Genomic DNA, 72,089 nt, shown 5'->3' on the forward strand with positions numbered 1-72,089 from the left:
ATGTGTGTGAGGTGGATACCTTTGTCTCAAAGTAGATGTGTTTAAGACTTCCAACAAACACTGTGACCCTGATTCAGTCCACTACATTACTACCAACAAACACTGTGACCCTGATTCAGTCCACTGCATTACTACCAACAAACACTGTGACCCTGATTCAGTCCACTGCATTACTACCAACAAACACTGTGACCCTGATTCAGTCCAATTCATTACTACCAACAAACACTGTGACCCTGATTCAGTCCACTGCATTACTACCAACAAACACTGTGACCCTGATTCAGTCCACTGCATTTCTACCAACAAACACTGTGACCCTGATTCAGTCCACTGCATTTCTACCAACAAACACTGTGACCCTGATTCAGTCCACTGCATTTCTACCAACAAACACTGTGACCCTGATTCAGGCCACTGCATTACTACCAACAAACACTGTGACCCTGATTCAGTCCACTACATTTCTACCAACAAACACTGTGACCCTGATTCAGGCCACTGCATTACTACCAACAAACACTGTGACCCTGATTCAGTCCACTGCATTTCTACCAACAAACACTGTGACCCTGATTCAGGCCACTGCATTACTACCAACAAACACTGTGACCCTGATTCAGGCCAATGCATTACTACCAACAAACACTGTGACCCTGATTCAGGCCACTGCATTACTACCAACAAACACTGTGACCCTGATTCAGGCCACTGCATTACTACCAACAAACACTGTGACCCTGATTCAGTCCACTGCATTTCTACCAACAAACACTGTGACCCTGATTCAGGCCACTGCATTACTACCAACAAACACTGTGTGTCCCTGATTCAGGCCACTGCATTACTACCAACAAACACTGTGTGTCCCTGATTCAGTCCACTGCATTTCTACCAACAAACACTGTGACCCTGATTCAGGCCACTGCATTACTACCAACAAACACTGTGTGTCCCTGATTCAGTCCACTGCATTTCTACCAACAAACACTGTGACCCTGATTCAGGCCACTGCATTACTACCAACAAACACTGTGACCCTGATTCAGGCCACTGCATTACTACCAACAAACACTGTGTGTCCCTGATTCAGTCCACTGCATTTCTACCAACAAACACTGTGACCCTGATTCAGTCCACTGCATTACTACCAACAAACACTGTGACCCTGATTCAGGCCACTGCATTACTACCAACAAACACTGTGACCCTGATTCAGTCCACTGCATTACTACCAACAAACACTGTGACCCTGATTCAGTCCACTGCATTACTAACAACAAACACTGTGACCCTGATTCAGGCCACTGCATTTCAAGGTTAATCATTAAAAACAAACACTGTGTTACCCTGATTCAGTCCACTACATTTCAAGGTTAATCATTAAAAACAACACCGTATGAACAACTAGCCGTCTCCAGGACCAGTGATTCAAGTCTGAGGCTCTGTCCCAAGTGGCACCCTATTCCCTATATAGTGCACTACTTTGAACAGAGCTCTATAACACCCTATTCCCTACATAGTGCACTAATTTGAAAGGAGCTCTATGGCACCCTATTCCCTACATAGAGCACTACTTTTGACCAGAGCTCTATAACACCCTATTCCCTACATACTGTAGTACACTACTTTTGACCAGAGCTCTATAACACCCTATTCCCTACATACTGTAGTACACTACTTTTGACCAGAGCTCTATAACACCCTATTCCCTACATACTGTAGTACACTACTTTTGACCAGAGCTCTATAACACCCTATTCCCTACATACTGTAGTACACTACTTTTGACCAGAGCTCTATAACACCCTATTCCCTACATACTGTAGTACACTACTTTTGACCAGAGCTCTATAACACCCTATTCCCTACATACTGTAGTACACTACTTTTGACCAGAGCTCTATAACACCCTATTCCCTACATACTGTAGTACACTACTTTTGACCAGAGCTCTATAACACCCTATTCCCTACATACTGTAGTACACTACTTTTGACCAGAGCTCTATAACACCCTATTCCTTACATACTGTAGTACACTACTTTAGACCAGAGCTCTATAACACCCTATTCCCTACATACTGTAGTACACTACTTTAGACCAGAGCTCTATAACACCCTATTCCTTACATACTGTAGTACACTACTTTTGACCAGAGCTCTATAACACCCTATTCCCTACATACTGTAGTACACTACTTTTGACCAGAGCTCTATAACACCCTATTCCCTACATAGTACACTACTTTAGACCAGAGCTCTATAACACCCTATTCCCTACATAGTACACTACTTTTGACCAGAGCTCTATAACACCCTATTCCTTACATACTTGTCACGACCGATGCTGGAAGAAGTCTAAGGTGCAGCGTGGTGAGCGTACATTTGTCGTACAAATGTCGCCAACAAAACAACAAATGAAAAACAACCGTGAAGCTTACAGGGCAAAGAGCCACTAACAAAGTTAACTTCCCACACTGAAAGGAGGGAAAGGGCTAGCTAAGTATGGTTCCCAATCAGAGACAAAGATAGACAGCTGTCCCTGATTGAGAACCATACCCGGCCAAAACATAGAAATAAGGAAACACAGAAAACAAAACATAGAATGCCTACATCACACCCTGACCTAACCTAATAGAGACATAAAAAGGATGACTGAGTGTTATCCAGTCTTCTCTCTCTCTCTCTCTCTGCCACAATGATGGGATTGTTTTGGGACCATGAATGTAAGAATGACAAACTAACAAAACTGTTTATTTGTCTTCCTCTAGTGGTAGGTTGTGATAATGTCTGTAGTATCTCCCTCTCTCTCTTCGCTCCTCTCTCCGTCTCCACACTCCCCTATCTCTCACAAACATAGACTCTGACCTGTCCAATGAGCCAAACTGGTTAAAGAATCCATCTCTCTCTCTCTCTCTCTTTCTCTCTCTCTCTGTGTAGGCCTGTCAGGCTGTTAGGTTAATGAACCATGGAAACCTACTGAGAATCTGCCATACAGAGAGAGATACAAATTAACACGATTAAAACTAAAAATATATTAAAACGTGTTAAACTCATTTCCATGTATGTTGTTCTGTTTCTGTTTACAGGACTAGAAATGGGGTTCAAGTGGGTCAATACAGTCAGAGAATTAACTATATATCCTCAAACCTTATTCTCAAGTCCATCCACATGCTAGCTTCAACCCAACCCAACCCAACACTAACCTAACCCTAACCCAACTCTATCCTTAACCCTAACCCAACCCAACCCTAACCCAACTCTATCCTTAACCCTATCCCAACCCAACACTAACCTAACCCTAACCCAACTCTATCCTTAACCCTAACCCAACCCAACCCTAACCCAACTCTATCCTTAACCCTATCCCAACCCAACACTAACCTAACCCTAAACCAACTCTAACCCAATCCTAACCCAATCCTAACCCAACCCATCACTAACCTAACCCTAACCCAACTCTATCCTTAACCCTAACCCAACCCTAAACCTAACCCAACCATAACCCAACCCCAACTCTAACCCTAACCCAACCCTAACCTTAACACCAAACCAACCCTAACCCAACCATAACTCAACCCCAACTCTAACCCAACCCTAACCCTAACCCTAACACCAACCCAACTCTAATCCAACACTAACCCTAACCCTAACCCAACTCTATCCTTAACCCTAACCCTAACCCTAACACCAACCCTAACCCTAACCCAACCCTAACCCTAACCCTAACCCAACCCTAACCCAACTCTAACCCTAACCAAAACCTAACCTGAACACCAACCCAACCAACCATAACCCAACCCTAACCCAACCAACCCTAACCCAACCCTAACCCTAACCCAACCCTAACCCAACCCCAACTCTAACCCAACCCTAACCCAACCCCAACCCAACCCCAACTCTAACCCAACCCTAACCCTAACCCAACCCTAACCCAACCCCAACTCTAACCCAACCCTAACCCAACCCCAACCCTAACCCAACCCCAACTCTAATCCAACACTAACCCTAACCCTAACACCAACCCAACTCTAATCCAACACTAACCCTAACCCTAACCCAACTCTATCCTTAACCCTAACCCTAACCCTAACCCTAACACCAACCCTAACCCTAACCCAACCCTAACCCAACCCCAACTCTAACCCAACCCTAACCCAACTCCAACCCCAACCCTAACCCAACCCCAACTCTAACCCAACCCCAACTCTAACCCTAACCCAACCCCAACTCTAACCCAACCCCAACTCTAACCCAACCCCAACTCTAACCCTAACCCAACCCCAACTCTAACCCAACTCTAACCCAACCCTAACTCTAACCCAACCCCAACTCTAACCCAACCCCAACTCTAACCCTAACCCAACCCCAACTCTAACCCAACACTAACCCTAACCCTAACACCAACCCAACCCTAATCCAACACTAACCCTAACCCTACCCTAACTCTATCCTTAACCCTAACCCTAACCCTAACCCTAACTCTAACCCAACCCCAACCCTAACCCTAACAGGAGCTTTCAGTGGTTCTATGGTTGGTTCAGATAGATATGTATTCTATATCTCATTATAGACCCATGTGTGGTTGGTTCAGATAGATATGTATTCTGTACCTCATTATAGACACATGTGTGGTTGGTTCAGATAGATATGTGTTCTGTATCTCATTATAGACCCATGTGTGGTTGGTTCAGATATATATGTATTCTGTACCTCATTATAGACCCATGTGTGGTTGGTTCAGATAGATATGTGTTCTGTATCTCATTATAGACCCATGTGTGGTTGGTTCAGATATATATGTATTCTGTTCCTCATTATAGACCCATGTGTGGTTGGTTCAGATAGATATGTGTTCTGTATCTCATTATAGACCCATGTGTGGTTGGTTCAGATATATATGTATTCTGTACCTCATTATAGACCCATGTGTGGTTGGTTCAGATAGATATGTATTCTGTACCTCATTATAGACCCATGTGTGGTTGGTTCAGATAGATATGCATTCTGCATCTCATTATAGACCCATGTGTGGTTGGTTCAGATAGATATGTATTCTGTATCTCATTATAGACCCATGTGTGGTTGGTTCAGATAGATATGTATTCTGCATCTCATTATAGACCCATGTGTGGTTGGTTCAGATAGATATGTGTTCTGTACCTCATTATAGACCCATGTGTGGTTGGTTCAGATAGATATGTGTTCTGTATCTCATTATAGACCCATGTGTGGTTGGTTCAGATAGATATGTGTTCTGTATCTCATTATAGACCCATGTGTGGTTGGTTCAGATATATATGTGTTCTGTACCTCTTTATAGACACATATGTCAGCATTGTAAACAATGTCAGGTCTAGAGTGTAACACATACACACAAATGTGTAGGAATGTCACACAGGAACACAGTTTGGGATACAACAACTGTCTCCCAACAGTTCCTCTGTATTACAGCCCCACTCTGTGGTTAAGATCAGTATTACAGCCCCACTCTGTGGTTAAGATCAGTATTACAGCCCCACTCTGTGGTTAAGATCAGTATTACAGCCCCACTCTGTGGTTAAGATCAGTATTACAGCCCCACTCTGTGGTTAAGATCAGTATTACAGCTGTGACAATCAGGCCAGTTTGGAGTGGATTAATGAAATATTCTTTCAAAGTTTTTATTGATAAGAATTTAGACAAAAAAGATGCAAATTGCCTTTGAACAGAAAGAGCACACGTACAAGACCCAAGTCACTAGCGTTGTTAAATTAATTTAATAACACTGACAACCAGATTATACAGTAGTAGAATGACTGATACAAAGCACCATTTAATTACAACAACCAGGCTATACAGTAGTACAATGACTGATACAAAGCACCATTTAATATCAACAACCAGGCTATACAGTAGTAGAATGACTGATACAAAGCACCATTTAATATCAACAACCAGGCTAAAAAGTAGAAGAATGACTGATACAAAGCACCATTTAATATCAACGACCAGGCTATACAGTAGAAGAATGACTGATACAAAGCACCATTTAATAACAGCAACCAGGCTATACAGTAGTAGAATGACTGATACAAAGCACCATTTAATATCAACAACCAGGCTATACAGTAGTAGAATGACTGATACAAAGCACCATTTAATAACAGCAACCAGGCTATACAGTAGTAGAATGACTGATACAAAGCACCATTTAATATCAACAACCAGGCTATACAGTAGTAGAATGACTGATACAAAGCACCATTTAATAACTACAACCAGGCTATACAGTAGTAGAATGACTGATACAAAGCATCATTTAATATCAACAACCAGGCTATACAGTAGTAGAATGACTGATACAAAGCACCATTTAATAACTACAACCAGGCTATACAGTAGTAGAATGACTGATACAAAGCACCATTTAATATCAACAACCAGGCTATACAGTAGTAGAATGACTGATACAAAGCACCATTTAATATCAACAACCAGGCTATACAGTAGTAGAATGACTGATACAAAGCACCATTTAATATCAACAACCAGGCTATACAGTAGTAGAATGACTGATACAAAGCACCATTTAATATCAACAACCAGGCTATACAGTAGTAGAATGACTGATACAAAGCACCATTTAATATCAACAACCAGGCTATACAGTAGTAGAATGACTGATACAAAGCACCATTTAATATCAACAACCAGGCTATACAGTAGTAGAATGACTGATACAAAGCACCATTTAATATCAACAACCAGGCTATACAGTAGAAGAATGACTGATACAAAGCACCATTTAATATCAACAACCAGGCTATACAGTAGTAGAATGACTGATACAAAGCACCATTTAATATCAACAACCAGGCTATACAGTAGTAGAATGACTGATACAAAGCACCATTTAATATCAACAACCAGGCTATACAGTAGTAGAATGACTGATACAAAGCACCATTTAATATCAACAACCAGGCTATACAGTAGTAGAATGACTGATACAAAGCACCATTTAATAACAACACTAACAACCAGGCTATACAGTAGTAGAATGACTGATACAAAGCACCATTTATACAGTAGTAGAATGACTGATACAAAGCACCATTTAATATCAACAACCAGGCTATACAGTAGTAGAATGACTGATACAAAACACCATTTAATATCAACAACCAGGCTATACAGTAGTAGAATGACTGATACAAGGCACCATTTAATATCAACAACCAGGCTATACAGTAGTAGAATGACTGATACAAAACACCATTTAATATCAACAACCAGGCTATACAGTAGTAGAATGACTGATACAAAGCACCATTTAATATCAACAACCAGGCTATACAGTAGTGGAATGACTGATACAAAGCACCATTTAATATCAACAACCAGGCTATACAGTAGTAGAATGACTGATACAAAGCACCATTTAATATCAACAACCAGGCTATACAGTAGTAGAATGACTGATACAAAGCACCATTTAATAACAACTACCAGGCTATACAGTAGTAGAATGACTGATACAAAGCACCATTTAATAACAACTACCAGGCTATACAGTAGAAGAATGACTGATACAAAGCACCATTTAATAACTGTAACGGTATTCGTCATCTGAAGAAGAGGACTCATCGGACCAAAGCACAGCGTGGTAAGTCTTCATGCTTGATTTATTGAAACTGAACACTATAGCAAAAATAAACAAGAGAATAACCGAAACAGTCCTGTAAGGTGAAAACACTAAACAGAAATGAACTACCCACAAAAACCATGTGGGGAAAAGCTACCTAAGTATGGTTCCCAATCAGAGACAACGATAGACAGCTGCCTCTGATTGAGAAGCACACCAGGCCAAACACAAAGACATACAAAACATAGAAAATGAACGTAGAATGCCCACCCAAATCACACCCATGACCAAACCAAAATAGAGACATAAAAAGCTCTCTACGGTCAGGGCGTGACAATGACAACACTAACAACTGTTGTGGAAATTCAGTACTGAGAGAGACTTGGTCATTTCTTCAATCAATCATCTTTATTTAATATTGATTAATTATTGCAATAATGAGACCGTCAGCCCACCAGTCTTGTTCTGACTGTTAGTCTGAGAGTCAGAATCATACAGACAACGCACAGTTCATATAGCTAATACCCAGAATGCTTGGTTCCACCCCTCCCATATAGATTGGGGGGCACCATGAGCCACTTTGGGCTCATCCTGTCTTTATCTGCCTATGGCGTTATCTTAACCCCCGACCCTGGCCTAATTTCCCAGGCCAGGATGTCTAAGAACCATTGAGGCCTTTGTTCTACTCCTCTCTAGCACAGTTACAACCACCCCACATCCTGTTACTCCTCTCTAGCACAGTTACAACCACCCCACATCCTGTCACTCCTCTCTATCCCAGTTACAACCACCCCACATCCTGTTACTCCTCTCTAGCACAGTTACAACCACCCCACATCCTGTTACTCCTCTCTGACACAGTTACAGACACCCCACATCCTGTTACTCCTCTCTAGCACAGTTACAACCACCCCACATCCTGTTACTCCTCTCTAGCACAGTTACAACCACCCCACATCCTGTTACTCCTCTCTAGCACAGTTACAACCACCCCACATCCTGTTACTCCTCTCTAGCACAGTTACAACCACCCCACATCCTGTTACTCCTCTCTAGCACAGTTACAACCACCCCACATCCTGTTACTCCTCTCTAGCACAGTTACAACCACCCCACATCCTGTTACTCCTCTCTGACACAGTTACAGCCACCCCACATCCTGTTACTCCTCTCTAGCACAGTTACAACCACCCCACATTCTGTTACTCCTCTCTATCCCAGTTACAACCACCCCACATCCTGTTACTCCTCTCTGACACAGTTACAACCACCCCACATCCTGTTACTCCTCTCTAGCACAGTTACAACCACCCCACATCCTGTTACTCCTCTCTAGCACATTTACAACCACCCCACATCCTGTTACTCCTCTCTAGCACAGTTACAACCACCCCACATCCTGTTACTCCTCTCTAGCACAGTTACAACCACCCCACATCCTGTTACTCCTCTCTAGCACAGTTACAACCACCCCACATCCTGTTACTCCTCTCTAGCACATTTACAACCACCCCACATCCTGTTACTCCTCTCTAGCACAGTTACAACCACCCCACATCCTGTTACTCCTCTCTAGCACAGTTACAACCACCCCACATCCTGTTACTCCTCTCTAGCACAGTTACAACCACCCCACATCCTGTTACTCCTCTCTAGCACAGTTACAACCACCCCACATCCTGTTACTCCTCTCTAGCACAGTTACAACCACCCCACATCCTGTTACTCCTCTCTAGCACAGTTACAACCACCCCACATCCTGTTACTCCTCTCTAGCACAGTTACAACCACCCCACATCCTGTTACTCCTCTCTAGCACAGTTACAACCACCCCACATCCTGTTACTCCTCTCTAGCACAGTTACAACCACCCCACATCCTGTTACTCCTCTCTAGCACAGTTACAACCACCCCACATCCTGTTACTCCACTCTAGCACAGTTACAACCACCCCACATCCTGTTACTCCTCTCTGACACAGTTACAGCCACCCCACATCCTGTTACTCCTCTCTAGCACAGTTACAACCACCCCACATTCTGTTACTCCTCTCTATCCCAGTTACAACCACCCCACATCCTGTTACTCCTCTCTGACACAGTTACAACCACCCCACATCCTGTTACTCCTCTCTAGCACAGTTACAACCACCCCACATCCTGTTACTCCTCTCTAGCACATTTACAACCACCCCACATCCTGTTACTCCTCTCTAGCACAGTTACAACCACCCCACATCCTGTTACTCCTCTCTAGCACAGTTACAACCACCCCACATCCTGTTACTCCTCTCTAGCACAGTTACAACCACCCCACATCCTGTTACTCCTCTCTAGCACAGTTACAACCACCCCACATCCTGTTACTCCTCTCTAGCACAGTTACAACCACCCCACATCCTGTTACTCCTCTCTAGCACAGTTACAACCACCCCACATCCTGTTACTCCTCTCTAGCACAGTTACAACCACCCCACATCCTGTCACTGGAATGCCAGCTGTAGGGTTTATCACCAGGAAGCTAGAGTGGACACCATAAAACTCAGCATTAGCAGGACAGAAATATCTCACTGTTTAGGTAAATAATTGTGACATATCCAACAAATAATGTGAATACATACATCTTCTATTACACTGGGAGGGTTTTGGCCCAGAGGAGAGGTGCTGGGTCTCCGCTAGGGACATCCTGGACCCATGCCTCATCTCTAAGTTCCAACGCCGGCACCCAGCTCAACCAGGTATGCGCCCAAGTAGGACGCCAGGACTGTCACGTCCTGATCTGTTTAACCTGTCCTAGTGCTTGTCTCCACCCCCCTCCAGGTGTTGCCCATCTTCCCATTATCCCCTGGGTACTTATCCCTGTGTTCTCTGTTTGTCTGTTGCCAGTTCGTCTTGTATGTCAAGTCAACCAGCGTTTTTGTCTCAACTCCTGCTTTTCCCCAGTCTCTCTCTTTCTCACCCTCCTGGTTTTGACCCTTGCCTGTCCTGACTCTGAGCCCGCCTGCCTGACCACTCTGCCTGACCCGAAGTCTGCCTGCCATCCTGTACTTTTGCCTTCTACTCTGGATTACTGACCTCTGCCTGACCTGACCCTGAGTCTGCCTGCCATCCTGTACATTTGCCCCACTACTTTATATTAATAATTTAGATTATCGACCCCTCCCTGCCTTGGCCTGTCATTTGCCTGCCCCTGTTGCTGTAATACACATTGTTACTTCAACACAGTCTGGGTCTTACCTGAAACGTGATAGAATGGTAATATGTTGTTAGTGGGTTTTTGAATAGCGCTCTGATAATGCCATATTTTAGTGAATTGAAGAAGCTGTGGTTTCAATACAAGGTTAAATAATGAATAGAAGGTTTAAACTTTCAGACTGACTAAATAGATAAGCTGCTAGTGACAGGAAGTAGTACTCACTGAACTCAAACAGGCTGTAAGGGACAAAATGGGACATTTGGAGCAGAGGTATAAACAGCTGAATGGGAGGTAATGTCATCTATAACGATAATCTGTCTCCATTACATGGAACCGTGTTTAAAATAAAGTCGGTCCAAGTAATGTTTTATTATTGAATATTAAGCTGATAAGACAGAACCAACTTGTTGAAGGATCTAATAGATGTGTTAAACAGGGTTTATATTTAGACTAAATCAATGATAAGACAGAACCAACTTATTGAAGGATCTAATAGATGTGTTAAACAACAGGGTTTATAATTAGACTAAATCAATGATAAGACAGAACCAACTTGTTGAAGGTTCTAATAGATGTGTTAAACAACAGGGTTTATATTTAGACTAAATCAATGATAAGACAGAACCAACTTGTTGAAGGATCTAATAGATGTGTTAAACAACAGGGTTTATATTTAGACTAAATCAATGATAAGACAGAACCAACTTGTTGAAGGTGTCAGGACCCGGTGAGAGAAACAGTCACTAATAGTCGGCAGAACCCAGAAGATGAGGCAGACTCAGCAGTATTAGAGATGGTGGTTTAATAAAAGGACAAGATCTTCAGGCAAAGAATATAAATCCACCACGTCCAAAAATAAAGCCAAGAGGCACAAAATGGAAATCCTCCAAAATACAAAGAAACTCCACAAAGTGATAAAAACAGCAGGGAAAAACAAACCTCAAAAGACTACTCAAAAATACACAAGCACTAAACCAGAGAACCTCTGGAAAATCCAATAAGAGAAATATGTGTTCAACAATGCTGGGGCTGGGTGCTAACATACAAACACTGAGCAAAGAACTGAGGAACACACAGGGTTTAAATACTAACAAGGGAACGACACACAGGTGCAAACAATAATTAGAGCAAGGAAAAAAACAAAAGGTACAAAAAAGGTGCAATGCGGACATCTAGTGACCAAAACCTGAACAGTCCTGGCCAAAACCTGACAGAAGGTTCTAATAGATGTGTTAAACAACAGGGTTTATATTTAGACTAAATCAATGATAAGACAGAACCAACTTGTTGAAGGATCTAATAGATGTGTTAAACAACAGGGTTTATATTTAGACTAAATCAATGATAAGACAGAACCAACTTGTTGAAGGATCTAATAGATGTGTTAAACAACAGGGTTTATATTTAGACTAAATCAATGATAAGACAGGGGCGTTCCTAGGCCGTCATTGAAAATAAGATTTTTTTCTCAACTGACTTGCCTAGTTAAATAAATAAAACATTTGAAATGACAGATTGCCTCTTATCTGCTTGTCGTCTCCTTATGCCATAGTTTGTACATCTCAATTGTCATTAGAAACAAATTTGTTAAATCCAGTCAGCCATATCAGCTATGTTTTTTTTAAAGTCAGTAAATGAGGCTGAATGACCTGTTTGGCTGCCAGACAAGGCTCTGCTGATAGCCAGGTGTAGCAGTGGTAAGGTGTTGGGACAGTTTAATGTAGGCTGTTTGTGGGCACCGTTTGTCACCGTTATAGTGCAATGAATGTATTGTTGAGTGTTGTGTTGTGTAGTGGCTTTGCTGCCATGCATCCCACTTGTTGTTTTGGGGCCCACCAAGATTGTTGGGCAGATTTATGTAATCTAGTCTTCAGGAGATTTTATTAGATATTTACTTTATTTAGTCTCATTCTAAACACAATGGGTTAAAATATACGATAAGTCTGATCAGTGGAACAATTCTCCTTCTTAACAATGGTCTATAATATACAGTAAGTCTGATCTCCTTAACAATGGTCTATAATATACAGTAAGTCTGATCTCCTTAACAATGGTCTATAATATACAGTAAGTCTAATCTCCTTCTTAACCATGGTCTATAATATACAGTAAGTCTGATCTCCTTAACCATGGTCTATAATATACAGTAAGTCTGATCTCCTTCTTAACAATGGTCTATAATATACAGTAAGTCTGATCTCCTTAACAATGGTCTATAATATACAGTAAGTCTGATCAGGGTAATTACTTGTCAGCAAGAACACTACTGTTATTCCCCACACTTATTGTAATATTCCACTTCTTGCCAGTGTTGCCAGTCTACAGTAATCACATATTTGAAGTCTTATATCCCTACTTCTGTCTTTGGAAATGAATAATATGAGGCTGTGTATTTTTTGCAGCTCGTCACAGACAGTTTTGAATCAGTCATACAAATAAGCATTGGATATTACATGTTCCAGGAATCAAATATAATTTTTGACATTTTAGTATTGGCCACATGCAGAGATGGTAGGGGACTTACAACTCATAAAGACATCATATTATATCTATGTAGAGATGGTAGGAGGACTTACCACTCATAAAGACATCATATTATATCTATGTAGAGATGGTAGGAGACCCACAACTCATAAAGACATCATATTATATCTATGTAGAGATGGTAGGAGACTTACAACTCATAAAGACATCATATTATATCTATGTAGAGATGGTAGGAGGACTCACAACTCATAAAGACATCATATTATATCTATGTAGAGATGGTAGGAGACTCACAACTCATAAAGACATCATATTATACCTATGTAGAGATGGTAGGAGGACTTACAACTCATAAAGACATCATATTATATCTATGTAGAGATGGTAGGAGACTCACAACTCATAAAGACATCATATTATATCTATGTAGAGATGGTAGGGGGACTCACAACTCATAAAGACATCATATTATATCTATGTAGAGATGGTAGGAGGACTTACAACTCATAAAGACATCATATTATATCTATGTAGAGATGGTAGGAGGACTCACAACTCATAAAGACATCATATTATATCTATGTAGAGATGGTAGGAGACTCACAACTCATAAAGACATCATATTATATCTATGTAGAGATGGTAGGAGGACTTACAACTCATAAAGACATCATATTATATCTATGTAGAGATGGTAGGAGACTCACAACTCATAAAGACATCATATTATATCTATGTAGAGATGGCAGGGGGACTCACAACTCATAAAGACATCATATTATATCTATGTAGAGATGGTAGGAGACTCACAACTCATAAAGACATCATATTATATCTATGTAGAGATGGTAGGAGGACTCACAACTCATAAAGACATCATATTATATCTATGTAGAGATGGTAGGAGACTCACAACTCATAAAGACATCATATTATATCTATGTAGAGATGGTAGGGGGACTCACAACTCATTAAGACATCATATTATATCTATGTAGAGATGGTAGGGAGACTTACAACTCATAAAGACATCATATTATATCTATGTAGAGATGGTAGGGGGACTCAACTCATAAAGACATCATATTATATCTATGTAGAGATGGTAGGAGACTCACAACTCATAAAGACATCATATTATATCTATGTAGAGATGGTAGGAGGACTTACAACTCATAAAGACATCATATTATATCTATGTAGAGATGGTAGGGGACTTACAACTCATAAAGACATCATATTATATCTATGTAGAGATGGTAGGGGGACTCACAACTCATAAAGACATCATATTATATCTATGTAGAGATGGTAGGAGGACGTACAACTCATAAATACATCATATTATATCTATGTAGAGATGGTAGGAGACTTACAACTCATAAAGACATCATATTATATCTATGTAGAGATGGTAGGAGACTCACAACACATAAATACATCATATTATATCTATGTAGAGATGGTAGGAGGACTTACAACTCATAAAGACATCATATTATATCTATGTAGAGATGGTAGGAGGACTCACAACTCATAAAGACATCATATTATATCTATGTAGAGATGGTAGGAGACTTACAACTCATAAAGACATCATATTATATCTATGTAGAGATGGTAGGAGGACTCACAACTCATAAAGACATCATATTATATCTATGTAGAGATGGTGGGAGGACTTACAACTCATAAAGACATCATATTATATCTATGTAGAGATGGTAGGAGACTCACAACTCAGAAAGACATCATATTATATCTATGTAGAGATGGTAGGAGGACTCACAACTCATAAAGACATCATATTATATCTATGTAGAGATGGTAGGAGGACTCACAACTCATAAAGACATCATATTATATCTATGTAGAGATGGTAGGAGACTCACAACTCATAAAGACATATTATATCTATGTAGAGATGGTGGGAGACTTACAACTCATAAAGACATATTATATCTATGTAGAGATGGTAGGAGACTCACAACTCATAAAGACATATTATATCTATGTAGAGATGGTAGGGGGACTCACAACTCATAAAGACATCATATTATATCTATGTAGAGATGGTAGGAGACTCACAACTCATAAAGACATCATATTATATCTATGTAGAGATGGTAGGAGACTCACAACTCATAAAGACATCATATTATATCTATGTAGAGATGGTAGGAGGACGCACAACTCATAAAGACATCATATTATATCTATGTAGAGATGGTAGGAGACTCACAACTCATAAAGACATCATATTATATCTATGTAGAGATGGTAGGGGGACTTACAACTCATAAAGACATCATATTATATCTATGTAGAGATGGTAGGAGACTCACAACTCATAAAGACATCATATTATATCTATGTAGAGATGATAGGAGGACTTACAACTCATAAAGACATCATATTATATCTATGTAGAGATGGTAGGAGACTTACAACTCATAAAGACATCATATTATATCTATGTAGAGATGGTAGGGGGACTCACAACTCATAAAGACATCATATTATATCTATGTAGAGATGGTAGGAGGACTCACAACTCATAAAGACATCATATTATATCTATGTAGAGATGGTAGGAGACTCACAACTCATAAAGACATCATATTATATCTATGTAGAGATGGTAGGAGACTCACAACTCATAAAGACATCATATTATATCTATGTAGAGATGGTAGGAGGACTCACAACTCATAAAGACATCATATTATATCTATGTAGAGATGGTAGGAGGACTCACAACTCATAAAGACATCATATTATATCTATGTAGAGATGGTAAGGGGACTCACAACTCATAAAGACATCATATTATATCTATGTAGAGATGGTAGGAGACTCACAACTCATAAAGACATCATATTATATCTATGTAGAGATGGTAGGAGGACTTACAACTCATAAAGACATCATATTATATCTATGTAGAGATGGTAGGAGACTCACAACTCATAAAGGCATCATATTATATCTATGTAGAGATGGTAGGAGACTCACAACTCATAAAGACATCATATTATATCTATGTAGAGATGGTAGGAGACTCACAACTCATAAAGACATCATATTATATCTATGTAGAGATGGTAGGAGGACTCACAACTCATAAAGACATCATATTATATCTATGTAGAGATGGTAGGAGACTCACAACTCATAAAGACATCATATTATATCTATGTAGAGATGGTAGGGGGACTAACAACTCATAAAGACATATTATATCTATGTAGAGATGGTAGGAGACTTACAACTCATAAAGACATCATATTATATCTATGTAGAGATGGTAGGGGGACTAACAACTCATAAAGACATCATATTATATCTATGTAGAGATGGTAGGAGACTCACAACTCATAAAGACATCATATTATATCTATGTAGAGATGGTAGGAGACTTACAACTCATAAAGACATCATATTATATCTATGTAGAGATGGTAGGAGACTTACAACTCATAAAGACATCATATTATATATATGTAGAGATGGTAGGAGACTCACAACTCATAAAGACATCATATTATATCTATGTAGAGATGGTAGGGGACTCACAACTCATAAAGACATCATATTATATCTATGTAGAGATGGTAGGGGGACTCACAACTCATAAAGACATCATATTATATCTATGTAGAGATGGTAGGGGGACTTACAACTCATAAAGACATCATATTATATCTATGTAGAGATGGTAGGAGGACTCACAACTCATAAAGACATCATATTATATCTATGTAGAGATGGTAGGAGAGTTACAACTCATAAAGACATCATATTATATCTATGTAGAGATGGTAAGGGGACTTACAACTCATAAAGACATCATATTATATCTATATAGAGATGGTAGGAGGACTTACAACTCATAAAGACATATTATATCTATGTAGAGATGGTAGGAGGACTTACAACTCATAAAGACATATTATATCTATGTAGAGATGGTAGGGGGACTTACAACTCATAAAGACATCATATTATATCTATGTAGAGTTAGATGATGACAAGGACCTTCAACTAGTAGGCAGAAACCACCTGAATATTGATATTAAATAGATTTTTCTTCAAGGTTGGGTGATTTTTAGAAATGAATATTTATAACAAGAAAATATTCAAACACCTGGGAAACATAGGAGAGAGAGCAGGATTTTCTTCCAGCCCTATTTTAAACATATACTTCGCCCAAATTACAAAATATTAAATGTTTGTGTCCGTACCTGAAAGCAGTCTTTGGTTTATGGTTTTATGACTCAACTGTGTTCTTCTTCTTCTTCTTCTTCTACTACAACTTCTTCTTCTTCAGTTTAACAGCGGTGTTCATCCAACGTTATTGTGCATTACCACCACCTACTGTACTGGAGTGTGGGCCAGAAACAGGGAGAAACTAAATCCTACCTGCCAGCCCAGTTGCTCTTAAACCCAGGCACCACAGGCTAATAGGGATTTCTTTCCTTTACTCTCATCAGACTGAAACTTTACCAGTTGAAAGTATACATAAATACAATATATTTTTGTATTACAAGTTTAATTTATTATAACATGTAAATATGCAAATGAGGCAAAACCTCCTTAAATATGGGCTAATTTGCATATTACGAGAATTAGTTTTTCAACACATTGCTTCAAGGCAGAATGTTTTTTGTTTTTGTTTTATTGTGATAAGACACTCAATGGTCAGACTTTTACACAACAGTTTATCAAAAGATTTTCATTGCATGGAATTATTTAAAAAACACTATTGACATGTATGATGGATGGATATTTTGCATATATTTACAGATAAAATGACACTTAACATCAAAACGACACAATATATCAAGAAAAGCCTCTGTAAAAGTCTGACTATAAGACCTAAGAACCTGTGTGTGGAATAATGTGAATGTACATCCTCTGAAGACTGAGAGAAATGAATTGGAGCACGGGGAACATGTCATTTTGAGAAAATGGCCAATAAAGATAAGCTAATGCAATTAAAATGTTCTTTCCATAAATATGACCATTTATGTCACATTAATTAAAACTTATTTTATCCTCATACAGTTTATCTCCTGGATTCATCTTTGTGTTTTCTGGTTGTGTTGAGTGGGACAATGGAACATAGTGTTTAACATGATCCTATTGTCTATTGGCTTCAAGAAGATATTCACTTTATCCATTACAACAATCTGAGACCCTTATCTGCTGGTTTCATCACTATATTCTGATTGATGTTCAATGTTTCTAGAGCTTGGTTTTAAAAAAAAAAATGATTCTGAATTGTGAAAAGGAAGCCACATCCCTACGTATAAGAGTCTGTATAGTTTCTGACACTGACTCCAACTGAGGTTCCCAATGTGAGGGGTTTGGAAATAGTATATGAGGAAAATCTGTTTCATATTCAAAATGATCTGATAACTTTAATCTTCTATGATAGACGTGTAGATCCCTCCGGAGCTCCCCCCAGTCCACCTGTTTAGGAGTTGGTATGAAAGTCAGTCCACCTGTTTAGGAGTTGGTATGAAAGTCAGTCCTCTTTCTAGAACCTCACTCTCGGCTTGGTTGAGCCCAATGGGACATTGCTGGTCAAGACCTCTAATTGGTTGTGAAATAGTATGGACATATTGATGGAACGAGTTCACTAAACTGGTGGTTAGACAGGGTAGATCCAAGAGCCTCTGCTGTCATCTAGAGGGTGTTTCTCTGTACTGCTTGACACATGGGGACTCAATGGAGGCCCAGTGCAAGTGCTCAAAGTAAGAACCAAACAATTGTTTGTCAGGCTGGGATCTATAAAGCAGTATGTTCTTTATTTAATAGCAACTGGTTCATAAGAAGAGAGTGCCTGGAATACTCGGTTACTGAAGACATTGCCAAAAGTTATTAATTGATTCTTAAAGAATAAAGCTTGTTTTACAAATCATGATCCTCATCTTGAAGAGTCACCTGTGACAGTATTTATAAAGAGTATGAGAGCTGATCTAGGATCAGTTTAGCCTTTTAGATCATAATGAATCAGATTACATGGAGAGGAGGACCTGATCCTAGATCATAATGAATCAGATTACATGGAGAGGGGGACCTGATCCTAGATCATATTGAATCAGATTACATGGAGAGGAGGACCTGATCCTAGATCATAATGAATCAGATTACATGGATAGGGGGGACCTGCTCCTAGATCATAATGAATCAGACTACATGAAGAGGGGAGACCTGATCCTAGATCATAATGAGTCAGATTACATGGAGAGAGGGGACCTGATCCTAGATCATAATGAATCAGATTACATGGAGAGGGGGACCTGGTCCTAGATCATAATGAATCAGATTACAAGGAGAGGGGGACCTGATCCTAGATCATAATGAATCAGATTACATGGAGAGGGGGACCTGATCCTAGATCATAATGAACCAGATTACATGGGGAGGGGGACCTGATCCTAGATCAGCACTCCTCCTCTGGACACTGCCTGTATAAAACCGAACACAGTTGTAAAATCTAGTTACAGCAGGTGTTTACTGCCATCTAGTGGAAGATACCAATAAAACACTTTATTATCAGGGTGGGGAGACGGCTGAGCTGAAACAGAAAGTAAAGTTGTTCTTTTGTTCAGGATCCATTTTGAAACGACAGAGCAGAAAACACTACATGGAGAGAACTGAAAAATAAAGTAAGTATTTCTGAAAAATAATCTATTCTAAAGGACAGAGTAAGATAATTAATATCTGTAATGAGATATTACTAGTTAGTAGAACTGCTACTTGAGCTGAGTTGCTGACAGACAGCAGTTTTCAAAGTGGAAACTAATCAGTAGGCCGACATGTTATCAGTAAAACGTCTGGTAAAGATGGTGGAGGAGCTTTTCAATTATATGGTTTTATGTTTATCTCAGGGTTTCTCAATCCTTTTGTTCTTACCAGCACTTACACACCTGATTCAACTAATCAGCAAATATTTTAAGACAGTTTAATATTTGAGGCATACAAATGAACATTCTCAAATTAAAACCTTTTGGGTTTGTAGGACTGCTTACAATTATTAAAGTCCTCCAGTAACTCACATTTTGGAGGAAAAAAACACAGCTAAACTTGGTTTCGAGTAAATTATATGTTTATCAAAAATAATGTAAGAGAGATGTCTTGAAGAAACGCGTAGAACTCTGTGTCTCAGTGCGCTGCGACAGTGGGAAGTTCGTTTTGCATGGCCCGGTGCTACAGGGGAGTTGACATTTATTTTAAGGACCAATGGAATGGTCTAAAATGCGCAAAATCTTCTCACCCGGGGAGTCGGGCAATGCAACACGAATTCACCCAGAGACCGTTACTTTATTTCCTGATATGAAATGTAAAGTAACTTTGTAGCCGACGCAGTTCCAGAATGTCTGTTGAAACTGTGTCTCATGTGGAACGTTAGAACAGTGGTGGAAACAGAACTCAGTTCTCAAACTGGAGTAAAAGGAAAGATTCCTTCATAGAACATGACTCAAGTAAAAGTGAAAGTCACACAGTAAAATACTACTTCAGTAAAAGTATAAAAGTATTTGGTTTTAAATATTATTAAGTATCAAAAGTAAATGTAAAGTAGTAATAATTTAAAATTCCTTTTATTAAGCAAACCAGACGGCACCATTTTCTTGTTTTTTTAATATACGGTCACACTCCACTCAGACATCATTTAAAAACAAAGCATTTGTGTTTAGTGAGTCCACCAGATCAGAGGCAGTAGGGATGACCAGGGATGTTCTCTGCTTAGTGAGTCCTCCAGATCAGAGGCAGTAGGGATGACCAGGGATGTTCTCTGTTTAGTGAGTCTGCCAGATCAGAGGCAGTAGGGATGACCAGGGATGTTCTCTGTTTAGTGAGTCTGCCAGATCAGAGGCAGTAGGGATGACCAGGGATGTTCTCTGTTTAGTGAGTCCGCCAGATAAGAGGCAGTAGGGATGACCAGGGATGTTCTCTGTTTAGTGAGTCCGCCAGATCAGAGGCAGTAGGGATGACCAGGGTTGTTCTCTGTTTAGTGAGTCCGCCAGATCAGAGGCAGTAGGGATGACCAGGGATGTTCTCTGTTTAGTGAGTCCGCCAGATCAGAGGCAGTAGGGATGACCAGGGATGTTCTCTTGATAAGTGTGTGAATTAGACCATTTCCTGTCCTGCTAAGCATTCAAAATGTAACGAGTACTTTTGGGTGTCAGGGAAAATGTATGGAGTAAAAAGTACATCATTTTCTTTATGAATGTAGTGAAGTAAAATAGAAAGTTGTTCAAAATATATTTCTCAAAGACAATAAATATCCTACTGTTAGTGAATACACATAGTTGTGAGACATGGCCTTGTGTTTTTGTACAGTCTATAACTACCTTAACAAACAGTGACTTATTATTATTATTATTATTATTATTATTGTTGTTGCTGTACTGTCTATAACTACCTTAACAAACAGTGACTTATTATTATTATTATTATTATTGTTGTTGCTGTACTGTCTAGAACTACCTTAACAAACAGTGACTTATTATTATTATTATTATTATTGTTGCTGTACTGTCTATAACTACCTTAACAAACAGTGACTTATTATTATTATTATTATTATTATTGTTGCTGTACTGTCTATAACTACCTTAACAAACAGTGACTTATTATTATTATTATTGACAGTTACCATGGAGATGAAATGTCACAACTACATGTTCATGTGATGCATTAAATCACCTGACTGTTTCTATGTCTGTTAGTAAATGTTTTATTTATCAAAGAGATAATGAATAAATGAGAACAATTGACATTCAAGAATTAGTTGTCACTGTGTTAACCACAACCTACATGCTGGATCTCTGTTTAGGGGACAGTGCTCTAAAATGAGTCTCTCCGGGGAGAGAGAGGAGGGGGGCCCTGCCTCTAAAATGCATCTCTCTGGGGGACATGACACCAAAGCTAAGAGGTAGGATGACAATTTTATGAAGAATTTATTAAGTTTATTTCCAAAATAAATAGCTATCTTAAGATGAATGCACTTACTGTAAATCACTCTGGATAAGAGCATCTGCTAAATCAGGGGTTCTCAATCCGGGGTCTGTGGAGGTACTGCAGGGGTTCTCAATCCGGGGTCTGTGGAGGTACTGCAGGGGTTCTCAATCCGGGGTCTGTGGAGGTACTGCAGGGGTGCTCAATCCGGGGTCTGTGGAGGTACTGCAGGGGTTCCACGGCACCCTGACTGTACTCGTTGCAATGTAAGACATTTGATAGAATTTTCACATGACACGACCACTTTGCCTACTCTTAATTATTGCCTAATTTAAATGAATGCATATTTTTTAAATCAATTGTGATTGTTGTTACAAGCAGAATTTTGACAATATTACCGTTATATCAACACACTCTTCACACCCGTTTAACAACTCTAAATATCTTTGGCATAGTAGCATCAAGTCCCTTGCCAATAATGTTGCCTACAACGTTGCAACAATGTTCATTTTCATCGAACACATATTACACCCCCAGATGCCTTCAATTGCCATATTTATATCCATGCCCAATTTAGGATTATTATTTAACAACGTGATGTTGTGCTCCAAAGGGAGAACTTGAAATAACATGATGTAGATAATTGAATAATCAAAAGAAAAACGTATTTATTATACACTCTTAGAAAAGAAGGTTCCTTATAGAGCCAAAAAGGCTTCTATCACTTCCTTAATATATGGAACCACTAAAAGTTATATATATTTTTGGGTTCAGTGAAGAAGAACCTCTAGAGTTCTGATCAACGAAAGGTGAATGTTTTGAGGATGTGAACCCAGCAGCCCTCCAGTGGTCAGATCAATTCCGCCCCTTTTTTCCAGCGCCTGGCCCGGGATTCAAACCAGCCACCTTTCAGCCACAGGTCCAACTCCAGCCACAGCTCCAACTCCTTATCCGCTGGGCGAAAACCTGAGTTAATCTTCAGAAATAAGCATAAGAGTTAATCTGCCAAAATGAAGACAAAATACTATGCAGACATACATGGTATCGCTTGTTATACATACTTTTTATATACAAGTCAATGTCAAAAGCACAAGACATACTGTTGCATGTAGGTCTATATTATTTATGGGTTGATCATATAGAAATATAAAAACATTATTTTTAACTACTAAAAAGCAATTACATGTGGCGCAGGAACCACTTACTCGCTGCATTATTCTATAGTATTATCAAGACACCTGCTGTTAACTCTTAACTACTTAGGACAGCTCACGAGGTGTCCTGAATATCTGCTGACTAGGTGGGACTAGAGACTTCATGCATAGCTTTAATTTGTACCCATAAGTGTAAAATGTCTTTATTCTCAGCACTTATACGATCAATTCTCTACTCTGAGAAGCTTTGTGGATATGGGCCCAGATCTCAAAACATTGTTATAAAAAAACTTTGAATGTTTGTTTAACATAGTAATAAAAAATGAATATTACTAATGTAACCCAATGTAAAGACTGGGTTTAGTTGATTGTGTTGCACTGCTCATGTCCGCGTTCTGGAACTGTCCGCGTCCCCGTACAGAACTGTCCGCGTCCCCGTTCGGTGTGGCGCCAAGCATATTGTCCGGTTACGCGCAGAGTTGTCTGAGGTGATCTTGGAGAATAACGACGGAGTTCACTACAGTGTTGAGACACCGAAGTTCAGTGTTCAATTTCCTTTTTTTATTTACGGTCAGGGACAGTATGAGTGTAGCCAGATCCTTTTCACTCTCTATCCTTGTTTCAATTTGTGGTTCACCGGATTCGTCATTTTCATCGAGACGAGGTACAGAACGACCAGCTAGCTAGCCAAGTTAGTCGGTACAGTTCGGTAAGCTAGCTAGCTACTATACCAGCAACATCCTAGTTAACTTAGCTAACAATACATCATTCTCTCGTTGACGGATGCTGGCTACCTCTGTCCGGTTCTCCTCTTTTCACTAGATGGACGGTAACTTTAGTGTTTAACCCCTCTGTGTCCAAGGACCAATCTTTTGAATATTATTTTCAGGGCGCCTCAATAGCAGGTATTGAACACCGGGTAAATAATCACTAGTCAGAGCCTCAACCTCAGTAAACATTCATTATAAAACACATCTTAATATCTGATATTGCGAGTAAACAATCTCGGAATAGAAAAGACAAGAGCGCGTCTTCCAGCCCACCAATAAATTACATAATTCAACCCTCCCGGTTAGTAAATTTACCTCAACATGCCCCCGGAGAAGGCAGAGTAACGACACCAGCCTTTTAACGGGGCTGACTACAACGCTCGCGTTGCTAAATGAATTTCGTTATTAAAAATGACACACTGCTCGCGCGCGCCAACGAGCGTCTAGAAGTCAGTTCTATTTGTGACGCAGTTTGCGCAGCATCTCCTCATTGGTTTATAGAAGCAGGTACCCACGTGCCATCTCCTCATTGGTTTATAGCAGCAGGTACCCACGTGCCATCTCCTCATTTAGCAAAAAAATATAAACATAACTTAACATAAACATAACTTCTTTAAACAATAAAAGCTAATTTACTAACATTTCTGAAAATGGATACATAGCTTTTAGGAATGAAACTCTTCTTATGTTTCCCCATCTGAGCTCAGAGTAGATGAGAGATGTAATGTTTGTCTCTGTTGTGTTGAAGCCCAATCAAGCAGGAGAGACCAGCCTCCCCTGTACCCAGCTGTGTGTCCATGAAGAGTGACTGGTCTATGAAACATCCTATAACGTTTAGAGAGGGAGACTTTTCTACTGAACAAAGGTAAGAAGAACTCATGGGTCATGGTCAGTGAGTTAAACAACACTGTCTCTAGTCATTTCTCCTTTCCCATTTCCCATTTATTTTGGTTGTTTTCATAATCCATAGGCTAATCCTTTTGTCCATTTTCATAGTACTAAAACAATATTAAACAAACACAATATTCCCTGTGTGTGTGTGTGTGTGTGTGTGTGTGTGTGTGTGTGTGTGTGTGTGTGTGTGTGTGTGTGTGTGTGTGTGTGTGTGTTTGTGCACTCCCTGGAATGGGAGATGTAATCTCTATCCTGATTGCCTACTTTTTTCTCACTTTTACCCCGACCTACATGTACATATTACCTCAATTATAGTCTCATTATTACCTCAACTACCTGGTACCCCTGCACATTGACTCAGTACTGGTTCTCCTTATAGTCTTATTATTACCTCAATTACCTGGTACCCCTGCACATTGACTGAGTACTGGTACTCCTTATAGCCTCATTATTACCTCAACTACCTGGTACCCTGCACATTGACTCAGTACTGGTACTCCTTATAGTCTCATTATTACCTCAACTACCTGGTACCCTGCACATTGTCTCAGTACTGGTACTCCTTATAGTCTCATTATTACCTCAACTACCTGGTACCCCTGCACATTGACTCAGTACTGGTACTCCTTATAGTCTCATTATTACCTCAACTACCTGGTACCCCTGCACATTGACTCAGTACTGGTACTCCTTATAGCCTCATTATTACCTCAACTACCTGGTACCCTGCACATTGACTCAGTACTGGTTCTCCTTATAGTCTCATTATTACCTCAACTACCTGGTACCCTGCACATTGACTCAGTACTGGTACTCCGTATAGTCTCATTATTACCTCAACTACCTGGTACCCCTGCACATTGACTCAGTACTGTTACTCCTTATAGTCTCATTATTACCTCAACTACCTGGTACCCTGCACATTGACTCAGTACTGGTACTCCTTATAGTCTCATTATTACCTCAACTACCTGGTACCCCTGCACATTGACACAGTACTGGTACTCCTTATACCCTCGTTATTACCTCAACTACCTGGTACCCCTGCACATTGACTCAGTACTGGTACTCCTTATACCCTCGTTATTACCTCAACTACCTGGTACCCCTGCACATTGACTCAGTACTGGTTCTCCTTATAGCCTCATTATTACCTCAACTACCTGGTACCCCTGCACATTGACTCAGTACTGGTACTCCTTATAGTCTCAGTATTACCTCAACTACCTGGTACCCTGCACATTGACTCAGTACTGGTACTCCTTATAGTCTCATTATCACCTCAACTACCTGGTACCCTGCACATTGACTCAGTACTGGTACTCCTTATAGTCTCATTATTACCTCAACTACCTGGTACCCTGCACATTGACTCAGTACTGGTACTCCTTATAGTCTCATTATCACCTCAACTACCTGGTACCCCTGCACATTGACTCAGTACTGGTACTCCTTATAGTCTCATTATTACCTCAACTACCTGGTACCCCTGCACATTGACTCAGTACTGGTACTCCTTATAGCCTCATTATTACCTCAACTACCTGGTACCCCTGTACATTGACTCAGTACTGGTACTCCTTATAGTGTCATTATTACCTCAACTACCTGGTACCCCTGCACATTGACTCAGTACTCGTACTCCTTATAGTCTCATTATTACCTCAACTACCTGGTACCCCTGCACATTGACTCAGTACTGGTTCTCCTTATAGTCTCATTATTAACTCAACTACCTGGTACCCTGCACATTGACTAAGTACTGGTACTCCTTATAGTCTCATTATTACCTCAACTACCTGGTACCCCTGCACATTGACTCAGTACTGGTAGTCCTTATAGTCTCATTATTACCTCAACTACCTGGTACCCCTGCACAGTGACTCAGTACTGGTACTCCTTATAGTCTCATTATTACCTCAACTACCTGGTACCCCTGCACATTGACTCAGTACTGGTTCTCCTTATAGTCTCATTATTACCTCAACTACCTGGTACCCCTGCACATTGACTCAGTACTGGTACTCCTTATAGTCTCATTATTACCTCAACTACCTGGTATCCCTGCACATTGACTCAGTACTGGTACTCCTTATAGTCTCATTATTACCTCAACTACCTGGTACCCCTGCACATTGACTCAGTACTGGTACTCCTTATAGTCTCATTATTACCTCAACTACCTGGTACCCCTGCACATTGACTCAGTACTGGTACTCCTTATAGTCTCATTATTACCTCAACTACCTGGTACCCCTACACATTGACTCAGTACTGGTACTCCTTATAGCCTCATTATTACCTCAACTACCTGGTACCCCTGCACATTGACTCAGTACTGGTACTCCTTATAGTCTCATTATTACCTCAACTACCTGGTACCCCTGCACATTGACTCAGTACTGGTACTCCTTATAGCCTCATTATTACCTCAACTACCTGGTACCCCTGCACATTGACTCAGTACTGGTACTCCTTATAGTCTCATTATTACCTCAACTACCTGGTACCTCTGCACATTGACTCAGTACTGGTACTCCTTATAGTCTCATTATTACCTCAACTACCTGGTACCCCTGCACATTGACTCAATACTGGTACTCCTTATAGTCTCATTATTACCTCAACTACCTGGTACCCCTGCATATTGACTCAGTACTGGTACTCCTTATAGCCTCATTATTACGATTGGTCACATTTGAGAGTGAGGCAGATATATAGCATTTTGCGGGGAAAAAACATGATTATGTGTCCCTCTGAAATGAAAACATCAAGTGATTTTTAAACAAATACATGTCTGTCATTGAACAACCCCATGCCATGATTAGATAGTGGAAAAACACACCAATCTATTTCAGAAATGCTTTAAACAATAAAATCTAATTTACCAACATTTCTGAAAATGGATATATAGCGTTTTGGAATGAAACTCTTCTTATGTTTCCCCATCTGAGCTCAGAGTAGATGAGAGATGTAATGTTTGTCTCTGTTGTGTTGAAGACCAATCAATCAGGAGAGACCAGCCTCCCCTGTACCCAGCTGTGTGTCCATGAAGAGTGACTGGTCTATGCGTCAACCTATATTCTTTAGAGAGGGAGACTTTTCTACTGAACAAAGGTAAGAAGAACTCATGGGTCATGGTCAGTGAGTTAAACAACACTGTCTCTAGTCATTTCTCATCTCCCATTTTCCCATTTATTTTTGTTGATTTCATAATCCATAGGCAAATCCTTTTTTCAATTTGCATAGTCCTAAAACAATATCAAACAAGCACAACATTCCCTCCGTGTGTGTGTGTGTGTGTGTGTGTGTGTGTGTGTGTGTGTGTGTGTGTGTGTGTGTGTGTGTGTGTGTGTGTGTGTGTGTGTGTGTGTGTGTGTGTGTGTGTGTGTGTGTGTGTACTCCCTGGATGAGGAGATGTAATCTCATGTTTTGTCCACAGAAACCAACAGGAGAGATCAGAGTCAGAGATTCTCAGTGGTCAGTCTTCCCAGAGTCATCAAACAGACCTGGCCTCCATATTCAGTGTATGTGGTCCTGTTACGTACATTTGTTTTTGTTTATCTCAAGTAAAGTTGATCTGTCAATCATTAATTAATGTGTTAATGAGAAAGCATTTAGTCTCTTGCTTAACTTATTTACTTAATTTATTCCAGATGCTTGAAGAGAAAATTATGACATTTGTGAAGAACGAGCTGAAGATGTTCAAGAGGATTCTTAGTCCAGAACTCCCAGAAGGCTTTGAGAGTCAGAAGCAGGATAAGGAAGTGGTGGATGCTGAAGATGAGAAGCAGGAGAGCAGTGCCAGAGAGGGGGCTCTGAAGATCACACTGCACGTCCTGAGGAAAATGAACCAGAAGGAGCTTGCTGACACACTGGAGAAATGTAAGATCTGTCTGCCTCATGTTGAATGCTGTTTTATAACATTTAAAAGCTGTAGCTAAAGTACAGCTGAAGTAGCTGTGTAACTCAATGATATTGTTGCAGCCTTAACTAGAGGTCGACCGATTATGATTTTTCAACGCAGAGACCGATACCGATTATTGCACGACCAAAAAAGCCGATACCGATTCATCGGCCAATTCATTCATCGGCCAGTAATAATGACAATTACAACAATACTGAATGAAAACTTATTTTAACTTAATATAATCCATCAATAAAATCAATTTAGCCTCAAATAAATAATGAAACATGTTCAATTTGGTTTAAATAATGCAAAAACAAAGTGTTGGAGAAGAAAGTAAAAGTGCAATATGTGCCATGTAAGAAAGCTAACGTTTAAGTTCCTTGCTCAGAACATGAGAACATATGAAAGCTGGTGGTTCCTTTTAACATGAGTCTTCAATATTCTCAGACAAGAAGTTTTAGGTTGTAGTTATTATAGGAATTATAGGACTATTTCCCTCTATACCATTTGTATTTCATTAACCTTTGACTATTGGATGTTCTTATAGGCACTTTAGTATTGCCACTGTAACAGTATAGCTTCCGTGCCTCTCCTCGCTCCTCCCTGGGCTTGAACCAGGAACACAACGACAACAGCCACCCTCGAAGCAGCGTTACCCATGCAGAGCAAGGGGAACAACTACTCCAAGTCTCAGAGCGAGTGACGTTTGAAACGCTATTAGCGCGCGCTAACTAGCCAGCCATTTCACATCGGTTACACCAGCCTCATCTCGGGAGTTGATAGGCTTGAAGTCATAAACAGCGCAATGCTTGACGCACAACGAAGAGCTGCTGGCAAAACACATGAAAGTGCTGTTTGAATGAATGTTTACGCGCCTGCTTCTGCCTACCACCGCTCAGTCAGATACTTAGATGCTTGTATGCTTGTATGCTTGTATGCTCAGTCAGATTATATATATTATCTAGCAGGACACGCTAGATAATATCTAGTAATATCATCAACCATGTGTAGTTAACTAGTTAACTAGTGATTATGATTGATTGATTGTTTTTTATAAGATAAGTTTAATGCTAGCTAGCAACTTACCTTGGCTTACTGCATGCGCGTAACAGGCAGTCTCCTTGTGGAGTGCAACGAGAGGCAGGCAGGTCGTTATTGCGTTGAACTAGTTAACCTGAAGGTTGCAATATTGGATCCCCCGAGCTGACAAGGTGAAAATCTGTTGTTCTGCCCTTGAACGAGGCATTTAACCCACCGTTTCTAGGCCGTCATTGAAAATAAGAATGTGTTCTTAACTGACTTGCCTAGTTCAATAAAGGTGTAAAAAAAAATTACGGCAAAATCGGTGTCCAAAAATACAGATTTTCGATTGTTATGAAAACTTGAAATCGGCCCTAATTATTCGGCCATTCCGATTAATCGGTCGACCTCTAGCCTTAACACAACACCTAGTGACCTCATCAAGTAGCAGCAGGGATGTGTTGTGGTGATTAATTTAGAGAGAGAGAGAACATTAATAATACTATCAATAATACCAATAATAATATAATCAGTCACACCAGTCTGTAATGCATTATGAAAACATTTACACATTTATACAGTCAGTTAAGAGAATAAATGATTATAATTTAAAACTTTATAACAGTCCTACAATACTGTAGGCATTAAAACAGACGTAATATTAATACCCTCTGTGTTATTTCTTCATTCAGATGAGCTTGCTGTGATTTGCCAACGTGAACTCAAATCTAATCTAAAGAAGAAGTTTCAATGTGTATTTGAGGGGATCGCTAAACAAGGAAACCCAACATTTCTCAATAAGATCTACACAGAGCTCTACATCACAGAGGGTGGAACAGGAGAGGTCAATAATGAACATGAGCTGAGACAGATTGAGACAACAATCAGGAAACAAGCAAGACCAGAGACTGCAATCAAATGTAACGACATCTTCACACCCTTAACTGGACAAGACAAACCTATCAGAACTGTGCTGACAAAGGGAGTTGCTGGCATTGGAAAAACAGTCTTCTGTGCAGAAGTTCATTCTGGATTGGGCTGAAGGAAAAGCAAATCAGGATGTCCAATTTGTATTTTCATTCCCTTTCCGTGAGCTGAATTTGATGAAAGAGGACAAACACACTTTCATTAAACTTCTCAATCACTTCTCAATGGAAACCAAACAATCAGGAATCTCCAACTACGACAAGTACAAAGTTCTGTTCATCTTTGATGGTCTGGATGAGTGCCGACTGCCCCTAGACTTCCAGAAGAACAAGATCTGTTGGGACGTCACAGAGTCAACCTCAGTGGATGTTCTGCTGACAAATCTCATCAGGGGAAATCTGCTTCCCTCTGCTCTCCTCTGGATAACTACCCGACCTGCAGCAGCCAATAAGATCCCTTCAGGGTGTGTTGACCAGGTGACAGAGGTACGAGGGTTCAATGACCCACAGAAGGAGGAGTACTTCAGGAAGAGATTCAGTGATGAGGACCTGGCCAGCAGAATCATCTCACACATAAAGACATCAAGGAGCCTCCACATCATGTGCCACATTCCAGTCTTCTGTTGGATTTCTGCAACAGTCCTTGAACACATGCTGGAACATAAGAGAGAAGAGATGCCCAAGACTCTGACTGAGATGTACACACACCTTGTGGTGTTTCATACCAAACAGAAGAATGAAAAGTATCTTGGGAAAGAAGAGACAGGTCCACCCTGGAATAAAGAGAACATTCTGTCACTGGGAAAACTGGCTTTTCAACAGCTTGTGAAGGGCAATCTGATTTTCTATGAAGAAGACCTGAAAGAGGCTGGCATTGATGTCATTGAAGCCTCAGTGTACTCAGGATTGTGCACACAGCTCTTTAAAGAGGAATGTGTGCTGTACCAGGACAAGGTGTACTGCTTTGTACATCTGAGCATTCAGGAGTTTCTGGCTGCTGTATATGTGTTCCTCACATTCATCAACAACAATGAGAATCTAATGGACAAACTGCAGTCAACGTCCAGGAGACTTTCTGTGAGGATCAAACAAAGGCGTAAAGTTACTGTCTACAAGAGTGCTGTGGATAAAGCCTTACAAAGTGAGACGGGAAACCTGGACCTTTTCCTCCGCTTCCTTCTGGGCCTCTCACTGGAGTCCAATCAGAAGCACTTACGAGGTCTACTGACAAAGACAAGAAGCAGCTCACAGAGCCATGAAGAAACAGTCAAGTACATCAAGGAGAAGATCAGGGAGAATCCCTCTCCAGAGAGGTGCATCAATCTGTTCCACTGTCTGAATGAACTGAATGACCATTCTCTAGTGGAGGAGATCCAAAGATACCTGAGATCAGGAAGTCTCTCAGAACCCAACCTGTCACCTGCACAGTGGTCAGCTCTGGTCTTTGTGTTGCTGACTTCAGAAAAGGAGCTGGATGTGTTTGACCTGAAGAAATACTCCAGATCAGAGGAAGGTCTTCTGAGGCTGCTGCCAGTGGTCAAAGCCTCCAGAGCTGCTCTGTGAGTAAATAAAATGACATATCAGAACTAACCATCAGGAAGCATTATCCAGTTTAGAGAAAATGATGTATTATAATATGTATATAATATTATATTGAAAAATATATTAAATAAATGCATTGATTTTCACATTAGTATAACAATATGACCACATAGTTCTAGGAGATGGAAGATGAATCTATATGTTGTTTTGGATAATTAACCAAATGCATCTGCCATTGTCCTTCTACACTACTGGTGTTAAATTAACAGTGTGTTTGAAGTCATGATGATCTCTTTGTCAGGCTGTCAGGCTGTGGAGTCACAGAGGAAGGCTGTGCTTCTCTGGTCCCAGCTCTGGAGTCAAACCCCTCACACCTGAGAGAGCTGGACCTGAGTAACAATGACCTGAAGGATTCAGGAGTGAAGCTGCTCTCTGCTGGACTGGGGAATCCCCACTGTAAACTGGAGACTCTGAGGTCAGTATTCCTGTAGTTGGTCAACAAGTGATAACTGTTCACCAGATCCACATGTGTTTACCAGGCACACATAGTCCACACCATCTGTGTTTGGAAAGTGAAGCTTACAGTTTTACATTTGGTGCTATGCTCCAGCATTTTGGATTTTAGGTAGAATGTTTCGTATTAGGTGACAGTACAGAATGTCACCTTTTATTTGAGAGGATTCATATATGTTTTACCTTTTAGAAATGAAAGCACTTTATGTATGTACAGTGGCTTGCAAAAGTATTCACCCCCTTGGCATTTCCCCCCCCCCAAAATTGCCTTCAACCTGTAATTAAAATAGATGTTTTGGGGGTTTGTATCAGTTGATGTACACAACATTCCAACCACTTTGAAGATGCTAAATATGTTTTCTTGTTAAACAACCGATAAATAATAAGAACAGAGAACTTGTGCATAACTATTCACCCCCCAAAGTCAATACTTTGTAGAACCACCTTTTGTAGCAATTACAGCTGCAAGTCTTTTGGGGTTTGTCTCTATAAGCTTGGCACATTTAGCCACTGGGATGTTTGACCATTTTTCAAGGCAAAACTGCTCCAGCTCCTTCAAGTTGGATGGGCTCCGCTGGTGTACAGCAATCTGTAAGTCATTCCACAGATTCTCAATTGGATTGAGGTCTATGCTTTGACTTGACCATTCCAAGACATTAAAATTTTTCCCCTTAAACTTCTTGAGGATAGGGTGCAGAGTTTTCAACACTCGGGTGTTGCTTTAGCAGTCTCAAATCTCTGGAAGCCTGAAACAGGTTTCCCTCAAGAATTTCCCTGTATTTAGCGCCATCCATCATTCCTTCAATTCTGACCAGTTTCACAGTTCCTGCCGATGAAAAACATCCCCACAGCATGATGCTGCCACCACCATGCTTCACTGTGGGGATGGTGTTCTCGGGGTGATGAAAGGTGTTGGGTCTGCGCCAGACATAGCGTTTCCCTTGATGGCCATAAAGCTCAATTTTAGTATCATCTGACCAGAGTACCTTCTTCCATATGTTTGGGGAGTCTCCCACATGCCTTTTGGCGTACGCCAAACGTGTTTGCTTATATCTTTTTTTAAAGCAATGTATTTTCTTCTGTTCACACTTCCGTAAAGCCCAGCTCTGTGTAGTGTACGGCTTAAAGTGGTCCTATGGACAGATAGTCCAATCTCTGCTGTGGAGCTTTGCAGCTCCTTCAGGGTTATCTTTGGTCTCTTTGTTGCCTCTCTGATTTAATGCCCTCCTCGCCTGGTCTGTGAGTTATGGTGGGCGGCCTTCTCTTGGCAGGTTTGTTGCGGTGCCATATTCTCTCCATTTTTTAATAATGGATTTAATGGTGCTCCGTGGGATTTTCAAAGTTTCAGATATTTTTTTATAACCCAACCCTGATCTGTACTTCTCCTCAACTTTGTCCCTGACCTGTTTGGAGAGCTCCTTGGTCTTCATGGTGCCGCTTGCTTGGTGGTGTCCCTTGCTTAGTGGAGTTGCTTAGTGGAGTTGTAGACTCTGGGGCCTTGCAGAACAGGTGTATATACACTGAGATCATGTGACAGATCATGTCACACTTAGATTGCACACAGGTGGACTTTATTTAATTTATTTTTTTTATTATTTATTTAACTAACTATGTGACTTCTGACGGTAATTGGTTGCATCAGATATTATTTAGGGGCTTCATAGCAAAGGGGGTGAATACATATGAACGCACCACTTTTCTGTTTTTAATTTAATTTTTTAAAATTTATCTTTTAAAATTTATCTTGACCAATTTGGACTATTTTGTGTTTGTCCATTCCATGAAATCCAAATATAAATCTATTTAAATGACATGCTGTAATGCAACAAAATAGGAACAACACCAAGGGGGATGAATACCTCTGCAAGGCACCGTAGTCTACCATTTGAAGAAGTCTTCATTATTTGGACATATTCACATATATTGTATCAAAGTAGTCATAGGTTTAGTATTTGGCCCCATATTCCGTGCCTGCAGTGATTCGATCAGGCTTGTGATTGCAGTTTGTCTTGGTTGTGTTTTGGATGTTTTTCCTAATTAATGTCCTGTCATTTTGGAGTCATTTCACTTGTATTGTCAGTAAGAATAGAAGATGTTTCTGAACACTTCTACATTCATGTTGATGCTACCATGATTATGAATAATCAGGAATGAATCGAGAATTAATGATGAATGAGAAAGTTAGAGGCACAAAGATCAGACCCCCTCTGTTATTGGTAATGGTGAGAGGTTAGCATGTTTTGTTGTAGCCTCTGTTATTGGTAATGGTGAGAGGTTAGTATGTTTTGTTGTAGCCTCTGTTATTGGTAATGGTGAGAGGTTAGCATGTTTTGTTGTAGCCTCTGTTATTGGTAATGGTGAGAGGTTAGCATGTTTTGTTGTATCCTCTGTTATTGGTAATGGTGAGAGGTTAGCATGTTTTGTTGTAGCCTCTGTTATTGGTAATGGTGAGAGGTTAGCATGTTTTGTTGTAGCCTCTGTTATTGGTAATGGTGAGAGGTTAGTATGTTTTGTTGTATCCTCTGTTATTGGTAATGGTGAGAGGTTAGCATGTTTTGTTGTAGCCTCTGTTATTGGTAATGGTGAGAGGTTAGCATGTTTTGTTGTAGTCTCTGTTATTGGTAATGGTGAGAGGTTAGCATGTTTTGTTGTAGCCTCTGTTATTGGTAATGGTGAGAGGTTAGCATGTTTTGTTGTAGTCTCTGTTATTGGTAATGGTGAGAGGTTAGCATGTTTTGTTGTAGCCTCTGTTATTGGTAATGGTGAGAGGTTAACATGTTTTGTTGTAGTCTCTGTTATTGGTAATGGTGAGAGGTTAGCATGTTTTGTTGTCGTCTCTGTTATTGGTAATGGTGAGAGGTTAGCATGTTTTGTTGTAGTCTCTGTAACTTTCTCACTCATTATTATTCATGATTCATTCATGATTTGTCTTAATCATGGCATCATCAGGATTAATTTAGAAACATGGTATCTACTCACTTAGAAAGAAAATGACTCCAGTCATCATCCACCATTGAGTTTCTATTGGGCAAAACACAACCAAAACAAACTGCAAGTTCAATCAACTAGTTTGAGTCACAGGCTTGATGTTGTCATTGGGTTAAAGGAATATCAGACCAAATGCTACATTTTTGACTACTTTAATACACTATGAGTTAATTAATAATTGGTCAGAATACTTATGACTTCTTCAAATAGGGGGACTAGATACATAAAGTGCTTTCATTTCTAAATGGTGAAACAGATATATATTAAAATATCCTAAAATAAAATGTGACATTATATACTGTCACCTCATATGAAACATTTGATCTGAAATCCAAAATGTTGGAGTATAGATCCACATTTAAAATGTTAGCTTTACTGTCAAAATAGATATGGTGTGGACTGTATACTCAATACAATCTAAATCTGATACCTCACTGTCTGTCTTTTGACTGATACTGCTTTTTAAACTGGTCTGGTCAGTCTACTATAATATTTGTACTATATATTTTTCTCTCTACAATTAACACTTTGATCATTTGTCATTTCAAATAATGAAACATTCATTTATGAGTAGATATGGCAGGTTTCAGGACACTGATGTATCTGAAAATGTTAAAACGTTATACTGCCACTATTTACACCACCAAAGAATAGCATTGTGATTTTAATATGATTTGACTCTTTGCAGGCTGTCAGTCTGTCTAGTCACAGAGCAAGGCTGTGCTTCTCTGGTCTCAGCTCTGAGGTCAAACCCCTCACACCTGAGAGAGCTGGACCTGAGCTACAATCACCCAGGAGACTCAGGAGTCAGACTGCTCTCTGCTGGACTGGAGGATCCACACTGCAGACTGGAGAAACTCAAGTATGTAGAGGGTTTATGTCAATGTTCATATCAGACATGTTTGACTTATCAGGCTAGTTAAGACAAACATTATTACCAACACTTGGACAAAGTTATATGCTGTGTGTGTGTGTGTGTGTGTGTGTGTGTGTGTGTGTGTGTGTGTGTGTGTGTGTGTGTGTGTGTGTGTGTGTGTGTGTGTGTGTGAGTTCAGGTGTATCCCTCAATGACTGTCTGTTCTTCTGCTTACCGCTACAGTGTGGAACATGGTGGAGAGAACAGAATGAAACCTGGAATTAGAAAATGTGAGTGTTGACTGCTGTGAAGAATATGACTAAGAATAAGTCTTAATTCAAGTTAAGTCAAAGTCAAAGACCACCATCATTACTTACTTGGTCATATTAAATATCAGCTGTAGTTCTACAGAAGCAGAAATCAGGGACACCAACGTTTACAAAGAGTTGCTTTGACAATGTGTGTGTGTGTGTGTGTGTGTGTGTGTATGTGTGTGTGTGTGTGTGTGTAATTAATGGGAATAAGTGTGTTTTATATTACCAGACAGTATAACATATGATCATTCAACAAGTCTCAAGTTACCTAAACTTCTCCTTTTGATACCTAGAAACATCTACATTAAATGAATTAGTGAAAAGTGAGTTAACATTCTAATGTGAATGATGATGATTTCTAATATTGTGTCTGGTTTCATCCATCAGATGTCTGTGATCTCACACTGAACCTAAACACAGTAAACAGACACCTCTCTCTGTCTGAGGAGAACAGAAAGGTGACATGGAGGAGAGAGAAGCAGCCGTATCCTGATCACCCAGAGAGATTTGAGGGCTGTAGACAGGTGCTGTGTAGAGAGGGTCTGACTGGGCGCTGTTACTGGGAGGTAGAGTGGAGCGGGATAATGGGGGCTGGTATAGGAGTGACATATAAAGGAATCAGCAGGAGAGGACGGGGTTGATGACTGTTGTCTTGGATGGAATGACAAGTCCTGGAGTCTGTTCTGCTATGACAACAGATACCGTTACTCTGCCTGGCACAATAAGAATTCCACTATCATAGACGTCCCCTCCTCCAGCTCCCACAGAGTAGGAGTGTATCTGGACTGGCCAGCCGGCACTCTGTCCTTCTATAGAGCCTCCTCTGACACACTGACCCACCTGTTCACATTCACCTCCACATTCACTGAGCCCCTCTATCCAGGGTTTAGTGTTTGGGATGATGGTGACTCAGTGTCCCTCTGTCAGTGACACACTGGACACAGACACACACACACACGCTGGACACACACACACACACACACACACACTGGACACACACACTGGACACACACACTGGACGCACACACACTGAACACACACACACTGGACACACACACACACACTGGACACACACACACACACTGGACACACTGGACACACACACTAGACACACACACTGGACATACACACACACACACACACACACACACACACACACACACACACACACACACACACACACACACTGGACACACACTGAACACACACACACACTGAACACACACACACACTGGACAGACACACACACACACACACACACACACACTGGACACACACACATACACTGGACACACACACTGGACAGATACACATCCGGGACACACACACACACACACTGGACACACACACACACACACACACACTTGACACACACACTGGACAAATACACAAACACACACACACTGGACAAATACACAAACACACACACACTGGACAAACACACAAACACACACACACTGGACAAACACACTGGACACACACACACACACACACACACACACTGGACAGACACACAAACACACACACACACACTGGACAAACACACAAACACACACACACTGGACAAACACACAAACACACACACACTGGACAAACACACTGGACACACACACACACACACACACACACTGGACAGACACACACACACACACACACACTGGACAGACACACACACACACACACACACTGGACAAACACACACACACACACACTAGACACACTGACACACACACACACGACAAACACACACAGTGGACAAACACACTGGACAAACAAACAAACACACATACACACACACACACACACAGTGGACACACACACGCTGGACACACAGGACACTGGACACACACACACACACACTGGACAAACACACACACACACACACACACACGACAAACACACACACTGTACACACACACACACACAGTGGACAAACACACACTGTACACACACACACACTGGACAAACTTACACACACACACTGGACAAACAAACACACACACACACTTGACATACACACACACTGGACACGAACACACACATACACACAATCACACTGGACACGAACACACACACATACACACACACACACACACTCACTGGACAGACACACACACTTGACATACACACACACTGGACACGAACACACACATACACACAATCACACTGGACACGAACACACACACATACACACACACACACACTGGCACACACACACTGGACACACACACACTGGACACACACACACACACACACACTGGACAAACACACACACACACACACACACACTGGACACACACACACACACACACACACATACACACACACACACACATACGACAAACACACACACACACACATACACAGTGGACAAACACACACTGGACAAACACACACACACACACACACACACACACACACACACACACACACACACACACACACACACAGTGGACAAACACACACTGGACAAACACACACACACACACACACACACACTGGACAAACACACACACACACACTGGACACACACACACACACACACACATACGACAAACACACACACACACACATACACAGTGGACAAACACACACTGGACAAACACACACACACACACACACACACACACACACACACACACACACACACAGTGGACAAACACACACTGGACAAACACACACACACACACACACACACTGGACACACACACACACACACACACACTGGACACACACACACACACACATACGACAAACACACACACACACACACACATACACAGTGGACAAACACACACTGGACAAACACACACATGCGTGTCTTCCTATATTTTGTGACCCAGGACGTCTTAAAAAACCACCGTTAAAATACCAATGTGATCATTTGTTGTCTTTTATGTTTAAAAACAAATTGTACAATTATATACGGACATACGCTCCATAGTTGTACAAGTATACAGGATATATTGTACTTTTCATAATAAAACATACTTGAAACAAGAAAAGCCTGTTAATTGTGAAAACAGTTTGGTTATTGATGTTACGTTTCCTCTGTCAGGTTGACGTTAACCTGCGACTGGTTGAAACATGAAACAAATATGAAATTAAATACAAAACATTGTACAAAATGTAATGCCCTTTATAGTGAACATCTTTCAACTAGGACCCACATAGAGCTCTGGTCTAAAGTAGTGTCCTTTATTTCTCTCTTTCCCCACTGAGGAAGATAAAGGACACACACACAGTCTGTAAGGAGTGTTTAACTGGCGGCAGAGAAGTCAGACGCAGGAGAGAAATAACTGTGTTTCCAACAGCGCAGTTTATTACAAAACCCACAAATGGGTACAGAACCTTGGTCATTGGCTGTTTGTCCCAGCTTTCCCTTGGTCATTGGCTGTTGTCCCAGCTTTCCCTTGGTCATTGGCTGTTTGTCCCAGCTTTCCCTTGGTCATTGGCTGTTTGTACCAGCTTTCCCTTGGTCATTGGCTGTTTGTCCCAGCTTTCCCTTGGTCATTGGCTGTTGTCCCAGCTTTCCCTTGGTCATTGGCTGTTTGTACCAGCTTTCCCTTGGTCATTGGCTGTTTGGACCAGCTTTCCCTTGGTCATTGGCTGTTGTCCCAGCTTTCCCTTGGTCATTGGCTGTTGTCCCAGCTTTCCCTTGGTCATTGGCTGTTTGTCCAAGCTTTCCCTTGGTCATTGGCTGTTGTCCCAGCTTTCCCTTGGTCATTGGCTGTTTGTCCCAGCTTTCCCTTGGTCATTGGCTGTTTGGACCAGCTTTCCCTTGGTCATTGGCTGTTGTCCCAGCTTTCCCTTGGTCATTGGCTGTTGTCCCAGCTTTCCCTTGGTCATTGGCTGTTGTCCCAGCTTTCCCTTGGTCATTGGCTGTTGTCCCAGCTTTCCCTTGGTCATTGGCTGTTTGTCCCAGCTTTCCCTTGGTCATTGGCTGTTTGTCCCAGCTTTCCCTTGGTCATTGGCTGTTGTCCCAGCTTTCCCTTGGTCATTGGCTGTTGTCCCAGCTTTCCCTTGGTCATTGGCTGTTGGCCCAGCTTTCCCTTGGTCATTGGCTGTTGTCCCAGCTTTCCCTTGGTCATTGGCTGTTGTCCCAGCTTTCCCTTGGTCATTGGCTGTTGTCCCAGCTTTCCCTTGGTCATTGGCTGTTGTCCCAGCTTTCCCTTGGTCATTGGCTGTTGTCCCAGCTTTCCCTTGGTCATTGGCTGTTTGTCCCAGCTTTCCCTTGGTCATTGGCTGTTTGTCCCAGCTTTCCCTTGGTCATTGGCTGTTGTCCCAGCTTTCCCTTGGTCATTGGCTGTTGTCCCAGCTTTCCCTTGGTCATTGGCTGTTGGCCCAGCTTTCCCTTGGTCATTGGCTGTTGTCCCAGCTTTCCCTTGGTCATTGGCTGTTGTCCCAGCTTTCCCTTGGTCATTGGCTGTTGTCCCAGCTTTCCCTTGGTCATTGGCTGTTGTCCCAGCTTTCCCTTGGTCATTGGCTGTTTGGACCAGCTTTCCCTTGGTCATTGGCTGTTGTCCCAGCTTTCCCTTGGTCATTGGCTGTTGTCCCAGCTTTCCCTTGGTCATTGGCTGTTGTCCCAGCTTTCCCTTGGTCATTGGCTGTTGTCCCAGCTTTCCCTTGGTCATTGGCTGTTGTCCCAGCTTTCCCTTGGTCATTGGCTGTTTGGACCAGCTTTCCCTTGGTCATTGGCTGTTGTCCCAGCTTTCCCTTGGTCATTGGCTGTTGTCCCAGCTTTCCCTTGATCATTGGCTGTTGTCCCAGCTTTCCCTTGGTCATTGGCTGTTTGGACCAGCTTTCCCTTGGTCATTGGCTGTTGTCCCAGCTTTCCCTTGGTCATTGGCTGTTGTCCCAGCTTTCCCTTGGTCATTGGCTGTTTGTCCCAGCTTTCCCTTGGTCATTGGCTGTTTGGACCAGCTTTCCCTTGGTCATTGGCTGTTGGCCCAGCTTTCCCTTGGTCATTGGCTGTTGGCCCAGCTTTCCCTTGGTCATTGGCTGTTGTCCCAGCTTTCCCTTGGTCATTGGCTGTTGGCCCAGCTTTCCCTTGGTCATTGGCTGTTTGTCCCAGCTTTCCCTTAGTCATTGGCTGTTTGTCCCAGCTTTCCCTTGGTCATTGGCTGTTGTCCCAGCTTTCCCTTGGTCATTGGCTGTTGTCCCAGCTTTCCCTTGGTCATTGGCTGTTGTCTCAGCTTTCCCTTTGGTCATTGGCTGTTTGTCCCAGCTTTCCCTTGGTCATTGGCTGTTGTCCCAGCTTTCCCTTGGTCATTGGCTGTTTGTCCCAGCTTTCCCTTGGTCATTGGCTGTTTGTCCCAGCTTTCCCTTGGTCATTGGCTGTTTGGACCAGCTTTCCCTTGGTCATTGGCTGTTGTCCCAGCTTTCCCTTGGTCATTGGCTGTTGTCCCAGCTTTCCCTTGGTCATTGGCTGTTATCCCAGCTTTCCCTTGGTCATTGGCTGTTTGAACCAGCTTTCCCTTGGTCATTGGCTGTTGTCCCAGCTTTCCCTTGGTCATTGGCTGTTTGTACCAGCTTTCCCTTGGTCATTGGCTGTTTGTCCCAGCTTTCCCTTGGTCATTGGCTGTTTGGACCAGCTTTCCCTTGGTCATTGGCTGTTTGGACCAGCTTTCCCTTGGTCATTGGCTGTTTGGACCAGCTTTCCCTTGGTCATTGGCTGTTTGGCCCAGCTTTCCCTTGGTCATTGGCTGTTTGGACCAGCTTTCCCTTGGTCATTGGCTGTTTGGACCAGCTTTCCCATGGTCATTGGCTGTTGTCCCAGCTTTCCCTTGGTCATTGGCTGTTGTCGCAGCTTTCCCTTGGTCATTGGCTGATTGTCCCAGCTTTCCCTTGGTCATTGGCTGTTGTCCCAGCTTTCCCTTGGTCATTGGCTGTTGTCCCAGCTTTCCCTTGGTCATTGGCTGTTGTCCCAGCTTTCCCTTGGTCATTGGCTGTTGTCGCAGCTTTCCCTTGGTCATTGGCTGTTGTCCCAGCTTTCCCTTGGTCATTGGCTGTTGTCCCAGCTTTCCCTTGGTCATTGGCTGTTTGTCCCAGCTTTCCCTTGGTCATTGGCTGTTTGGACCATCTTTCACATGGTCATTGGCTGTTTGGACCATCTTTCACATGGTCATTGGCTGTTGTCCCAGCTTTCCCTTGGTCATTGGCTGTTTGGACCATCTTTCCCTTGGTCATTGGCTGTTGTCCCAGCTTTCCCTTGGTCATTGGCTGTTGGCCCAGCTTTCCCTTGGTCATTGGCTGTTGGCCCAGCTTTCCCTTGGTCATTGGCTGTTGTCCCAGCTTTCCCTTGGTCATTGGCTGTTGTCCCAGCTTTCCCTTGGTCATTGGCTGTTTGGACCAGCTTTCCCTTGGTCATTGGCTGTTGTCCCAGCTTTCCCTTGGTCATTGGCTGTTTGGACCAGCTTTCCCTTGGTCATTGGCTGTTGTCCCAGCTTTCCCTTGGTCATTGGCTGTTTGTCCCAGCTTTCCCTTGGTCATTGGCTGTTTGGACCAGCTTTCCCTTGGTCATTGGCTGTTGTCCCAGCTTTCCCTTGGTCATTGGCTGTTGTCCCAGCTTTCCCTTGGTCATTGGCTGTTGTCCCAGCTTTCCCTTGGTCATTGGCTGTTGTCCCAGCTTTCCCTTGGTCATTGGCTGTTTGTCCCAGCTTTCCCTTGGTCATTGGCTGTTTGTCCCAGCTTTCCCTTGGTCATTGGCTGTTGGCCCAGCTTTCCCTTGGTCATTGGCTGTTTGGACCATCTTTCACATGGTCATTGGCTGTTGTCCCAGCTTTCCCTTGGTCATTGGCTGTTGTCCCAGCTTTCCCTTGGTCATTGGCTGTTGTCCCAGCTTTCCCTTGGTCATTGGCTGTTGTCCCAGCTTTCCCTTGGTCATTGGCTGTTATCCCAGCTTTCCCTTGGTCATTGGCTGTTTGTACCAGCTTTCCCTTGGTCATTGGCTGTTGTCCCAGCTTTCCCTTGGTCATTGGCTGTTTGGACCAGCTTTCCCTTGGTCATTGGCTGTTTGTCCCAGCTTTCCCTTGGTCATTGGCTGTTTGGACCAGCTTTCCCTTGGTCATTGGCTGTTTGTACCAGCTTTCCCTTGGTCATTGGCTGTTTGTCCCAGCTTTCCCTTGGTCATTGGCTGTTGTCGCAGCTTTCCCTTGGTCATTGGCTGATTGTCCCAGCTTTCCCTTGGTCATTGGCTGTTGTCCCAGCTTTCCCTTGGTCATTGGCTGTTGTCCCAGCTTTCCCTTGGTCATTGGCTGTTGTCCCAGCTTTCCCTTGGTCATTGGCTGTTGTCCCAGCTTTCCCTTGGTCATTGGCTGTTGTCCCAGCTTTCCCTTGGTCATTGGCTGTTGTCCCAGCTTTCCCTTGGTCATTGGCTGTTTGTCCCAGCTTTCCCTTGGTCATTGGCTGTTTGTCCCAGCTTTCCCTTGGTCATTGGCTGTTGGCCCAGCTTTCCCTTGGTCATTGGCTGTTTGGACCATCTTTCACATGGTCATTGGCTGTTGTACCAGCTTTCCCTTGGTCATTGGCTGTTGTCCCAGCTTTCCCTTGGTCATTGGCTGTTGGCCCAGCTTTCCCTTGGTCATTGGCTGTTGTCCCAGCTTTCCCTTGGTCATTGGCTGTTGTCCCAGCTTTCCCTTGGTCATTGGCTGTTGTCCCAGCTTTCCCTTGGTCATTGGCTGTTTGGACCAGCTTTCCCTTGGTCATTGGCTGTTGTCCCAGCTTTCCCTTGGTCATTGGCTGTTGTCCCAGCTTTCCCTTGGTCATTGGCTGTTGTCCCAGCTTTCCCTTGGTCATTGGCTGTTTGTCCCAGCTTTCCCTTGGTCATTGGCTGTTTGGACCAGCTTTCCCTTGGTCATTGGCTGTTTGGACCAGCTTTCCCTTGGTCATTGGCTGTTTGGACCAGCTTTCCCTTGGTCATTGGCTGTTGTCCCAGCTTTCCCTTGGTCATTGGCTGTTTGTCCCAGCTTTCCCTTGGTCATTGGCTGTTGTCCCAGCTTTCCCTTGGTCATTGGCTGTTTGGACCAGCTTTCCCTTGGTCATTGGCTGTTGTCCCAGCTTTCCCTTGGTCATTGGCTGTTTGTCCCAGCTTTCCCTTGGTCATTGGCTGTTTGGACCAGCTTCCCCTTGGTCATTGGCTGTTTGGACCAGCTTTCCCTTGGTCATTGGCTGTTGTCCCAGCTTTCCCTTGGTCATTGGCTGATTGTCCCAGCTTTCCCTTGGTCATTGGCTGTTGTCCCAGCTTTCCCTTGGTCATTGGCTGTTGTCCCAGCTTTCCCTTGGTCATTGGCTGTTGTCCCAGCTTTCCCTTGGTCATTGGCTGTTGTCCCAGCTTTCCCTTGGTCATTGGCTGTTGTCCCAGCTTTCCCTTGGTCATTGGCTGTTGTCCCAGCTTTCCCTTGGTCATTGGCTGTTGTCCCAGCTTTCCCTTGGTCATTGGCTGTTGTCCCAGCTTTCCCTTGGTCATTGGCTGTTTGTCCCAGCTTTCCCTTGGTCATTGGCTGTTTGTCCCAGCTTTCCCTTGGTCATTGGCTGTTGTCCCAGCTTTCCCTTGGTCATTGGCTGTTTGGACCAGCTTTCCCTTGGTCATTGGCTGTTGTCCCAGCTTTCCCTTGGTCATTGGCTGTTTGTCCCAGCTTTCCCTTGGTCATTGGCTGTTTGTCCCAGCTTTCCCTTGGTCATTGGCTGTTTGGACCAGCTTTCCCTTGGTCATTGGCTGTTTGGACCAGCTTTCCCTTGGTCATTGGCTGTTGTCCCAGCTTTCCCTTGGTCATTGGCTGTTGTCCCAGCTTTCCCTTGGTCATTGGCTGTTGTCCCAGCTTTCCCTTGGTCATTGGCTGTTTGTACCAGCTTTCCCTTGGTCATTGGCTGTTGTCCCAGCTTTCCCTTGGTCATTGGCTGTTTGGACCAGCTTTCCTTTGGTCATTGGCTGTTTGTCCCAGCTTTCCCTTAGTCATTGGCTGTTTGGACCAGCTTTCCCTTGGTCATTGGCTGTTGTCCCAGCTTTCCCTTGGTCATTGGCTGTTTGGACCAGCTTTCCCTTGGTCATTGGCTGTTGTCCCAGCTTTCCCTTGGTCATTGGCTGTTTGTCCCAGCTTTCCCTTGGTCATTGGCTGTTGGCCCAGCTTTCCCTTGGTCATTGGCTGTTGTCCCAGCTTTCCCTTGGTCATTGGCTGTTGGCCCAGCTTTCCCTTGGTCATTGGCCCAGCTTTCCCTTGGTCATTGGCTGTTGTCCCAGCTTTCCCTTGGTCATTGGCTGTTTGTACCAGCTTTCCCTTGGTCATTGGCTGTTTGGACCAGCTTTCCCTTGGTCATTGGCTGTTGTCCCAGCTTTCCCTTGGTCATTGGCTGTTGTCCCAGCTTTCCCTTGGTCATTGGCTGTTTGGACCAGCTTTCCCTTGGTCATTGGCTGTTTGGACCAGCTTTCCCTTGGTCATTGGCTGTTTGTCCCAGCTCTCCCTTGGTCATTGGCTGTTGTCCCAGCTTTCCCTTGGTCATTGGCTGTTTGGACCAGCTTTCCCTTGGTCATTGGCTGTTTGTCCCAGCTTTCCCTTGGTCATTGGCTGTTGTCCCAGCTTTCCCTTGGTCATTGGCTGTTGTCCCAGCTTTCCCTTGGTCATTGGCTGTTGGCCCAGCTTTCCCTTGGTCATTGGCTGTTGTCCCAGCTTTCCCTTGGTCATTGGCTGTTTGGACCAGCTTTCCCTTGGTCATTGGCTGTTGTCCCAGCTTTCCCTTGGTCATTGGCTGTTGTCCCAGCTTTCCCTTGGTCATTGGCTGTTTGGACCAGCTTTCCCTTGGTCATTGGCTGTTGTCCCAGCTTTCCCTTGGTCATTGGCTGTTGTCCCAGCTTTCCCTTGGTCATTGGCTGTTTGGACCAGCTTTCCCTTGGTCATTGGCTGTTGTCCCAGCTTTCCCTTGGTCATTGGCTGTTGTCCCAGCTTTCCCTTGGTCATTGGCTGTTTGGACCAGCTTTCCCTTGGTCATTGGCTGTTGTCCCAGCTTTCCCTTGGTCATTGGCTGTTGTCCCAGCTTTCCCTTGGTCATTGGCTGTTTGTCCCAGCTTTCCCTTGGTCATTGGCTGTTGTCCCAGCTTTCCCTTGGTCATTGGCTGTTTGGACCAGCTTTCCCTTGGTCATTGGCTGTTGTCCCAGCTTTCCCTTGGTCATTGGCTGTTTGGCCCAGCTTTCCCTTGGTCATTGGCTGTTGTCCCAGCTTTCCCTTGGTCATTGGCTGTTTGTCCCAGCTTTCCCTTGGTCATTGGCTGTTTGTCCCAGCTTTCCCTTGGTCATTGGCTGTTGTCCCAGCTTTCCCTTGGTCATTGGCTGTTGGCCCAGCTTTCCCTTGGTCATTGGCTGTTGTCCCAGCTTTCCCTTGGTCATTGGCTGTTGTCCCAGCTTTCCCTTGGTCATTGGCTGTTGTCCCAGCTTTCCCTTGGTCATTGGCTGTTGTCCCAGCTTTCCCTTGGTCATTGGCTGTTGTCCCAGCTTTCCCTTGGTCATTGGCTGTTTGTCCCAGCTTTCCCTTGGTCATTGGCTGTTTGTCCCAGCTTTCCCTTGGTCATTGGCTGTTGGCCCAGCTTTCCCTTGGTCATTGGCTCTTTGGACCATCTTTCACATGGTCATTGGCTGTTGTCCCAGCTTTCCCTTGGTCATTGGCTGTTGTCCCAGCTTTCCCTTGGTCATTGGCTGTTGGCCCAGCTTTCCCTTGGTCATTGGCTGTTGTCCCAGCTTTCCCTTGGTCATTGGCTGTTGGCCCAGCTTTCCCTTGGTCATTGGCTGTTGGCCCAGCTTTCCCTTGGTCATTGGCTGTTTGTACCAGCTTTCCCTTGGTCATTGGCTGTTTGTCCCAGCTTTCCCTTGGTCATTGGCTGTTGTCCCAGCTTTCCCTTGGTCATTGGCTGTTGTCCCAGCTTTCCCTTGGTCATTGGCTGTTGTCCCAGCTTTCCCTTGGTCATTGGCTGTTGTCCCAGCTTTCCCTTGGTCATTGGCTGTTGTCCCAGCTTTCCCTTGGTCATTGGCTGTTGTCCCAGCTTTCCCTTGGTCATTGGCTGTTTGGCCCAGCTTTCCCTTGATCATTGGCTGTTGTCCCAGCTTTCCCTTGGTCATTGGCTGTTTGGCCCAGCTTTCCCTTGATCATTGGCTGTTGTCCCAGCTTTCCCTTGGTCATTGGCTGTTTGGACCAGCTTTCCCTTGGTCATTGGCTGTTTGGCCCAGCTTTCCCTTGGTCATTGGCTGTTGTCCCAGCTTTCCCTTGGTCATTGGCTGTTTGGCCCAATCTTCTCTCCTGGAAAACATCAGTGTAAAACATGTCATTTTCCAACAGGACATTGTAGTTCAGAATAGGTCCATGTGTATGTGAGGTGTAGACATACCTGTCAGATGTTCTTCATAGGAATTGTCTTCCTCTGATGATCCTGATGCCCTGAGACATAATCATCTCCACTGTTGTCAACGCTGGTTATTGAGTCATCAGTCTCGTATCCAAGCAGAGCTCTGGTCAACTGTGTTGAAGATAACAAGGATCTGGAGAACTAGACAGACGACACAGAGTCATCAGTCTCGTATCCAAGCAGAGCTTTGGTCAACTGTGTTGAAGATAACAAGGATCTGGAGAACTAGACAGACGACACAGAAAGTATTTGGACACCGACACATTTTGATTAGTTATGACTCTGTGCTTCTCTACTTTACATTTTGTTATAATACAATGAATATGGGATGAAAGTGCAGACTTTCCCCATCTTTGATTTACAAAACTGATTTACAAGAACTTACAGTATGTGCTGGTTTTGAATGACACTAACTTATGTATATACTGTCTGTTCTGATCAACGGAGGTGCATCATCCAACACATGGACTATCGACCCAGAGGTACTGGAGACTCAGTGGTACTGGCAGCCTCAGAGGTACTGGCAGCCTCAGAGGTACTGGCAGCCTCAGAGGTACTGGCAGCCTCAGAGGTACTGGCAGCCTCAGAGGTACTGGAGTCTCAGAGGTACTGGCAGCCTCAGAGGTACTGCGGCCTCGGTGTCTGACATCTAAGGATACAATAAAATTATATTAGTCATGTGTAAATTAGGCAGTAGGATATGATAACGATTCAACCATCCCCAGTATCCTCATTCTAAACAACTGACCAACCTGAACTTGGGGATTTATCATTTCCTTTTCAAATCTGGCCTCACAAGTTAAATTATGTTTCTTTAGAGTTTCCATGCATCTTCTTATCCTCTGCAAAGCCTTTGAAAAGGAAGACAAGATACAAAAACAATAGTTAAGACTTAATAGAATGACAAGATTGGCTCACAACATAGGGGATGGGCTGTGGGACACCAATGACTGTTATCATTGACTAATAGAGGGTCTGTGGGACACCAATGACTGTTATCATTGACTAATAGAGGGTCTGTGGGACACCAATGACTGTTATCATTGACTAATAGAGGGGCTGTGGGACACCAATGACTTATCATTGACTAATAGAGGTGATGTGGTACACCAATGACTGTTATCATTGACTAATAGAGGGGCTGTTATCATTGACTAATAGAGGGGCTGTGGGACACCAATGACTGTTATAGTTGACTAATAGAGGGGCTGTGGGACACCAATGACTGTTATCATTGACTAATAGAGGGGCTGTGGGACACCAATGACTGTTATCATTGACTAATAGAGGGGCTGTGGGACACCAATGACTGTTATAGTTGACTAATAGAGGGGCTGTTATCATTGACTAATAGAGGGGCTGTGGGACACCAATGACTGTTATCATTACATTTACATTTAAGTCATTTAGCAGACGCTCTTATCCAGAGCGACTTACACATTGGAAAGTTCATACATATTCATCCTGGTCCCCCCGTGGGGAATGAAACCACAACCCTGGCGTTGCAAGCGCCATGCTCTACCAACTGAGCCACACGGGACCATCATTGACTAATAGAGGCACTGTGGGACACCAATGACTGTTATCATTGTCTAATAGAGGTGATGTGGGACACCAATGACTGTTATCATTGACTAATAGAGGGGCTGTGGGACACCAATGACTGTTACCATTGACTAATAGAGGTGATATGGGACACCAATGACTGTTATCATTGACTAATAGAGGTGATGTGGGACACCAATGACTGTTATCATTGACTAATAGAGGGGCTGTTATCATTGACTAATAGAGGTGATATGGGACACCAATGACTGTTATCATTGACTAATAGAGGGACTGTGGGACACCAATGACTGTTATCATTGACTAATAGAGGGGCTGTGGGACACCAATGACTGTTATCATTGACTAATAGAGGGGCTGTTATCATTGACTAATAGAGGGACTGTGGGACACCAATGACTGTTATCATTGACTAATAGAGGGGCTGTTATCATTGACTAATAGAGGGACTGTGGGACACCAATGACTGTTATCATTGACTAATAGAGGGGCTGTGGGACACCAATGACTGTTATCATTGACTAATAGAGGTGATATGGGACACCAATGACTGTTATCATTGACTAATAGAGGGGCTGTGGGACACCAATGACTGTTATCATTGACTAATAGAGGGGATGTGGACACCAATGACTGTTATCATTGACTAATAGAGGTGATGTGGGACACCAATGACTGTTATCATTGACTAATAGAGGGGCTGTGGACACCAATGACTGTTATCATTGACTAATAGAGGGGCTGTTATCATTGACTAATAGAGGGACTGTGGGACACCAATGACTGTTATCATTGACTAATAGAGGGGCTGTGGGACACCAATGACTGTTATCATTGACTAATAGAGGTGATATGGGACACCAATGACTGTTATCATTGACTAATAGAGGGGCTGTGGGACACCAATGACTGTTATCATTGACTAATAGAGGGACTGTTATCATTGACTAATAGAGGGGCTGTTATCATTGACTAATAGAGGGGCTGTGGGACACCAATGACTGTTATCATTGACTAATAGAGGTGATGTGGGACACCAATGACTGTTATCATTGACTAATAGAGGTGATGTGGGACACCAATGACTGTTATCATTGACTAATAGAGGGGCTGTGGACACCAATGACTGTTATCATTGACTAATAGAGGGGCTGTGGACACCAATGACTGTTATCATTGACTAATAGAGGGGCTGTTATCATTGACTAATAGAGGTGATGTGGGACACCAATGACTGTTATCATTGACTAATAGAGGGGCTGTTATCATTGACTAATAGAGGGGCTGTGGACACCAATGACTGTTATCATTGACTAATAGAGGTCCAACAAACATCTATTACCATTTCCTTTAAGACAACTTTCAAGTTAAAACAGGAAGTATAAGCATAACATGAGCACATTATGGAGGTTACTGGATGCAACTAAAGCTGAATCTGCTGTTATGGACTGAAAGAGAATCAGTGGTCTGGCTGAAGCAAGGCAGGTACATTTTCACAGTCAAATGTTACACTTTCCACAATCCTTATTCCTGTTGTGGTGTTTCACTCTTGTACGTGCAAAACGGAGCCTAGCCAAAATAACTAGGAACCGCACCCCCCCAAACAAAACAAATGTCTGTGGTTTTGCATCTAAATTCTTTCACATATTTCTTATTTTTCGTCCGGAAAACGATCTTTGGGTAAGAAAGGGCGATAAAAAACTGCCGCAACTTAAATACATAGATTTTAATGAGGGGATTTAATTAAATATTTCAGCACACAGATACATGCTTATGACTTGAAAAAACAGCTGGAAACAAACTGGCTTTTCTAGCTAGATTGTAAACCAATTAAAGTTACATTTAAGAAAGTCCATCATGTGAGAACCCCTGACAACATCCCCCTGAAAGATTAACTCTCCCTTGTCATTCCAAGTAGCAGCCCCCTTTGAGTCTTTAATGTTGTTCATAATGTATCTAACATTTTTCCTGTTACGAACTGGAACATGTGTCAACATATGCAGAACATTATCTTCAACCTGTAAGGTCTCTGGGGCGGGCAGGTCTCTCTCTCTGATCTTCAACCTGTAAGGTCTCTGGTCCAGACATTACAGGGGCAGGTCTCTCTCTCTCTCTGATCTTCAACCTGTAAGGTCTCTGGTCCAGACATTATAGGGGCAGGTCTCTCTCTCTGATCTTCAACCTGTAAGGTCTCTGGTCCAGACATTATAGGGGCAGGTCTCTCTCTCTGATCTTCAACATGTAAGGTCTCTGGTCCAGGCATTACAGGGGCAGGTCTCTCTCTCTCTGATCTTCAACCTGTAAGGTCTCTGGTCCAGACATTACAGGGGCAGGTCTCTCTCTCTCTCTGATCTTCAACCTGTAAGGTCTCTGGTCCAGACATTATAGGGGCAGGTCTCTCTCTCTGATCTTCAACATGTAAGGTCTCTGGTCCAGGCATTACAGGGGCAGGTCTCTCTCTCTCTGATCTTCAACCTGTAAGGTCTCTGGTCCAGACATTACAGGGGCAGGTCTCTCTCTCTCTCTGATCTTCAACCTGTAAGGTCTCTGGTCCAGACATTACAGCGGCAGGTCTCTCTCTCTCTGATCTTCAACCCGTAAGGTCTCTGGTCCAGACATTATAGGGCCAGGTCTCTCTCTCTGATCTTCAACCTGTAAGGTCTCTGGTCCAGACATTACAGGGGCAGGGCTCTGTCTCTGATCTTCAACCTGTAAGGTCTCTGGGCCAGACATTACAGGGACAGGTCTCTCTCTCTCTCTCTGATCTTCAACCTGTAAGGTTTCTGGTCCAGACATTACAGGGACAGGTCTCTCTCTCTCTCTCTGACCTTCAACCTGTAAGGTCTCTGGTCCAGACATTACAGGGACAGGTCTCTCTCTCTCTCTCTGATCTTCAACCTGTAAGGTCTCTGGTCCAGGCATTACAGGGGCAGGTCTCTCTCTCTCTCTCTGATCTTCAACATGTAAGGTCTCTGGGCCAGACATTACAGGGACAGGTGTCTCTCTCTGATCTTCAACCTGTAAGGTCTCTGGTCCAGGCATTACAGGGACAGGTCTCTCTCTCTCTCTCTGATCTTCAACCTGTAAGGTCTCTGGTCCAGACATTACAGGGACAGGGCTCTCTCTCTCTCTCTCTGATCTTCAACCTGTAAGGTCTCTGGTCCAGACATTATAGGGGCAGGTCTCTCTCTCTGATCTTCAACATGTAAGGTCTCTGGTCCAGGCATTACAGGGGCAGGTCTCTCTCTCTCTGATCTTCAACCTGTAAGGTCTCTGGTCCAGGCATTACAGGGGCAGGTCTCTCTCTCTCTGATCTTCAACCTGTAAGGTCTCTGGTCCAGACATTACAGCGGCAGGTCTCTCTCTCTCTGATCTTCAACCCGTAAGGTCTCTGGTCCAGACATTATAGGGCCAGGTCTCTCTCTCTGATCTTCAACCTGTAAGGTCTCTGGTCCAGACATTACAGGGGCAGGGCTCTGTCTCTGATCTTCAACCTGTAAGGTCTCTGGGCCAGACATTACAGGGACAGGTCTCTCTCTCTCTCTCTGATCTTCAACCTGTAAGGTCTCTGGTCCAGACATTACAGGGACAGGTCTCTCTCTCTCTCTCTGATCTTCAACCTGTAAGGTCTCTGGTCCAGACATTACAGGGACAGGTCTCTCTCTCTCTCTCTGATCTTCAACCTGTAAGGTCTCTGGTCCAGACATTACAGGGGCAGGTCTCTCTCTCTCTCTCTGATCTTCAACATGTAAGGTCTCTGGGCCAGACATTACAGGGACAGGTCTCTCTCTCTGATCTTCAACCTGTAAGGTCTCTGGTCCAGGCATTACAGGGACAGGTCTCTCTCTCTCTCTCTGATCTTCAACCTGTAAGGTCTCTGGTCCAGACATTACAGGGACAGGGCTCTCTCTCTCTCTCTCTCTCTGATCTTCAACCTGTAAGGTCTCTGGGCCAGACATTACAGGGACAGGTCTCTCTCTCTCTCTCTCTGATCTTCAACCTGTAAGGTCTCTGGTCCAGACATTACAGGGACAGGGCTCTCTCTCTCTCTCTCTGATCTTCAACCTGTAAGGTCTCTGGTCCAGGCATTACAATAGAAAGTATAGGGACATATTTAAATCCAGCTCCCAGATTGCAATTCCTATGACTTCCACTAGATGTCAACAGTCTCTCTTCAAGGTTTCAGACTTGTTTCTTCCAAAACGAGGAAGAATTCTGAGTTTTGATACAGGAACACAGAGTTGGAAATCAATCTGTGCGCGTGATGAAGAGGACACGCATCTGCTAAAATCGCTTTCCTATTGAACATACTTCTTTCCGTATTAAATATTAGAGTTTAATTACATTTTAGGGTTTCTGAGGATTAAACAGAAATGTAGTTTGACTTGTTTTAACAAAGTTTAGCGGTAGGTTTTTGGATTCCTTTCTCTGCATGTTGAACGAGTGGATAACTCAAATACATGGCGCCAACTAAACTGACATTTTGGGATATAAAGAAGGATTTTATCTAACAAAACGACACTACATGTTGTACCTGGGACTCTTAGGATTGCAAATCAGAGGAAGATTTTCAAAAAGGGAAGTGAATAATTAATCGCTGTTTGTGAATTTATGAAACCTGTGCTGGTTGAAAAATATTTTGATGTGCGGCGCCATCCTCAAACAATCACATGACTTTCAATGTAAAACCTATTGTAAATCGGACAATGCAGTTAGATTAACAAGAATTTAAGCTTTTAACCGATATTAGACACTTGTATGTACCAAAATGTTTAATATCCATAATTTGTATGATTATTTATTTGAATTGCGCACCCTTCAATTTCACCGGATGTTGTCGACTAGCCGTAAGAAGTTTTAAGAACAAATTGTTATTTACATTGACGGGCTAGGAACAGTGGGTTAACTGGTCTAGGAACAGTGGGTTAGCTGCCTTGTTCAGAACAACAGGTCTTTACCTTGTCAGCTCAGGGATTCAATCTAGAAACGTTTTAGTTACTGGCCCAACACTCTAACCACTAGGCTACCTGCCGATCCTAGATCATAATGAATCAGATTACATGGAGAGGGGGGACCTGATCCTAGATCATAATGAATCAGATTACATGGACAGGGGGGACCTGATCCTAGATTAGCACTCCTCATCTGAGACACTGCCTGTATGAATAAGGAATGCTGTTGTAAAGTCTAGTTACAGCAGGTGTTTACTGCCATCTAGTGGAAGATACTAATAAAACACTTTATTATCAGGGTGGGGAGATGGCTGAGTGCAAGATCCATGGTGAGATGACAGAGCAGAAAACACTATATGGAGAGAAGTACAAATAAAGTATTTCTGAACAATAAAGGACAGAGTAAGAGAATAAATACCTGGAATGACATATTATTACTAGTTAGTAGATCTCACAGGGTTCTGTCGTCATCTTTTTACCATACACCAGTGACGTCAGAATTGACGTGATTTCCTCATATGAAAGTGAAAGTAAGGGTGTGGTCTACGCCTTTATAAAAGGACTGTTGAAACTGTAGCGCACGTTTCTCGACAACATTAGAAGCAGGATAAATGTGTTGATTTGAAGGAAAGACGGACAGACTCTGGTAAGTCTTGGCTACATATAACTATTATAAAGTTAGGTCGTAGTCAGACATTCAATAGACAGGCTTGAGATATGATTCTTTATCATGCTGACCAACCTGGTCCCGGTTTCCACGATGGAATTTAGGCTTACGCTAGAAACGCATAATAAGTGATAAACGATAATTATCAAAATACGAAGTTGAGTTAACTATATTTTACAAATAAAAAGGTGCGTAAACTATGTCTATTTCTGAACAATAATGAATTCTAAAGGAAAGAGTATGTGAAAGAATACTAGGAATGATATATTACTAGTTAGTAGAACTGCTCCTTGAGCTGAGTTGCAGTTTTCAAAGTGTAAACTAATCAGTAGGCCGACATGTTATCAGTAAAACGTCTGGTAAAGATGGTGGAGGAGCTTTTCAATTATATGGTTTTATGTTTATCTCAGGGTTTCTCAATCCTTTTGTTCTTACCAGCACTTACACACTTGATTCAACTCATCATCAAATATTTTAAGACAGTTTGATATTTGAGGCATACAAATGAACATTCTCAAATTAAAACATTTTGGGTTTGTAGGCCTGTTTACAATTATTAAAGTCACACAATAAGGAGGGGGAAAAACACAACTAAACCTGGTTTCGAGTAAATTATATGTTTATCAAAAATAATGTAAGAGAGATTACTTGAAGAAGGACTATAATAAAATTGAAGCAAGATGCGACACAATGTCATGATTTACTGCTGTCACATGAAGCTGACTGTTAGCTCCACCCTCTGGTTACTGTTGTTATATGAAGGGGTGAATCCTTGACTGCAGTTGAAACTGACTGTTAGCTCCACCCTCTGGTTACTGTTGTTATATGAAGGGGAGACGCCTTGACTGCAGTTGGAACTGAAAACAGAAAGTATCTGCACAGGGCCATTTTGAGATGACAGAGCATCTCATAGTTTCATCTCTAAACTGCAACACAGTTTCCAAGTAAAGTGAGTATTTCAGGTTAATAATCTAGAATAAAGCAGAGGGAACATGTGGACTACAGTAAACTAGTGTGGGAGTGCTGCTGAGTCATTCCTACCATGTGGTGCCTTTTCTGTCCACAGGAAATATCAGTTCTTATTTAGTGTAAAATGTGGATTCCAAAAGGCTTAAAATATAAGGTGTCCTTTACCTTAAAAACACCAAAATATGGATCCTGAAAGGGAATTTCATGCATTTTAACTCTTTTTGTCAGAAGATGTAGGCGTTTTTGTCCCCGGGTGTTATTTATAAACTTCCAAAAGGAATATAAGCCATAAAATAACAAAATGTTAAACTATTTCTTCATTATTTTATAGTCCTAGTTGAAGTCTCTTTCATCAATTACTTTTTTCATGATTATTGTATTTATCTATCCATAGGGGGAGCCTGGGCAACTGAAATGTCTGAGCTTTTCCAACAGTGTGACTGTGAACATCTGAACCAAAACCAAATGAAGGGAGACATAGATATGATTAAAAATCAACTGTTGATTTAATATGAAAATAAAATGTGTGTGTGAGATGAATCATAAACCCACATGGAGAACCTTTTGTTTGATTAACAGTGAATTGGTGTGTGATAGTGTCACAGTTGTCGTCGGAAGGATGAGACCAAAGCGCAGCGTGGTGAGTGTACATTTTCCTTTTATTTAAAATGTCCCCAACAAAACAACAAACGAAGACACAACCGTGAAGCTTACAGGGCTAAAGTGCCACGCACAAAAGTCAACTACCCACACTGAAAGGAGGGCAAAAGAGCTACCTAAGTATGATTCCCAATCAGAGACAACGATAGACAGCTGTCCCTGATTGAGAACCACACCCGGCCAAAACAAAGAAATAAAGAAACATAGAAAACAAAACATAGAATGCTACCCCACATCACACCCTGACCTAACCAAATAGAGAAATAAAACGGCTCTCTAAGGTCAGGGCGTGACAGAGAGATATATTATGTATAACCTACCTAAAAGCAAGAGATCGCTATGTGCACAGGGAAGATCAGGGATATTGTCTCTGCGTATTGAAACAGGTCAGATCAGGGATATTGCCTCTGTGTATTGAAACAGGTCAGATCAGGGATATTGCCTCTGTGTATTGAAACAGGTACGATCAGGGATATTGCCTCTGTGTATTGAAACAGGTCAGATCAGGGATATTGCCTCTGCATAATGAAACAGGTCAGATCAGGGATATTGCCTCTGTGTATTGAAACAGGTATTGTGGTGAAATGGAGGAAAGACTATGTAACTATTGTGACCTCGAAGAAATAGAGAATGAAATTCATTTAATCCTCTATTGCCCTTTCTACCATGATATACACTTGCTCTTATTCCAGAAAGCACAGCAGATATACCCTGGCATTATGTGGCTGAGTGATGAGGAGAAATGTAAATGTTTTTTTTGTCTATTGTGTATTTCCGTTTGTGGAATATTTAGATAAAGCCTTGAAAAGAAGAAAAAGGGCTACCTATAATTAAATTGTAAAAACATTTAACTTCTATGTGGTAAATGTGTATATAGATTGTGTATAGACTTGTCTCCCATATGAATCTTCTCTTTGTTCCAGACTTGGTTCAAATGCCTTCTGTTTTCTTTTTTTCTGTATTTATTTATATGTGTATATATACAGTGTGTATATATACAGTGTGTATATATACAGTGTGTATGTATGTATGTTATTTTAGTGCTCTTTTTTTCTGTATTTATTTATCTGTATATGTTATATATACAGTGTGTATGTATGTATATTATTTTACTGCTCTAGTGATATAATTATTGTTTGCATCACCTTATTTACTATTATGTTTTGATTTTTGCCTTCCATTGTTTTCATTCTTCATGTGATGTTCAATGCAGAGAACACTGGAAGGAGAATCATCATTTAATTACCACAGTGAATTATTATGTTTGTTTATGTGGTAATTAATCCTATAAGGGATGGGTTGCAAGTTGGCGATTTGACACGAAAATAAAATGTCATTCAATCATTCATTTGTTCTTCATTTTTCATTCATATTATTTAATTTAAGTTTTTCTGTGTCCCCCTAATATCACTTTCCACCCTGTTAGTTTGTTGTAATTCCTAGAGCAAAACGGAGAACACCATCGTGTTCATGAGAGTTTCAGCTTTCAATAGAGTGGTATCATAATAGTTTGTTGGCCAAACCGTTCAGATTCTACACACGATTTTGTGAGAAGACAGATTTTCGGGATGTGTCATGGTCTGACAATCACCACTCTAGCTCTGACAACTAGATCATAATGAATCAGATTACATGGACAGGGGGACCTGATCCTAGATCATAATGAATCAGATTACATGGAGAGGGGGACCTGATCCTAGATCATAATGAATCAGATTACATGGAGAGGGGGGACCTGATCCTATATCATAATGAATCAGATTACATGGAGAGGGGGGACCTGATCCTATATCATAATGAATCAGATTACATGGAGAGGGGGGACCTGATCCTATATCATAATGAATCAGATTACATGGAGAGGGGGGACCTGATCCTATATCATAATGAATCAGATTACATGGAGAGGGGGGACCTGATCCTAGATCATAATGAATCAGATTACATGGAGAGGAGGACCTGATCCTAGATCATAATGAATCAGATTACATGGAGAGGAGGGACCTGATCCTAGATCATAATGAATCAGATTACATGGAGGGGGACCTGATCCTAGATCATAATGAATCAGATTACATGGAGAGCGGGACCTGATCCTAGATCATAATGAATCAGATTACATGGAGAGGGGGGACTGTCGTGGAGAATCGTCTCAGAAATATGACGCTCTTACTAGAACTTGTGAATTCAATATAGACTTTAATACAAAGTAGCAAAGCTGAGCCCCTCCATGGAAGGACCCTATAACAGAGCTGAGCCCCTCCATGGAAGGACCCTATAACAGAGCTGAGCCCCTCCATGGAATGAGACTAAATTCTCATATTACAGAGTCCTGCCTTTATAGGATTCTGTCTTTGCATAACGTATAGAGTCCCCTCCCTCTATATGAAAATAGCTTCCCTTGACTTTTCTCTATGATTATCTTTTCATCTCAGAGCTTGCTTGTTCACGCCCACTAACGCTCATATCTGCATTTGGTTAGGTTATAACGATGACAGCACCCTTTTCGCGTCCTAAAATAATCTATGCATTGCATGCTTTTGTTTTACGTGTTAGTCATCAGTTATCTTGCTTCCATCTTTCTTCCTGTATCCTGCTGACCATAGTATGTCCAGCTGTCATAAATGTACGTGTGGTCTTGGTTAGTGTACTCTTTCAAAAATAGAGTATAGCCTGGGTGTCATATGGCCTGGGTGTCATCTTCTCTTAATGTGCATGGCCTTGCTACTTCAGCCTGGCAACTAGACCTATTTATATTTAATGCTCAGCTCTCCTTAATGATTTGCTCCAACAGGACCTGATCCTAGATCATAATGAATCAGATTATATGGAGAGGAGGACCTGATTCTAGATCATAATGAATCAGATTACATGGAGGGGGACCTGATCCTAGATCATAATGAATCAGATTACATGGAGGGGGACCTGATCCTAGATCATAATGAATCAGATTACATGGAGGAGGACCTGATCCTAGATCATAATGAATCAGATTACATGGAGGGGGACCTGATCCTAGATCATAATGAATCAGATTACATGGAGGGGGACCTGATCCTAGATCATAATGAATCAGATTACATGGAGGGGGACCTGATCCTAGATCAGCTCTGAGACACATCCTTTATGAATAAGGGCCCAGGAGTCACCAGGACCAACTGTAAATTGCTCTGGATAAGAGTGTCTGCTCAATGACTAAAATGTAAATGTAAAATGAGTCACCAGGACAGGCATTGACAGGACGGTCACAGCCACACGTTCACTGGTTAGGTAGGACACAAGATAACTGTTAGATAGGAGCAACAGTAATGATACATGGTTAGGTAGGACACAAGATAACTGTTAGACAGGAACAACAGTAATGATACATGGTTAGGTAGGACACAAGATAACTGTTAGACAGGAGCAACAGTAATGATTCATGCCCTCAATGTGAAGTGACATTAATCCATAAATACAGAGCACAAGTACAACCCTTTTATATAAACCTTTTATGGTAGTAAGAAAATAAACATGCACTTAATATTTCAATAAAGAAGTCTTGAATTCTCTATCGGCGCTTCCGGCGCCGATAGAGATGGCAGCCTCGCTTCGCGTTCCTTGGAAAATATGCAGTATTTTGTTTTTTTACGTGTTATTTCTTACATCGGTACCCCGGGTAATCTTAGGTTTCATTACATACAGTCGGGAGGAACTACTGAATATACGATTAACGTCAACTCACCATCGTTCCTACCAGGAATATGACTTTCCCGAAACGGATCCAGTGTTTTGCCTTCCACACAATACAATGGATCTGATCCCAGCCGGCGACCCTGGGCGACGCCGAAAAAGGGGAAAACGTGGCGGTCTCGTGGTCAGGCTTCGGAGACGGGCACATCGCGCTCCACTCCCTAGCATACTACTCGCCAATGTCCAGTCTCTTGACAATAAGGTTGATGAAATCCGAGCACGGGTAGCATTCCAGAGAGACATCAGGGATTGCAACGTGCTCTGCTTCACGGAAACATGGCTAACTCAAGGGACGCTAACGGAGTCGGTGCAGCCAGCTGGTTTCTCCATGCATCGCGCCGACAGAAACAAACATCTTTCCGGTAAGAAGAGGGGCGGGGGGGTATGCCTTATGATTAACGAGAAGTGGTGTGACCATCATAATAACACACAAGAACTCAAGTCGTTCTGTTCACCTGATCTAGAACTCCTCACAATCAAATGTCGACCGCATTATCTACCAAGGGAATTCTCGTCAATCATAATCACAGCCGTATACATTCCCCCCCAAGCAGACACATCGATGGCCCTGAACGAACTTTATCTGACTCTTTGTAAACTGGAAACCACACACCCTGAGGCTGCATTCATCGTAGCTGGGGATTTTAACAAGGCTAATCTAAAAACAAAACTCCCTAAATTCTATCAGCATATCGATTGTGCTACCAGGGCTGGAAAAACACTGGACCATTGCTACACTAATTTCCGCGACGCTTACAAGGCCCTCCCCCGCCCCCCTTTCGGAAAAGCTGACCACGACTCCATTTTGTTGATTCCTGCCTACAAACAGAAACTCAAACAACAAGCTCCCGCGCTCAGGTCTGTTCAACGCTGGTCCGACCAATCTGAATCCACGCTTCAAGACTGCTTCGATCACGCGGATTGGAATATGTTCCGCATCGCGTCCAACAACAATATTGACGAATATGCTGATTCGGTGAGCGAGTTCATTAGGAAGTGCATTGACGATGTCGTACCCACAGCAACGATAAAAACATTCCCAAACCAGAAACCGTGGATTGACGGCAGCATTCGCGTGAAACTGAAAGCGCGAACCACTGCTTTTAACCAGGGCAAGGTGACCGGAAGCATGACCGAATACAAACAGTGTAGCTATTCTCTCCGCAAGGCAATCAAACAGGCTAAGTCTCAGTACAGAGACAAAATCGAGTCGAAATTCAACAGCTCAGACACAAGAGGTATGTGGCAGGGTCTACAGTCAATCACGGATTACAAAAAGAAAACCAGCCCCGTCGAGGACCAGGATGTCTTGCTCCCAGACAGGCTAAACAACTTTTTTGCCCGCTTTGAGGACAATACAGTGCCACTGACACGGCCCCCTACCAAAACCTGCGGGCTCTCCTTCACTGCAGCCGAGGTGAGTAAAACATTTAAACGTGTTAACCCTCGCAAGGCTGCAGGCCCAGACGGCATTCCCAGCCGCGTCCTCAGAGCATGCGCAGACCAGCTGGCTGGTGTGTTTACGGACATATTCAATCAATCCTTATCCCAGTCTGCTGTTCCCACATGCTTCAAGAGGGCCACCATTGTTCCTGTTCCCAAGAAAGCTAAGGTAACTGAGCTAAACGACTATCGCCCCGTAGCACTCACTTCCGTCATCATGAAGTGCTTTGAGAGACTAGTCAAGGACCATATCACCTCCACCCTACCGGACACCCTAGACCCACTCCAATTTGCTTACCGACCCAATAGGTCCACAGACGACGCAATCGCAACCACACTGCACACTGCCCTAACCCATCTGGACAAGAGGAATACCCATGTGAGAATGCTGTTCATCGATTACAGCTCAGCATTTAACACCATAGTACCCTCCAAACTCGTCATCAAGCTCGAGACCCTGGGTCTCGACCCCGCACTGTGCAACTGGGTCCTTGACTTCCTGACGGGCCGCCCCCAGGTGGTGAGGGTAGGTAACAACATCTCCACCCCGCTGATCCTCAACACTGGGGCCCCACAAGGGTGCGTTCTGAGCCCTCTCCTGTACTCCCTGTTCACCCACGACTGCGTGGCCATGCACGCCTCCAACTCGATCATCAAGTTTGCGGATGACACTACAGTGGTAGGCTTGATCACCAACAACGACGAGACGGCCTACAGGGAGGAGGTGAGGGCCCTCGGAGTGTGGTGTCAGGAAAATAACCTCATACTCAACGTCAACAAAACAAAGGAGATGATTGTGGACTTCAGGAAACAGCAGAGGGAGCACCCCCCTATCCACATCGACGGGTCAGTAGTGGAGAAGGTGGAAAGTTTTAAGTTCCTCGGTGTACACATCACGGACAAACTGAATTGGTCCACCCACACAGACAGCGTTGTGAAGAAGGCGCAGCAGCGCCTCTTCAACCTCAGGAGGCTGAAGAAATTCGGCTTGTCACCAAAAGCACTCACAAACTTCTACAGATGCACAATCGAGAGCATCCTGTCGGGCTGTATCACCGCCTGGTACGGCAACTGCTCCGCCCACAACCGTAAGGCTCTCCAGAGGGTAGTGAGGTCTGCAGAACGCATCACCAGGGGCAAACTACCTGCCCTCCAGGACACCTACACCACCCGATGTCACAGGAAGGCCATAAAGATCATCAAGGACAACAACCACCCAAGCCACTGCCTGTTCACCTCGCTATCATCCAGAAGGCGAGGTCAGTACAGGTGCATCAAAGCAGGGACCGAGAGACTGAAAAACAGCTTCTATCTCAAGGCCATCAGACTGTTAAACAGCCACCACTAATATTTAGCGGCCGCTGCCAACATACTGACTCAACTCCAGCCACTTTAAAAATGGGAATTGATGGAAATTATGTAAAAATGTACCACTAGCCACTTTAAGCAATGCCACTTAATACAATGTTTACATACCCTACATTACCCATCTCATATGTATATACTGTACTCTATATCATCTACTGCATCTTGCCATCTTTATGCAATACATGTACCACTAGCCACTTTAAACTATGCCACTTTATGTTTACATACCCTACAGTACTCATCTCATATGTATATACCGTACTCTATACCATCTACTGCATCTGCCATGCCGTTCTGTACCACCACTCATCCATATATCTTTATGTACATATTCTTTATCCCTTCACACTTGTGTGTGTGTGTAAGGTAGTAGCGTGGAATTGTTAGGTTAGATTACTGTTGGTTATTACTGCATTGTCGGAACTAGAAGCACAAGCATTTCGCTACACTCGCATTAACATCTGCTAACCATGTGTATGTGACTAATAAAATTTGATTTGATTTGATTTGATTTGAATTACCAATAAATCACCTGCTAGCAACAGCTAGCGTGACATTACAGTGCACTGATTGACGGTGCTAGTTAGCTCCTCATTACCATGGCTAGCTAAGCTAGCAGACACGATTAACTTGCAGAAATATGCTTTAAATACAACATAAATATATACAGTCTGAGATATTCTGAGAGCACGTCTCCTTCTGCTGGACATAAAAACTGTTTAAAACTGTATAACACAATAGTGTATCTGGAACACTGGTTTATATATCGCAAAGTCAATAGCGAATGCCGGTATTTATGTATATATTTATGTTGCCGGTATTTATGTGAACAGCAGGCAGACCAACTTTCCAAATAGGGGAGAAGCACTCAAATCCCACTATTTGTTCTTTCAAGGAAAATAATACAAAAATGCTAAGTCTGAAGACCTCTCGTATTAACAACCTTTCTACAGAGGCAGCAAATCTTTTTTTATGAATTCGACAACACATAAGGAAAGGAAACGTTATTCATATCACCCCTCTTTCTGAGGTGAATGGTTTCACCCACTACTCTCCCGGAACTGCGGTGTTCTCTGATATCCACGTTGCGCGCATCGCGAGTGAGGTTGATGGAAACTACATTTTCACTTTGTCACACATGCACCTTTGATATCCCGTTCACGAGTATTCCTGTAGCCCTAAATAAACAGAATATTCCTCATTTAAATTCATATGGCTTAAATTGAATAGTAACTGAAATCTGGGCACTGACTGTAGACCTATAATCTAATATAACATGAACTGCAATCTGGACACTGACTCTAGGCCTATAATCTAATATAATATGAACTGCAGAATTATGCATTTCTTGTCATTTAAATGATACAACACATGTTAATTTAGTCTGGGGAACAGGGGTGGATAAATATGATTTATTTCAGTATCTCTTGAGATAATGTGAATGAGAGTGTAAGGTGTTATCTCTGACACTATGATGCAAGCAGACAGTATCTCTTGAGATAATGTGAATGAGAGTGTAAGGTGTTATCTCTGACACTATGATGCAAGCAGACAGTATCTCTTGAGATAATGTGAATGAGAGTGTAAGGTGTTATCTCTGACACTATGATGCAAGCAGACAGTATCTCTTGAGATAATGTGAATGAGAGTGTAAGGTGTTATCTCTGACACTATGATGCAAGCGGACAGTATTTTCAACCTGATCAGAAACGTTTTCCATCGTTTTCTCAGCTTTTCTTTTCCTAAAAAACGTTCAAACTGATGAGATTTGGACATTTTGCACAGGAACACTCTTTCCACTGTTTTTGGAGTTATTGCGTTTTCTCCCCGGTCAAACATTATTCTGGAGAGAACTACTTTATTTATTCTATCAATGTAAAACATTATTCTGGAGGGAACTACTTTATTTAGTCTATCAATGTAAAACATTATTCTGGAGGGAACTACTTTATTTAGTCTATCAATGTAAAACATTATTCTGGAGAGAACTACTTTATTTATTCTATCAATGTAAAACATTATTCTGGAGAGAACTACTTTATTTAGTCTATCAATGTAAAACATTATTCTGGAGAGAACTACTTTATTTAGTCTATCAATGTAAAACATTATTCTGGAGGGAACTACTTTATTTAGTCTATCAATGTAAAACATTATTCTGGAGGGAACTACTTTATTTAGTCTATCAATGTAAAACATTATTCTGGAGGGAACTACTTTATTCATTCTATCAATGTAAAACATTATTCTGGAGGGAACTACTTTATTTAGTCTATCAATGTAAAACATTATTCTGGAGGGAACTACTTTATTTAGTATTCTGGGGCAACACGTTTTGACAGAAGAGAAGCTGCATGTATCAAACTATAATTGACAAACAAATGACCTACCAAATGTCTAAAATTATAAGCATAAATGTATCTAAATTGTAGCCAGGCTATATGGACCAGTACAGAGAATCAGTTAAATACTTTATTACAGTGGATAAAACTGCACAAGTAGCCTACTTTTTGAAGTGATTTCTGACAATCAGATGAGAACATCATCACACAACACATATAATATATGAAACAGCCTGAGTAGACAGCAGAAACAACAGAACATGGGATAAGATGTGTACATGCATCAACTCAAACACACAATACTTGAATACATCAGAGTTTACCGAATAATAACGGTATATTGGTGTGCATGTAAACATGGTCACTTGTTGTAAAGTCTAGTTACAGCAGGTGTTTACTGCCATCTAGTGGAAGATACCAAGAATACAGACAGACACAAATGTCAAGTTCAATAGCCTTGTTAAAGCATTGTACAAGTCCCTACACACAGAGTCCGGGGAAAAGCCCAGCTAGTCAATTACCTATCAATTAGACCCGGTAACAGGCAGTTTTCAAAGTGGAGACTAATCAGTAGCCCTGCATGTTATAAGGTAGGGGAACAGCCCAGCTAGTCAATTACCTATCAACTAGACTCCGTAACATCATCCCTTTCAATAGCCTTGTTCAAGCATTGTACAAGTCCCTACACACGTAGTCCGGGGAACAGCCCAGCTAGTCAATTACCTATCAACTAGACCCCGTAATAAGCAGTTTTCAAAGTGTAAACTAATCAGTAGCCCTGCATATTATAAGGCAGGGGAACAGCCCAGCTAGTCAATTACCTATCAACTATACTCCGTAACAAGCAGTTTTCAAAGTGGAATCTAATCAGTAGCCCTGCATGTTATAAGGTAGGCTATTTAGATTGTCATTATGGAGACACTATTCTACAACCCTTTTTCCATTAAACATATTAACGCTCTAGAACTGATGTGCATCAAGAAATAAGATGAAAGAGCACAGGAAAACTACTGTAGGAGCTCTAGAGATAAGGTGGCAAAACACAGGAGAACTACTTTAGGAGCTCTGGAGATAAGGTGGCAAAACACAGGAGAACTACTTTAGGGGCTCTAGAGATAAGGTGACAATACACAGGAAAACTACTTTAGGGGCTCTAGAGATAAGGTGACAAAACACAGGAAAACTACTTTAGGTTCTCTAGAGAAGGTGACAAAACACAGGAAAACTATTTTAGGTTCTCTAGAGAAGGTGACAAAACACAGGAGAACTACTTTAGGAGCTCTAGAGATAAGGTGGCAAAACTCAGGATAACTACTTTAGGAGCTCTAGAGATAAGGTGACAAAACACAGGAGAACTACTTTAGGAGCTCTAGAGATAAGGTGACAAAACACAGGATAACTACTTTAGGAGCTCTAGAGATAAGGTGACAAAACACAGGAGAACTACTTTAGGAGCTCTAGAGATAAGGTGACAAAGCACAGGAAAACTACTTTAGGTTCTCTATTGAAGGTGACAAAACACAGGAAAACTACTTTAGGTTTGCTAGAGAAGGTGGCAAAACACAGGAAAACTACTTTATGTTCTCTAGAGATAAGGTGACAAAGCACAGGAAAACTACTTTAGGGGCTCTAGAGGTAAGGTGACAAAACACAGGAGAGCTACTTTAGGGGCTCTAGAGGTAAGGTGACAAAACACAGGAGAGCTACTTTAGGGGCTCTAGAGATAAGGTGACAAAACACAGGAAAACTACTTTAGGGGCTCTAGAGATAAGGTGACAAAACACAGGAAAACTACTTTATGTTCTCTAGAGATAAGGTGACAAAACACAGGAAAACAACTTTAGGGGCTCTAGAGATAAGGTGACAAAACACAGGAAAACTACTTTATGTTCGCTAGAGAAGGTGACAAAGCACAGGAAAACTACTTTAGGTTCTCTAGAGATAAGGTGACAAAGCACAGGAAAACTACTTTGGGTTCTCTAGAGATAAGGTGACAAAGCACATGAAAACTACTTCATGCGCGTTAGACAAATTAGCTCCGTGGTGGTTTAAACTGCATTCTAATGTCGACTTTACTTATGGAAAACCATATCTTGCAGAGGGTTTTACTCATGCTCAGTTATTGTGTCTTGTTTTTACTCATGCTCAGTTATTGTGTCTTGTTTTTACTCATGCTCAGTTATTGTGTCTTGTTTTTACTCATGCTCAGTTATTGTGTCTTGTTTTTACTCATGCTCAGTTATTGTTTCTTGTTTTTACTCATGCTCAGTTATTGTGTCTTGTTTTTATTCATGCTCAGTTCTTGTGTCTTGTTTTTATTCATGCTCGGTTATTGTGTCTTGTTTTTATTCATGCTCAGCTATTGTGTCTTGTTTTTATTCATGCTCAGTTATTGTGTCTTGTTTTTATTCATGCTCAGTTATTGGGTCTTGTTTTTATTCATGCTCAGTTCTTGTGTCTTGTTTTTATTCATGCTCAGTTATTATGTCTTGTTTTTACTCATGCTCAGTTATTGGGTCTTGTTTTTATTCATGCTCAGTTATTGGGTCTTGTTTTTATTCATGCTCAGTTCTTGTGTCTTGTTTTTACTCCTGCTCAGTTATTGGGTCTTGTTTTTACTCATGCTCAGTTATTGGGTCTTGATTTTATTCATGCTCAGTTAATGGGTCTTGTTTTTACTCATGCTCAGTTATTGGGTCTTGTTTTTACTCATGCTCAGTTATTGTGTCTTGTTTTTACTCATGCTCAGTTATTGGGTCTTGTTTTTACTCATGCTCAGTTATTGTGTCTTGTTTTTACTCATGCTCAGTTATTGTGTCTTGTTTTTACTCATGCTCAGTTATTGTTTCTTGTTTTTACTCATGCTCAGTTATTGTTTCTTGTTTTTACTCATGCTCAGTTATTGTGTCTTGTTTTTATTCATGCTCAGTTCTTGTGTCTTGTTTTTATTCATGCTCAGTTATTGTGTCTTGTTTTTATTCATGCTCAGTTATTGTGTCTTGTTTTTATTCATGCTCAGTTATTGTGTCTTGTTTTTATTCATGCTCAGTTATTGTGTCTTGTTTTTATTCATGCTCGGTTATTGTGTCTTGTTTTTATTCATGCTCAGTTATTGTGTCTTGTTTTTATTCATGCTCAGTTATTATGTCTTGTTTTTACTCATGCTCAGTTATTGGGTCTTGTTTTTATTCATGCTCAGTTCTTGTGTCTTGTTTTTACTCCTGCTCAGTTATTGGGTCTTGTTTTTACTCATGCTCAGTCATTGGGTCTTGATTTTATTCATGCTCAGTTATTGGGTCTTGTTTTTACTCATGCTCAGTTATTGTGTCTTGTTTTTACTCATGCTCAGTTCTTGTGTCTTGTTTTTATTCATGCTCAGTTATTATGTCTTGTTTTTACTCATGCTCAGTTATTGGGTCTTGTTTTTATTCATGCTCAGTTATTGGGTCTTGTTTTTACTCATGCTCAGTTATTGTGTCTTGTTTTTACTCATGCTCAGTTATTGTGTCTTGTTTTTACTCATGCTCAGTTATTGTTTCTTGTTTTTACTCATGCTCAGTTATTGTTTCTTTTTTTACTCATGCTCAATTATTGTGTCTTGTTTTTATTCATGCTCAGTTCTTGTGTCTTGTTTTTATTCATGCTCAGTTATTGTGTCTTGTTTTTATTCATGCTCAGTTATTGTGTCTTGTTTTTATTCATGCTCAGTTATTGTGTCTTGTTTTTATTCATGCTCAGTCATTGTGTCTTGTTTTTATTCATGCTCAGTTATTGTGTCTTGTTTTTACTCATGCTCAGTTATTGGGTCTTGTTTTTATTCATGCTCAGTTATTGGGTCTTGTTTTTATTCATGCTCAGTTATGATGTCTTGTTTTTACTCATGCTCAGTTATTGGGTCTTGTTTTTATTCATGCTCAGTTCTTGTGTCTTGTTTTTACTCCTGCTCAGTTATTGGGTCTTGTTTTTACTCATGCTCAGTTATTGGGTCTTGATTTTATTCATGCTCAGTTATTGGGTCTTGTTTTTACTCATGCTCAGTTTTTGTGTCTTGTTTTTACTCATGCTCAGTTATTGTGTCTTGTTTTTACTCATGCTCAGTTATTGTTTCTTGTTTTTACTCATGCTCAGTTATTGTTTCTTGTTTTTAGTCATGCTCAGTTATTGTGTCTTGTTTTTATTCATGCTCAGTTCTTGTGTCTTGTTTTTATTCATGCTCAGTTATTGTGTCTTGTTTTTATTCATGCTCAGTTATTGTGTCTTGTTTTTATTCATGCTCAGTTATTGTGTCTTGTTTTTATTCATGCTCAGTTATTGTGTCTTGTTTTTATTCATGCTCGGTTATTGTGTCTTGTTTTTATTCATGCTCAGTTATTGTGTCTTGTTTTTATTCATGCTCAGTTATTGTGTCTTGTTTTTATTCATGCTCAGTTATTGGGTCTTGTTTTTATTCATGCTCAGTTCTTGTGTCTTGTTTTTATTCATGCTCAGTTATTATGTCTTGTTTTTACTCATGCTCAGTTATTGGGTCTTGTTTTTATTCATGCTCAGTTCTTGTGTCTTGTTTTTACTCCTGCTCAGTTATTGGGTCTTGTTTTTACTCATGCTCAGTCATTGGGTCTTGATTTTATTCATGCTCAGTTATTGGGTCTTGTTTTTACTCATGCTCAGTTATTGTGTCTTGTTTTTACTCATGCTCAGTTATTGTGTCTTGTTTTTACTCATGCTCAGTTATTGTTTCTTGTTTTTACTCATGCTCAGTTATTGGGTCTTGTTTTTACTCATGCTCAGTTATTGTGTCTTGTTTTTACTCATGCTCAGTTATTGTGTCTTGTTTTTACTCATGCTCAGTTATTGTTTCTTGTTTTTACTCATGCTCAGTTATTGTTTCTTTTTTTTACTCATGCTCAGTTATTGTGTCTTGTTTTTATTCATGCTCAGTTATTGTGTCTTGTTTTTATTCATGCTCAGTTATTGTGTCTTGTTTTTATTCATGCTCAGTTATTGTGTCTTGTTTTTATTCATGCTCAGTTATTGTGTCTTGTTTTTATTCATGCTCAGTCATTGTGTCTTGTTTTTATTCATGCTCAGTTATTGTGTCTTGTTTTTATTCATGCTCAGTTATTGGGTCTTGTTTTTATTCATGCTCAGTTCTTGTGTCTTGTTTTTACTCCTGCTCAGTTATTGGGTCTTGTTTTTACTCATGCTCAGTTATTGGGTCTTGATTTTATTCATGCTCAGTTATTGGGTCTTGATTTTATTCATGCTCAGTTATTGGGTCTTGTTTTTACTCATGCTCAGTTTTTGTGTCTTGTTTTTACTCATGCTCAGTTATTGTGTCTTGTTTTTACTCATGCTCAGTTATTGGGTCTTGTTTTTACTCTTGCTCAGTTATTGGGTCTTGTTTTTACTCATGCTCAGTTATTGGGTCTTGTTTTTACTCATGCTCAGTTATTGGGTCTTGTTTTTACTCTTGCTCAGTTATTGGGTCTTGTTTTTACTCATGCTCAGTTATTGGGTCTTGTGTTTACTCATGCTCAGTTATTGGGTCTTGTTTTTACTCATGCTCAGTTATTGTTTCTTGTTTTTACTCATGCTCAGTTATTGTGTCTTGTTTTTACTCATGCTCAGTTATTGTGTCTTGTTTTTACTCATGCTCAGTTATTGTGTCTTGTTTTTACTCATGCTCAGTTACTGTGTCTTGTTTTTACTCATGCTCAGTTATTGGGTCTTGTTTTTACTCATGCTCAGTTATTGGGTCTTGTTTTTACTCATGCTCAGTTATTGGGTCTTGTTTTTACTCATGCTCAGTTTTTATGTCTTGTTTTTACTCATA

At 41.8% G+C, this 72,089-nt stretch overlaps 1 protein-coding gene and 2 long non-coding RNA genes across 4 annotated transcripts; all 3 read left to right on the forward strand.

Annotated features, from left to right (window-relative positions):
- The first annotated feature begins 19,830 nt into the window (after nucleotides 1-19,830).
- Nucleotides 19,831-25,291, forward strand: LOC129844182 (uncharacterized). The gene is made up of 3 exons (XR_008757927.1): nucleotides 19,831-19,988; nucleotides 22,160-22,258; nucleotides 24,954-25,291. It is a non-coding gene; the product is annotated as an uncharacterized LOC129844182 (long non-coding RNA).
- Nucleotides 25,292-31,034: 5,743 nt separating this feature from the next.
- LOC129844179 (NLR family CARD domain-containing protein 3-like) lies at nucleotides 31,035-37,350 on the forward strand. Of its 2 annotated transcripts, XM_055912599.1 has the most exons (4): nucleotides 31,035-32,514; nucleotides 32,799-32,972; nucleotides 36,687-36,860; nucleotides 37,098-37,350. In XM_055912599.1, exons 1-4 carry the CDS (start codon nucleotides 31,133-31,135, stop codon nucleotides 37,153-37,155), a joined length of 1,788 nt encoding a protein of 595 aa, XP_055768574.1. In that variant the 5' UTR covers nucleotides 31,035-31,132; the 3' UTR covers nucleotides 37,156-37,350. The 2 variants fall into 2 exon arrangements, with proteins under 2 accessions (XP_055768574.1, XP_055768573.1); XM_055912598.1 differs by lacking the exon at nucleotides 37,098-37,350 and having other exon boundaries at nucleotides 36,687-36,956.
- A 17,694-nt stretch (nucleotides 37,351-55,044) lies between these two features.
- Nucleotides 55,045-58,715, forward strand: LOC129844181 (uncharacterized). Its single transcript, XR_008757926.1, has 2 exons — nucleotides 55,045-55,721; nucleotides 57,291-58,715. It is a non-coding gene; the product is annotated as an uncharacterized LOC129844181 (long non-coding RNA).
- Nucleotides 58,716-72,089: the final 13,374 nt, after the last annotated feature.

The sequence above is a fragment of the Salvelinus fontinalis genome, unplaced genomic scaffold, assembly GCF_029448725.1.
Source record: "Salvelinus fontinalis isolate EN_2023a unplaced genomic scaffold, ASM2944872v1 scaffold_0190, whole genome shotgun sequence".
In the NCBI taxonomy this organism is placed as follows: Eukaryota; Metazoa; Chordata; class Actinopteri; order Salmoniformes; family Salmonidae; genus Salvelinus; species Salvelinus fontinalis.

Coding starts and splice junctions, on each gene's coding strand:
- LOC129844179 (XM_055912598.1), top strand. CDS start 31,133: ATGAAAGAGGACAAACACACTTTCATTAAACTTCTCAATCACTTCTCA. Junction 32,515..32,798: donor AAAGCCTCCAGAGCTGCTCT/GTGAGTAAATAA, acceptor TCTCTTTGTCAG/GCTGTCAGGCTGTGGAGTCA. Junction 32,973..36,686: donor TGTAAACTGGAGACTCTGAG/GTCAGTATTCCT, acceptor GACTCTTTGCAG/GCTGTCAGTCTGTCTAGTCA.